The sequence below is a fragment of the Scardinius erythrophthalmus genome, assembly GCF_964197995.2.
Source record: "Scardinius erythrophthalmus genome assembly, chromosome: 17".
Taxonomy (NCBI): domain Eukaryota; kingdom Metazoa; phylum Chordata; class Actinopteri; order Cypriniformes; family Leuciscidae; genus Scardinius; species Scardinius erythrophthalmus.
The window spans coordinates 29,956,403-30,028,491 of record NC_138237.1 but is presented as its reverse complement, the minus strand read 5'-3'; positions in this window follow the sequence as shown (position 1 = coordinate 30,028,491).

The window sequence follows — 72,089 nt, the reverse complement described above, 5'->3', positions numbered from 1 at the left end:
CTGTAACCTGCCAGACATAAGCCCACTTCGGCTCAAATTTAGTGCAAGTAATTTGTGGTGTCTCCTCGATGCTAATTCCATACTGATCAGCACAGAGAGACAAATTTAATTTACACATTAGATCACGAGCCATCAGAGGTGCGGGACAGCCAGGTGACCAAACAAACTCGTGCTTGAAAAAGCGTCCACCCTCCGTTTCGCACTCTAACGGCTCGGTTAACCGGTCAGAAATCAAATGCCCAGACGCTGAAGTGCTCTCAAACACTTTCCCGGTTAAACTCGGAACGCATGGTAAATCACATGGTCGTAATGTTGACAGGCTCGCTCCAGAATCGACTAAGAATTCAATAACTACCCCTTTGACCCGTAATGGATAAATAGGCATTTCAGAAAACCCTGCGCTTTTGTACAATCTCATACACTCATCATTCACAGCTTTGTTCACAGTTTCATCAGACACACAAAGTGGTTTGCAAGCAGTTTCTTCATTGCAAGAAGCAGAAAGAGAATCAGTGTATGTGTTTGTGTTTGCGTCGTGTGTGCATGTGTTAGTAAGAATATTTTCACTTCCCTTTGCTGTAGCCAGAGATCGGCCCCAAAAAGCAGGACCCTTTCCGTCCCGCTCTCCAGTCCCCTCGTTTCAATCAGACTTCATGGCCGGACACGCGCTGCTCCAGTGTCCTTCCTTCTTGCAAAATCTACATTTTGTACAGTCTCGGAACGAGTGGTCATCCGTTGCACAAATGTAACAGCTCCATCTTACCCCAGCAGCTCTTCCCTTCTGTCCTCTTCTATTAGCAGGGTTTGATCTGGAATATTCAGGCTTGTTGGGTTGTTGTGATTGTTGTTGTTGCATAACTACCATTGTGACAGGCTTTTTCTTCCCGCTCCTTTCTTCGATGTCTCTTTCGGCGTGAATAGCATGTTGCAGCATTCTATGCAGACGACCCTCTTCCCAGCCGACGTAGCTGGTTTTCGCTCCCCTCCTGATCTCGGGTTTTAGCCCTTGCAGGAAATAGCCCATCAGATGTTTCTCCCACGTGCTCGCCTTTGTTCCCCTGTCTTCTGGCTCAGTTATGCCACTGTATTTTGCAAAAGTCTCAAAAAGTCTGAAATAATAGCTTCTCACCGTCTCGTCCTTTTCCTGGACGCAGCACGTGATTTTTTCTGTGTCCACACGCGCAGGGAAAGCTTCTACAATGTGCTTTGAGAAGTTTTCCACTTCGTTCCTGTATGGTTCGTTGTTGACATGGTCCCAGTCGGCGTGCACTCTTCTAACGTCTGTTTTTGTCAGCTTGCCAGCCACTTTGCCCCAGTTCGCAGCGCCCATTCTTATCGTTAGCAATCGTTTCAGTTCTTGTGTGGTGGGGCTGAATTCTTTACACACTGCGAGCAGTTCGCTGGCAAAGTTCTCGCCCGCGTCTCGCGGATCTGGCAAATGTGCCATTGCATCCTTCATGTCTGACATAGTCCATGCTCTGAAAACTAGCATTGGGCCGTCCGTGCCCGCAACTTCAACCATCGGAGCAGTCACATTCGACACTTTAACCTTTTCCGCTGTGAAACTGACCTTTTCTTGCTTCACTTGTGATCTTGTGAGCATTGGCAGGGCGCTTGTCCCCGGTCTTTCGTCGTTCGGGGTGTCCGGAACTGCTTCCCCGGAAACTTCCCCCTCTCCGTCTTCTTCACCGCTTGTCGCGGCCTGTGCCGAGGAGTCTGCCTCCCCCTGCTGTACTGGCGCTGGTAGTTGTACCTGAAGCCTTGCTGTCAACATTTGTGTAAGTCGCTCTGCGGCTTCCGCCTCCGCTCGTGCTGTTCTTGCATCTGCCTCTGCTCGCGCTGTTCTTGCATCTGCCTCTGCTCGCGCTGCCCTTCGATTGGCTTCCTCCAGTTCGATTTGTGCTCTGTTCTGTGCCGGTTCTTGTGTGGGTCGGGGGACTGGTGGAGAGCGGTCCAAATCGGAATCCAACTTAAGGGCCGAGATCTCCGCCACTGGGTAGTGTGTTAAATTGTACGCGGGCGGCGGAGCCGTCGCCTCCCCGGTCACATGTGGAGAAACACATTCATTCGTCTTATTAGTAGCATTCTGTTCCAGTGGAACCGTTTTAACACATACAACATTCTCGGCATTAAATGCTAATTCTTTTTGTATTTGTTTTCGTTCTCGTCTATCAGCTTCCTCTACCCAACACTGTATAGTCGGTTCGCAATTCACACATACATGCTTAACACACACACAGCAGCCACTCTGTTTCCCTGCATTCTTTTCCACTGACTCTTTCACGACATTAAGTCTTATTTTACTCAATGTTCCCGCTTCAGGGAAATCATGATATTTGATCAGTTTCTGTATGTCAGTCATACATTTACCACCATAATTATTTCTCATCTGACAGAAAATTGGTGTATAAAAATGATCTGGTTTACTGTTAGATGACCCCATTTTTGGCTGAGTTCCTCTTTTCTGGATTTCACAATTCGACACGTGTCTTACAGAATCTGTCAAACGTCTTCGACAGACCCGATCTTTTCCTTACCCCAAGATCGGTCGGGTGGTTTGTAATTACGTTTCACTCAAAAACTTCCTATAAGCACTTTCCAGCGCTCGATTAATTCTGATTTGACGTGGCTCTTCCGTCCACCTAAATCGATTAATTTTTTTTTTTTTTTTTTTTTTTTTTTTTGGGGGGTTACTAGCGCTTTTGAGTAAAACTAATTAATCAATAACTGTGATTCCCCTGAATCTGTGATTCCCCTGAATCACCTGTGGCCCTTCCGTCCACCAACGAGCTAAGTGAGGTAGAAACTGATCCGAATTCCTCAGATCAATTCTTTCCCTTAGGCTACCCCAAAAAAAATTGTGATTCCCCTGAATCACCTCTCGCTCGTACCAAAAAGCAAAACTCAGCCAATATGGTTCACGTTCACTCACAATTATCAAATTACACTCAACTTCAATAAAACAATTTGCCGTGTCTTACCCAGATGCTTTTTTTTCTGTTTCTCCCGCAATCCGCGGATTCTTGTCCTGGTGGGAGCTTCCTTCACTGGCCCTGAATGCGGAATTGCTCTCTCTCCTGTAATCTGTTGAGTTTCTATCCCAAACTGTCGAGGTATGAGACGGCCGCCTGTTGCTGCCGAGGTTGTGCACTTTCCCGTCAAATCCGTTCTCAGGACCAGGAGAAGAAGCGTCCGCACAGGATCCTAACTACTGACACCAGCTGTAATAGCAATTTTTATCTCACTTGGAAAAACAGCATCACAGGGTTAAGGAACACTCAAAAGGCAAAATTGTAATAAAGAAGAAAAGGCTTTATTCTCTGAGGATTCTTTTCATAGACCGCAGCCACCCAGCCATGAAAAACAGACAATCCTCCTGACATAATAAAACTGAGACATTTTATACAGGTTTCTGACATTCTTGACTCCTCCTTTCCCAGTTTCTGTAAATTTCCTTAAAGACATCTTATATCTCAAGCTAGTATGGACTGGTTCTACCCCCCCCTGGGCAGGTCATGCTGTTCTTTGTCCCTGAGAAGCCAAAAGGCCTTCATTTACAATCTAAATGACCTCCTGCTTCCCCTAAGGGGAGGGCATGGGACCCCTTGTTTATTGTTAAACGACCCCTGTATTCTCCTGGCTGGATCCTTTCTCGTGCTCAGGTGTAAGTTTTATCACCCTGTCTTCCTGTCCCTTCTTCAGCTGTTAGAAAATCCTCACAGACGTATATGGTCAGATGCTTTTACACACACTCAAATGAAATCAACAAGTTTTAAATGAATGAACACAAGAACAATGAATTTTTCATTAACAGGCGGCAGTGTAGGGAGAAGGATAAAGCCATGCAAGCCAATCAGAATCCTCAAAATCGACAACAACGAATAGCACGAGCGACTTCCTGTTCCTTTCAAAACAACAGACATGGCGCGAGGTTCGTTCGTGTGGACAGACAGCGAAGCAAATGCAAACAGGCCAAAAGCGTTTGCACAAAAGTAAAAATGAGTATCACTTTAACAGCAAAACAAACTCTAAACATAGGGCGCTCACATGACGTAAGCATTTTCTGGCGCATAATGTGACGTTTGAGAACCTAAAACCCTGTTTCTCCCAGTTGACACGGCAACACATAACCGGCGTTTTCAGAAATCTCCACTTTGGCCGGAGTTTTTAGAAATAATAGTTTTCTGGGATAAAAACGGCGTTTTCGTGTAAATGACAGGCCAAAACGCAGGGAAATATCTGCGTTTTCCCATCGTGTAAACGGGGCCTCAGACTCATTGCCAGTCACTGCCTGAAGTCAAAGTATTATACAAGGAAGAGACAGAACTTCTAGTGTCATGTAGGCTACTGATCAAATGTCAATGGAAGAAATAGGAAAAGCAAAACATAGTTGTAGCAGAGAATGTCTAATAAGGGGAGAAGTTCCACTCTCAGTAAACTTCTGGCTTCTGAACTGGTCGCAGTTCCATATGAGGGCGCTCACAGGACGAGTGCAGAATGAATGGAGGTCTATGGTGCTATACCCCTCAAAATCCACTTTTCTCAGGATATAATTTTTTGTCTAGTAATATGAATGTTGTATTCGAAAGGAGATGCAAAGACATTACACATTGCTGGGTGTTAGATTTTTTTAGAGTCACTTATTTGCTTTAAAAAGTATTTTAAAATGTCAATGACGTCATACACATTGTACGACCAGAGATACTGCTTTACGGCAATCCTTCAGCCACTTTGGTGCTTTCGCGCTCTGCACTTTGTGCTGCTGACACAGGTAAATACACGAGCTAGAAGAGTTTTTGTTTTGTTTGTTTCTGGTCCCGCTTTGGATGCCACGATGCCATCAAGCAGTATCTCTGGTCGTAATCAGTCCTTCACTGACCAATCAGCATTCATTAGCAGAATGCTAGCGTGTTATGGGCAACAACAACTCAACCTGTAAGAAATCGAAAGGACATAAGTACTCGTTCATTCAACTGTCGACCTATAACCCATGTTGAACTTGCAAAACCTACAATCAAATCTGAGATTTCTCAACGGCAATCGGGTGAAAGAGACTAATTTAGCCATCTAGCTCCATAGACTCCCATTCATTTTGCACTCATGGGCGACTGCCCCCAGTGGAGCTCTGGTGGAACTACAACCAAAATTCAACAATAGGACTTAATAGGGAGAGGCCAGGCTCTACGTAGACAGGCTCTGGTTGTAGGCTACTGCTGATGGATGATCGATGTGTGTACCACATTGGTTTCATCATCACCGCGAGTTTAGTTTGAGGGGGGTGCTGGATGGCAGAGGCAGGCTAAATAAATAGCCTACACATTAATTGTGCAGATATTAACATAAATACATAATATTCAATAAAAATAAACATGAATAAGATTTATTCATGTTTATTTTTATCGATTGCAAAAAAAATGACTAGATTAATCACATTTTTTTCTGTGATTACTTACGATGAATCGCCATTTGAAAAAAATAATGTTTTTAATATATTTTATAATGTAATAATTTCACATTTAATCATCAAATTAATGTAGAAACAACAAAGACAGTATATTTTAAACATTTGTCTAAAAGGTAGAAAATAATACCTTTATTTAATAATTTAATAAAGTTATCAAACAGTTTGCACTGCATAAATTTTCAATTATATATAGATTAATCCTTATTAAAGTTACAAAAGTTTTTTAGACAAGATCATTGAGTGTTTTTCACTGTTCCCTTTGTTCTTTGATTAATTTTACTGACAGAAAAATGTATTGGCTGCTGTCCCTTTAAGAGACACGGATCTCACACACGCCTCATTCTCTCACAACTCTTTATTTTCATTTAAGACTTTATTTATCTCATTTAAGAGTGCTCAGTCTGCTCCTCTTATGAGGATACTCGACAAAACAGACATTGTGGCATAATTGCGTGTGTTAGTGTTCGGTAGGGCTTGCATAGACTAGTCAAGTAGTCGATAGATCGACTACTTCAACCACTAGTCGACGCTGTCGGAAACAATCGACTACTCGAGCGTCCATTAACCATAAATGAATTAAAAATGGCGAACGTCACCAACAGACACCACACGTCAGATGTGTGGAAGTATTTCATCAAGGATGACAAAAATATTGTAATTGGCCAACTCTGCAAGAGGCCGTTCACATATTGTTTAAAACCGTGTGGAAAGCGCGGCCGTGCCGCTGTCTCCTACAAGCGCTTGCGCTGCCATGGCGTCTGTCGTTGCTATGCAACCATCCATGAACTGCGCTCTCCATGATGACGACGAAGAAGTATCAGCAAAGGATTAATTGATTTCTAGCCCTTGCATTAGCTTTACTACTAGATATATTTCTGGAGATGAGAAGGAAAAACCCGCCTTGTACAGCTACGATCAGCTGTTCGGCCGAGCTTTCAATGATGTTACGGAAAGGCCGAAGCTGATTGGTTTTTGTCACATGACCTGCGGTGCGCTTGAGGCATTCTGAAAAGTTGAGATGTTTTCATCTCGCCACGGCATCGGCGCGCCTGGAAAAACTAACGCACCACGTTGCTTCCATTATGAGCGCGCGCTCGCCGCCCGCCTAAATTTGAAATAGTGAACTTGAGCGCGAAAAAGAGGCGATATGTGAACGGCCCCTAGAAGCAGACGTCTGAAATGAAAGGCAAGAACGGCTATTTATTAGGCTTTAGACTGTTACATGAAAATTTAAAAATGAAATGTCAGTTAAAATGTTTTGAGAGTTTACTTATGTAATTGTTGCATTAGGCTATGAATTAATAAATGTTTATTGATATGATCTAGCTATTTCATGTCTTTTCATTTACAGTAGCATGAACCACGAGTAGTCGAGTAACTCGAGTATTGTTTTGATAAGAAATCGACTAGCAGAAATCAGTAGTCGTGCAACCCCTAGTGTTCGGTCAAACTTCAAGCCGAAAGAGAACCCGATTCTGGCGCTCAATTTGTCTTTGTTTGAATGGTTTAAAAGCATTTGCAAGAATAAGAGCGCATCATATGTAACGCCAGCCGAAGGATGACAGAAAAAACAGATGCTGCATTAATTGCTTTAAATATTTACCACGGAGTTTTCTCTTCTCATTTCCACCAGTGACGCTTTATTCAACTTCCCGCGTCGATCTGCGCGTCAACAGCACTACTGAGTTGTAGGTTGCCAGGTTGAGCTCACAAATGGGTTGAAATTTGTATGATGTGTTGATTGCGCGAGTAGGATGGGTTTCATACAAGATCTGGCAACTGGGCAACCTTGGAATAATATATTGATGTGATTATTCATATAACAACGTTTGGGCATACATATTACAGGAGTTTCACGGGAGAAATGACAAAACGGAAGGGGGGCGGGAGATGGGTGTGAAATATGGGAAACTCCCGGGGAAAACGGCAGTGTTGACAGGTAGGCCTATGCCTGGTAATAACACCAAATTTGGCACAGACCAAATGAAAACCAAATATCTAGGAAAAATATCTTTAGGCTACAACTTTTTTCCCCCTCCATGATACCACAATTGTTTGATTAACATTAATAAAACAGACAGCCTATATATTAAGACCTACTGTACCGCATGGATGTAATATCCCAGATATAATGTCGGACCAGATCCGGCCCACATCTGGGCTGTGTGCAATCCACCAGTATCAGATGTGGGCCAGATCTGGGCTGACACTATGTTGCTGTCTGGGATAATATTACACATCATATTACACAATATTACACACCCCAACAGTAAACCAAACGTTCATTTAAGATATAACAGATCATGTTTGCATGAATACTCACCACAACAGATATTCTGAAATAAGCCTACTGTAATTCTGAGTACATGTGTATATCGGGATCACGCATTCTCTGAGGCGTCTTTGTGCGCACGCTTCGGCTCTGTCAGTCAGCATGAGTAAGATCGTTTTGTTTACATCAGCATGAGAAAACACATTTCATTGGTTCAGACTCATGCCATCAAGAATTTGCTGTGAATATTCACAAAGTTGGAATGCTTCACTTTAAAACAATACTAAACGTGTGCTGAGGGGAAGCGCCAGTCATCGAGAAGTGAGAAGAGAAAAACAGCATTTTTCATGGACAAAGGAAAGGTACTCCTCTCAGAAAACACAAAATAAAGATTCTTTTAGATGTTTAATTGCTAATTGGAGCATTGGGATCACTAGATGAGGGCTTTATGAACACATTTTTGTGAAAACCTCAAATTCGACCAAAATTGAAATTTTTCCCTTGTTTTGCCTGTAGCTCATAATTAGTCTGTGCACATTCTGACCATTCAGGCAATGTCGGGCATTTACAGTATTTACAAAACATAGGCTATATGTTACTATAAATAGGCTAGTAATATACTACATATATACACTCACCCAAAGGATTATTAGGAACATGTTCAATTTCTCATTGATGCAATTATCTAATCAACCAATCATATGGCAGTTGCTTCAATGCATTTAGGGGTATGGTCCTGGTCAAGACAAGCTCCTGAGCTCCAAACTGAATGTCAGAATGGGAAAGAAAGGTGATTTAAGCAATTTTGAGCGTGGCATGGTTGTTGGTGCCAGACGGGCCGGTCTGAGTATTTCACAATCTGCTCAGTTACTGGGATTTTCACGCACAACCATTTCTAGGGTTTACAAAGAATGGTGTGAAAAGGGAAAAACATCCATTATGCGGCAGTCCTGTGGGCGAAAATGCCTTGTTGATGCTAGAGGTCAGAGGAGAATGGGCCGACTGATTCAAGCTGATAGAAGAGCAACTTTGACTGAAATAACCACTCGTTACAACCGAGGTATGCGAGGCAAGCATTTGTGAAGCCACAACACGCACAACCTTGAGGCGGATGGGCTACAACAGCAGAAGACCCCACCGGGTACCACTCATCTCCACTACAAATAGGAAAAAGAGGCTACAATTTGCACAAGCTCACCAAAATTGGACAGTTGAAGACTGGAAAAATGTTGCCTGGTCTGATGAGTCTCGATTTCTGTTGAGACATTCAGATGGTAGAGTCAGAATTTGGCGTAAACAGAGTGAGAACATGGATCCATCATGCCTTGTTACCACTGTGCAGGCTGGTGGTGGTGGTGTAATGGTGTGGGGGATGTTTTCTTGGCACACTTTAGGCCCCTTAGTGCCAGTTGGGCATCGTTTAAATGCCACAGCCTACTTGAGCATTGTTTCTGACCATGTCCATCCCTTTATGACCACCATGTACCCATCCTCTGATGGCTACTTCCAGCAGGATAATGCACCATGTCACAAAGCTCGTTCAAATTGGTTTCTTGAACATGACAATGAGTTCACTGTACTAAAATGGCCCCCACAGTCACCAGATCTCAACCCAATAGAGCATCTTTGGGATGTGGTGGAACGGGAGCTTCGGGAGCCCTGGATGTGCATCCCACAAATCTCCATCAACTGCAAGATGCTATCCTATCAATATGGGCCAACATTTCTAAAGAATGCTTTCAGCACCTTGTTGAATCAATGCCATGTAGAATTAAGGCAGTTCTGAAGGCGAAAGGGGGTCAAACACAGTATTAGTATGGTGTTCCTAATAATCCTTTAGGTGGTATATATATATGTGTGTGTGTGTGTGTGTGTGTGTGTTATTTTCCAGTTGATCTCATTATCTCTTTACCCAAATTAACGTTGTGTATTTCTGTTTACAGTAACATATAGCCTATGTTTTGTAAATACTGTAAATGTCCGACAGTCATGCCATAAACTTTGATTCACTCGGAAGGTTCACTTTATGTGAATTTAACATATTAGGCTATATATTTCAGTTGATTTAGGTTTAATAGGCATAATAATAATAATAATAATAATAATAATTATAATAGCCTAATAATAATAATCAACATCATCATCATCATAATCATAATAATAAAGACACGATCAGTGAATGATTTAAAAGAGATGGGATGGATAAAAATGTTTTCATGAAGGGCTATGTTATTTTACGTTCTTTATTATTTATTGATAATAACAAACTTCATTTGAATGCTCTCTATAGGCAACATCGCACACAATATAATAGGCTATAATATAGGTTAATATATTCATTAATATAATCATTTCTTAATTCCGCCCTTATTTTGTCATTCTTAATTAATAATAATATTATTATAGGCCTATCCATTTCTGATAATTCCGGGTTGCTATGGTCGTGCAGGTTGTTTACGCATTTAACTCGTGGCCATGATAAATAGATGTGTTCCCTCAACATAAAGAAGTCGTGGCCAAGAGAATATATCATTCACCAATCACCTTCAGAGATTTCAGAGCGGGAAGAAGTTTCTTTGTCCTGTAGGCAACGCCCACTCGAATGAGTCATGAGGAGATGGGCTTTGAGCTGTTCGGCTCTCGAAATATGAAAAAGTGTAAAATAATGCATATTACTTCATTCTGCTATCGGAATTCGACTCCGTTAGATTGAGAGAATTTCAACGACATCACACACGTCATATGAAGATTTTAAGAATATCAAGTTACATAAGATATGCATATTTACAAAAATTTTAAAGTTCGTTACATGGCTAGAAATAAGATTTACCCAAAATGTGTTGTACCCTAGGCTACAAATGGAGATGAAGCTTAAGGAACTAAACACGGTACACACCTGATTTGTCTAACCTTATTACCAAAGTTTACCAGGATACACAAACTACACCACGTAAAAGAAAAATTATGAGATGGGAAATTACATCCATGTTTACATTTCTTTAGTGGTTATACATATAGAAAATGTAGGATTTAAGTAGGAGTAAAGATTAACACTTTAATTCTGCTCCACTCCTAAAATCTCAGTTGCTTCACATTCCATTAGGCAATAAAACAAAGTGTGGGGGGGGGGGCAATTGCCAGAGAATGTTGGTGAACATTCTCTAACTAAAACACTATTGATTAAATAATACATTTCAAAACCACACCTCTATTATAAAGCAAAACTAATCACACATACATATCGGAAGGTATACATTCAAGAGCCATATTTCTATATGAAGTTGCACCCAAAGGATGTTTTGTGTGTGTGTGTGTGTATGTGTGTGTATGTCACATAGAAAGTTTCGTTATCTCTCTGTGGGTCCTTTTGAAGCTCCCCACAGGGAAGAAGAATGTTGGTTTCAGGTTTCTGGAGTATCTCTGAGATGCCATAAGTGTCAGAGACACAGACCTGACGGCACCCAGGCCATAAGTTACATTTTCAGGTTAAACGTTAAAAGTTTTGTCAAAATTTATAATGACAAGGCTTCTGGAGTTTTGTGTGCAGGGAAAACAGAATCATGACTCTTGCACATTCGTTACAGTCCCCCTTTCCGTAGGATGAAGTCCCTGCATGGACCTCATCGGATGGCAATCATCACGATGGGCAGATGACAGGTGAATCGTGATTGGTGTAGCAGGTGGATCTTGATGTTAGGATGGCAGGTGGTCCTCAGAAGCTGAGGATTCAGCTCACGGAGGTTTGGCATGGTCTCTGACTTGGCACCCCCTTTTGCGGGGATTCAATCGTAGAGATGAACAGCACAATGTTGTCGGCAGTCCAGGCTCGGACCGCAGATGAAGTGTTCAGAACAGGCCGTCGAGACAGTGCTCGGAGGGCTTTGTTGACAGGAGCAGTGTCAGTGAGTTGGGACCCCCTTTTCTCACTCCAGAGTTCCAGTTCTGGATCTAAGGTGGGGTTGTAGTTCTTGAAGGATGGGAGTTCCAGTGCTGTTTGGTACTCTTTGTTAGGAAGATGGTACAATGCCAGGCCATCAAGGTGTAGGGTGACACCTTTCGGTACTCGAAGTCCCGTATTCTGGTTGAGCATGTTGACACGGCTGGTTGTGTCATGCTGGTCGTGAGTGACAGTGGCTGTGCGCACAGGTGTGTTAGCAAGCCACCTTTCACCTACAATCTCTGCTTGCGTCTCTGTGACTTGTGTGTGAGGCTTAGCTTCGGCAGGGCAGAGATAATGAATGTCTTCAGTCAAAGTACACATGTGCGGGTTTGAAGCTGAGTACAGTTGTGTGTCGCTGTCGTGGTAGGCCACCACGTCTGGAGTGCGTATCTTGATGTGGGTGTTGTTTTTCCAAAACCTGACCTTGACAATGTCTGTAAGTCTGTAGACTTGGCTTGACCCGATGATAGGCAGATTTAGGAGAAAGCCCACTTCTCTCTGCTCGGGATCGACGCAGAGTGAGATGGCGCTACCCAGAGAGTAGGCCAGGTGTTTTTGTAGACGGTCAGCTGGCGTGTTGATGGCGGAAACCAGCACAGTTAGCATCAGGCTTAATATCAGGTACGGTGGGATTACACCTGTGGCTAGGCTGTCATTGGGGGAGCTAACCTCCCACAGCATGTCTGTCGTTAGCGCTGTAACCAGCTGAGTCTGGACAAAGTCACTCTGTAAGATAGTAAACAGCGGTTTCATGGAGTTTGCGGTCTGGTTCGCTGCATTTACACCGGACATACCAATGTTAAACAGAGTTCTGGCGGCAGCTACGGCTCCGAGCAACGCTCCCAGAAGCCGGCTGGAGTGGTGCTCGGTGCTTAGGAGTCCCGACTGTGCACCAGTCACTTTCTCAAGTTGGTTGAACATGTGTTCGACCTTGGCCTCGGCGTGAGAGAGGGAGTCCTCTGTCCGTCGGGCACTTGTCCAGATGTATTGGGCTACGGAGCTGGGGTAGTGTGCTCTGTAGACCGGGCAGGGCTGGATGAGTTGAACATGCACTTGCTGGGTGTAGGTCCTGTAGTCGGTTATCAGGCGTCTCGGTTGTTCTCTCGGTGGCAGCTGTCCTCTGGTTGGCTGCCGGCGCGGCATGGTGAACCACAGCAGCAACCTGGTACAGACAACAGGGAGAGAGAGAGAGAAAGGGGAGGAAGAAGCCAGCGAGGGTTGTCTTTGGTTGGACAGGGCAGTCTTTTTACTTTGTGGGCGGCGACTAGGTTTAGTTCACCTTGGCCCATGTTTTGCCACATCTTGCTGCCGGCTTGTCGCTTGCTTCAGTGTCTCGTCAGTGGCTCTGGTGCTGCAGTGAGCAGCGCATGATGCGTCATGGAAATACATTGGCAGTATATCCCCCTTTGTGCGCCGTGGCATTACAAGCTTTGGCATTGTGATGTCAGTCGGTGCACAACTCAGAATGTTGTTCTGTGCACGCAGCATGTGCGTGGTGTCATGCAGTGGTCTGAGGCACTGGTTGTCAGTGAGTTCAGACGGCATGCAAGGGTGGTTGGAGGGGTTTGAGAGGTGGGCATTTAAAGTCTTTATGTGGATGGGTGGGTGGGTTGAAAGTGACCACAGCTTGTTGTTTAATGCGTCAGGCTTGGCAATGGCTTGAGTGAAGTCATGTCGCTGCAGGTCAGTCGTGACCTTGAGGCAGCAGGTGTCAAAGTCTTTGGTGGGCTGTAAGGTGCAGGGTAGCGGATTCGAACCTTCAGTTGGTGCTGAATCTGTGTCTTCATGGCTGGCTGTGGGAGTTCCCATGAACTCTGTGGCCTGAAAGTCTGGCTCTGCGGAAGTTCTCGTGACCTCTGTTACCTGACAGTCTGGTTCAGACGACCTGTGTGGCTGGAGAGGAAGAGGTTCTCGCACTTGAGCCTAGACTTTGAGCTGTTTCAAGTCCAGTAACGGTTCAAAGCGGTCTAGAAGGTCTCTGCCGATGAGGAACGGAAAAAAGTCAATTTTTGAGACGAACACGGTATGGACTAGACTCAGAGGACCAATTGTCAGGTGAATGTGAGCTACCTGTTCGAGCCGGATGTCATGTTGACAGAATGACTGTACGTTCAGTTCACAAGTTTGAGGTGTAAGAGTTCGGTCTTGTCTCTTAGCTTCAAATTAGAGTCTTTGGAACAGTTGAACTGAAATTATCGTAATGTCTGATCCTGTGCCAATCAAGGCTTCCATGCTCACTTCCTTTTCCAACGTGATGTTCAGGTAGAGTTTTCGGCCTGTGCCCTTTTCAATGAGGTTGCCCAGGAACATTGGCATCGGGACAGGTGTAACGGTCGTTGGGTGGTTAGGACCGGTCTCGTGTAGCTTGCTGCGGAGGCAGTTAGCCAAAACAGCATTTCCTGGTACCTTGGGATTGTGGTACCTGGTTTGAGGAAGTGTGCTGTTTCGTTCAGGCTGTGCAGCTGTCAGCTGTGGAGCTTGGGTGATGCTGTCACCTTGTGATGTGACAGTTAGCTCTGTGGTCTGTGGATGATGAGCAGTGTTCGGGGTGCTTGGCTCAGTCAGATTCAGATTCTTGGCTCATTCAGACGGTTTGGTTTCAGTTCTTATGCTTAGACATAAGATGTCTGGCTCGTCCTTCTTGTCTTTCTTGCGACGTTTCTGGTGAAGAAGCTCTTTCAGCACCCTTAGGATCTCTGCTGTCTCAGACGTGGCTGCACTGTGTTTTTCTGATGTGGTGGGCTCAGGATTGAGCTTACCAGTGTTCTGGAGAGAGTGGTTCCAGGTTCGACGGTCTGGGCTTGGAGTTCTGGACGGCGGGTGATGCTGGTCCCAGAATCTTTCAGAGCGCTCGCTCCGATGCTTTGGATGAGCACCGTCACAGTTGTACTGCCATCTGCTGGCCTGGAACGGTTTTGATTCTCTGTGGTAAAGTCTGTGACTGAGGGGTTGTTGGGCACCCTCTGTGTCTAGCTCTGAGCAGTGCCCAGAGACAGAGTAGACTGTGTGGTTTTGCACAGTCTTTTCAGAAATAGTCTTTTGCTTGGTGTAAGCTTTATGGGCTAAGTCCCGTAACTGTTGTGTAGACATGCTACGCGGACACGCTGAGAGTCCGATATGAAGACTCAAACTGTGATGAAGGTTTCTGAGAAACAGAATTTTAAAGTTGACATCCTGTTCCATACCTGGTTCGTTGCGTGATCCGAAAAAGGATTTTCGTAGACGACTGTAGTAGGCTTGTGGGTGTTCAAGTCGGCCCTGTTTGAGGTCCATAGCGTTGATAAACCCTTCGTCTGATTCTGGATCAGCAAATTCATGAATCAAAGCTTGTCTTAGCTGTTGGTAGTCTGCTTTGACAGTCTCTGGTTGACGGTCTATAAAACTACATACATCACGATTGGACATGATTCTTAACAGATACAAATTGTCCCAAGCTGTCCAGTTGGCGACAGTTTGCAAGTGAAAGTCAATGTCCTTTAGATAAGAGTGAATGTCATAATCTCCTGCAGAATCTGGATCAAACATAGGAATGTTTCGGGCTAGCTTGTCAAGTTCTCGGGGGGCCGTGCCGTGGTAAGTGGCATGGGTTTTCTGGAAGGGTCCTCCCCCCTTTGCTGCTGACAGGTGTTCTTGAAAGCTGGCTGGTAATGTCTTGAGCCGTGGGCTTACATCTCCCTTTTCAGCTCTGGGTTCTTGGCTGAAAGGGTTGAGGTGGCTGGCCGGGAGAAACTCTGTGATGTGTGTTTCTCCGTTCCAGCCACTCTGCAGTCTGTAAGAATTACTCAGTTCGGCATGAACAGTGTCAAGTTCATCTTGGAGCTCGTCTCTCTGCAGAGTAAGCTCGCCGATTTTAGCTCGGGCCGCTTGCAAATGTTTTTCGCAGGCCCTGGCTTTTGCGTCTGTTTCTTTTAGTTCAGTCTCGGCTCTCTCTAGGAGAGCGTCACTTTGTTGGAGTTTTTCGTCGAGTTCTTTTCTGGTTTCTCTATCCAACTGTTCTCTTTGGTCTGTGTCGAGGCGCAGATCTTGCAGGGCATTTCGAAGTCTTTCTACTTCTTTCTGTAGCTCTGGATCTGTGGCGTCCTCTTTCTCGCGCTGGTTCTGGGTCTCGAGGAGGAGCTGATCTAGACGGCTCTGGGTTCTGGCCTGGTCCTTCAGGGCCTCCTCCACTTGAAGCTGTAAGGCTGCTGCTTGCTGCTCCAGGTCGATGTTGCGCCGTTCGCTGAGCCTCGCCTGGGCGACGACGTTGTGGGCGACGCTGCTGACGGTCCTGGCCCAGTCTTGGTAGTTGTCGCTTTGGGTAGGATTGTGTGTTATCAGCTCGTCTAGCTCGGTGTCTAGTTGCGTTTGGCTCAGATGCTGCAGGTCACTGGCGTCCTTGGGCAGGACGGTGTTCGTCATTGCTTCCAGCCATGTCGTTAGGTGCTCCCGACGGACCGCGGGACTGGATGCACGGGACATATTGGCTTCGCTGTAGGGGAGAGAAACACAGCACACACACAAAGAGACCAATGTAAGTTCGTTCTAAGGTTAATGAGCTATACTCATACGGGCTATGCCCAGGGATGGAAATTAACTTTTTTGTCCACCGGCCACTGTGGCTGGTGGATTTCAAAATCTACCAGCCACTCAATGTTTTTACCAGCCACTTTCTTGTTTTTAACTGACAATGTGTAACTGCATGTGAAAATTAATACTACAATATCTACAATACTTAAGCAGTTTATTTAATCTCAAGTCTCAATGAAATACTGACATTTTCTCTTTCTCTCTTATACACACACAAACCATGAACTGATATACATTTCATTAAATGAGTAGGGCAGATTAAACAAAAAACTAACATTCCTCCACCCGTCCTCCCCACTCCCAGTCCAATTTACTCCTGCTCATCAGAATCAGATTCTGAAGTTTCAGAGGTGCTTTCCTGAGCGTTCTTCTTCCCCTCCATGAACTCTGGCCTTCTAGGCCGGATGCTAGCCTGATGCCAGAGCTGGATAGCAGGGGTGGGGTCATAATTCTCAATAGAGGGACTGGATAGCTGGACAGTCAGAAGGTCACAGAGGCTTCTTGATGTAAGACGGGACCTCCAGTCACTTTTCACTAACTTCATTTGATTGAAGCCTCTTTCACAGTCTGCAGTAGAGGCTGGTACGGTGAGAATGAGGTCAACCAGGCTGAGGATGTCGGGGCACTGCTGTCGCAAAAACCTGTTGATTTCTGGCCAGGTCTTCATGTGGAGACTCTCTCCTGTCTCATACAGTCTGGTCTTCAGAATGGTCCACTGATCTGGGATGAGCTCAACAGTAACCCCCGAGGATGTCAGGATGCTCTGGAAGTGTGTAGTTAATTCCTCCACTTCTGATTCACCAAATTCTGAATAGAGACGGACATAATGAAACAACATTGAGTTATATGCTTTCATGACTTTGTAGATGAAATGTTATGTATGAACCTAAACCACATACCTTTAGAGCGATCTGTGTCAGGCCAGCTGTTCAGATTCACTAACTTTGTAGCTTGGAGAATCCCTATGGTCATGTCGGCGAAGCGACTTTGCAGACTCTGGCAGAGTTTGTCGAGCAGCTCAGACTTGGCCTTAATGACACGGTTTAGGGCGCTGTCATCATTCTCGTGCTGTTTCATACAGGCTTTTAGCTTTGGCCCAGGTCTGTGTTACATTTACATTAGTAAGTTATGATATTCAGCTAAGCAGCAAACACATTAACACAACTTTTCAGTTCTCTGACACTCACCTGGTTTTGTATTTTGTGAGCACTGTTTGGGTGGCTGTCAGGCAGCTGTGTACTTCAGCCACTGTGATAGTTGAGGTTTGAAGAGTCAGAGAAAGGCTGCTGAGGTGAGTCAAGCAATCATGCATGAAGTTGCAAAACATGAAAAATGCTGGATCCCGGCAGGTTTGGAAGTAGTGGCGTGCTTTGCTCTTCTGCACTGCATTCACCCCTTCAGCATCCGGTGACTGAATCTTTATACAAAATCCATCAAATCAATAAAGAAAAGTCATTAGTCAATTTATAATTTTTATAGAAGTGTTTTATAAGTGTAAGTTAGTTTGATTTATTAAATTACACTGAACAAATTCCTGACAGTAAACTGACCTAACCTTTTAACTTAACATTCAAGTTCTCTACACTATTATTTAGCCTACCTGGTCTAGGTGCTGGGTAAGTCCCTGGTAACCCCTCAAAAAATGGTCAATGGCCCTGAAGAGGTGAGAAACCCACCTCATGCCTCCAACCCTAGTTGGTACAAGGGGATTCTGGCCCAGACTCTTGAAGCTGTGCTTTAGGTTTGCCCTGTTGAGAGCACTTTTACAATAGAACGTATGCAGCCCTGACAGCACATCTTCAGTCTGTTTTGCCATAGAGCAGCTCTTGATGGCATCCTTGAAAGCTAGTTCCAGGCGGTGTGCCATACAGTGAATACCCAGGACGTGCATGTTACTTCCTCTCAGCCTGCTTACTACTCCTTTACGTGTCCCTGTCATCACCGACGCACCATCAGTTGCACATGCCACCAACTTGGCCTGCCACTCTTCTCCACAGACCTCCCTCATCATGTTATCTATTGCCTGAGCGATGTTCTCACCGTCTGCTTTCTCCACATCCTGTATCCCTACAAAGTGGACCTCCACCTTGCCTTGGTTACAAAAGCGTGTATACAGCATTTCCTGTTCCATCACGGCAGTGTCAGTAGACCCGTCAGACATAATGGAGAGGAATTTCGCTGCCGCTATCTTTGACTGAAGGGTCTTCCTCTCAGCTTCAGCTATGTGCTTAATAAACACCCTGGCTTGCTTCCGATTCACGTATGTGCTACCTGTGCTAATTCCCTTTTTCTCATCTAATCTATAAAATGAAAATGGAAAAATAAACAATGAAAAGTAAAGTTAGAAGCATATATCGTACCATAGCACTAACGTTATAGGCTACTTTATGCATATAAACTAGCCTAGCTACTGACATTAGTTACATGGGCGCTATTCTTCTGACCTTATTCAGCATTTAACCTAAAATCTACTTTTCAACATTTCATAGAAAAAAAAAAAAAAGAGACTTACTTGCATTGCCATTCGTAATCTTGAAATGGCCTTCCTTTTTTCGCGATTGCATGGGCATTCCTAAACAGTATTGTCATCTTATCCAACTGGGCCGTCTTCAGGCTGGTAAGTGCCTTCATGGCAACCGTATTCTCCGAGGCTGCTTTTCCCTGTGCTCTCTTTTTTACCTGGATGTGGCATTTGGATGATTCGTGATCTTTTATGGCTTCCAGTTTTAGGTTTTTAGTCCCAACAATGAAACTATTAGTTTTGGCATCTTCTGAAGCGTGTTGACGACATACCGAGCAGAACATTGTCAGACTTGTCTCATCGTAAACTAACCAATCGCGGGACTCCCCATTGTCTGCTTTTCTCCATCGTTCTTTAAAAAAACGTTTTTTGACCTTCGCCTCTGGCTCCTCCTGGGATGTTTTCTCTGCAGAGGCAGACCTCTTAACGCCTGCGATATAACGCCACATTTTTTTTGAAGGTGTGCTTCCTCTAAAAGTGTCCGCCGTGCGTGTGAAACAGTATGCTATTTTTATTTACCCGCCACGGTGGCCGGTAGGTGAAGCGCGTTTACCCGCCACAACACAAAATCACCCGCATTTGGCTGGTGGCGGGTGCTAATTTCCATCCCTGGCTATGCCGCTTATGAGAATTTTGGGGCTTAACTGATGCAAACCGTTAGACAGTTCGCGGAGCCAATTAACTTGGGTCAACGAAGGACCCGAACTAGATATTTGACAGGCAGTAGCCTCGCGGGTCACGTGATGACACCGGCTGCTTGGTTTGTCGCCCTATTATTTAGCTTCCTTGGTGGCTTTCACAGGTCACTGTCTCTAGGTGAAATGAAAGAACCAAATCACAACAGAACAAAGGATAGAAAAGATCAAAGTGAAACAAAACACTTGAAATGAGATAAAACAATAGTAACACGGTATGTGTTAGGGAGAAAAAGGAGGCCTAAGCCTACTACTAGGGTTTAAGCTAGGGCCTACAGGTGAGTGGGGGCTATCGGGGTATAAAGCCTAGGAAGATGGTATGGCTTAGAGAAGAGATAAAGGTGGGCCAAACATCTAGAATGTACCCGGGGGAATATCTAATATTCTGTGGCTTATAGTAAGTGGAATGGGTTTTACTAAATTTAGATTAACCTGTGGTGAATTGAAGCCGCTCTGGTGAGACCCGTGGCTCAGTCAACCCCTCCGACGGTTCCCAAAACTTGACCGCAGTGTCCTCGGGCAGCTTCGTTTTCTCCCTGTACCTCGCTGCGCCCTCACAAACAACTTGCGACTTTAAAACACAACCTGGCAACACCAAGGTGCCCCCGGCCAGACAATACGGCAAAATTGGGTTTTAGCCCGGAACTCTCCGAAGAGTGGCCCACTTTTAGGCCCCAGTTCGGGTTTATTGTCCCAAAATTGCTTTGTGTGTGTCGGCTGGCGGTTGACCTTTGGAGTGCCAAATTGCTAATGTCGCAGTTGCGTGCCGCAACGATGGTACGGGATTTGGAAGTGTCCGAAACTCACGTAACGGCAAGTGTCAGTAACGCCGGTTGGGCTACCTCGCTTGCGGAAACCAACCCGAGATGACTGCAACTCCCCACAGTGCTCTAGTGAATGCCACCTATGAATACACAAAGGATAAACAAGTGAAACTTAAAGTGAATTAAGGCTAGTTTGTTTAAACCAAATGGATTAATTATTTATGTGGCAATAAGAGTCAAAGGTTTTACTAAATAATAATAAACAAAAGGAGATTATGATAATGTTACTTATCAAAATGACCTAACCCAAAAGAGAGATAAGATAAGAGAGAAAAAAAGTAGAAATAAAATTAGAGATGCACCGATTACAATTTTCTGGGCCGATTCCGATTTCCGATTTTTCATTAAGTTTGACCTGCCGATACCGATTTTGGCCGATTCCGATTTCATTTTTTCTAACCACTTTACAGCACACACAAATATTTATTTTATATAATTTCTGTAATAGAACATTTTACAATTTGCATAGTTCACACACATCTAAAGTGCAGTGTTGTGGAAAAACCATTTCCTTTTCACATTCAATATCCAATAATTTTATATAGCCTATATATGTATTTAGCAAACGAAACGTCTGTATGAAAACAGGGAATGGCAATAAAATAATATATAAATACAAAATAAAATAAATATAGCCTTGCAGTATAAAGATATTTCTCAAAGCACACACACACACAGGCCTATTGCAATCACTTGTACAAACTGAATAATAAAACAATTTTAAATGGGTACATTTTCTATAAATATTAGTCTTTGTTTTCTTTTCTGACATAGCCTACTCCAGTTCTTGTTAAAACACGCAAATTCTGTGCATTTTGGGCACTTTTTTTGTAAAACCCTATTTAGGCTATTTTCCATCAAAAGTGTGCTTTCCCTTTAATTGAGCGTGAGCAGTGCAGCAGATAGACTCGGCGCCGAAACACGCGCTTCACAGCTCGCGACGCTCCTGCTTGACGCTCACGCGCTGCTCCTGCTTCCGTTGTGAATGCACTCATTGATTAACATGCACGCCGAAAAAAAAATACCCGCTTGCGGTCTGAACGGACGTAATTCACGAGGTTTTATACATGTGCTCTGCTCCGTGTGCACGTGTGATGCTGATGTTGCGCGATGTTAATTATGCGGCGCCCGAGTGCATTTGACCGGCATAAAATCGGCATTTGTCAGACTGACCGGCCGGTCGCCGGTTATGGCCGATCACGTGAAAATCGGCCAATTCCGGTCACCAGCCGATCAATCGGTGCATCTCTAAATAAAATAATAGAATAAAAATCAAAATTGAAAATCAAAATCAAAATGAAATGACAGGATGAATCCAGGAGAAGAAGGAGGCCGCAGTAGTGGGTTTTCACCACAAGGGGGTGTGCTCCCTCTCTGTGCTTAACCTGGCAAACAGAAAACTTAATTCAAATCAAAAATTCAAAACTTGTTTAAATTAAAATTTAAAACAAGCATGTAAGAATTAAAAGGAAAATCAGAATATCCTATAACAACCAATGATAACCGTAAGGTATCATTAATAATTATGAGGTAATCAAAAGGGAAAGGTAGGAAATAAATGCACACTTCAAAAGAGTGGAAGGAGGAAAAAAAAATGATGCCGACTTAGTATTCACAAGGCCACCCGGTGGCGCTGTTTCCTCCAAGTGAATATCAGTGGCTGACAGACAAACACAATTTAAATTCAAGTTCAAAACGGGTTTAAAATCAAATTTAAATAAGCACGTAAAGGGGATTGAAAAATCAGGATGATATCCTCTAATAATTAACGATAACAGTGAAGTTTCATTAAAAATTATAAAATAATCGAAAAGGGTAAAAGTAGAAATACATAATTCAAAACAGAATTGAAAAGAGAGACAAGAGAGAGACTGAAAGCTTTAGGCCGACTTAGCAGGGGACAGCCACTAGATGGCTCACTCCCTTCTAAGTGGGTCACTCAGTGGTTGACTTGAGACACTTAATTTACACTATTAGACAATTAAATTCTAATTCAAATCATGTTTTAATCAAAGTCAAACTAAGTGTGACCAGTCAAAGGCAGGAAAAATTGTCTAACACGAAACAATATTCGCACAAGCCAAGCTGTAAATGCGAATAATTATTTAGAGCCTAGACATTTAATTCAATAATAACAGGGAAATAGACGTTCGCAATAAAAGAGCATTATCTGAAAACGGCCACTGGACTGCGTTGTTGCGCTCATGCAGGCAGAAATCAGAGGGGCAAGGGGTAATTTGAGGCTGCTAAACACTTAAAGAACGCCCTCTGGCGTTTAGTCAATGGAATTACACCACTTCAATGTGATTCAAACGCTAAGAGCTTTCAGCTCGCGTCACGTGCTGATTTTCTGCAACAAATCACAAATAGACAAAAAGGCAAAAGTTTTTTTTCGGACCTTTGGGTGCTAATATTGTACAAGAGCGTGAGGCAGGAGTTCTTCGCTGCAAAAACACGCATATGTGAAACAACAGGAATTTTACGTCTGTTGCACTCCCATAAACATTAATCAAAATAGCACTTTATGCTTTCAATGCATTAGGTTTACAAAATTGGGTAACTAGGCCAATTTTTCGACCAGGAGTTTTATCGTTTATTTTTGAATATCACTGTGGTTAACCACAAATTCAATAACGACATTTGCATGCAAGGCCGATATATGTTTAGAAGGAATCTCGCTTAAAAACATATTTATTAATACCGGTAGTATGCACGTGAGAATTCTTCGTTCACAGCGATTTAAAACAAATATTAGAAATGCATCAACTGCAGAGATATTTCTTCATCTCTAAACAGGACATTTGTAATATTAAATACTGCAGTGTACGTAGCATTTAACAGTGCTAAAATTGTCTAGGCAAATTTTAGCAACTTGTTAAAATGTAACGTTACTGACTTAGGCTTTTTGCCTCGGTCAGTTAGGAGTGAGTTCGCGTTTGCGACTTATCTCACAATTTCATAATTTCATAAAATGTGTGCACAAAAATTATTAATATTCATATAAACAGATTGAAACTGAATTGCTCATAAACCAAGTTTGAAATGCGTCGCATTCTCCACCAATCATGAATACATAACTACGATTCACACATGAGTAAATATGTATGTATATACAGAACACGTAAACAAATACAAGACTAAACGAATAACAGATGAGAGAGGGAGAGGATGAAAGGGAGAAAGTGAAACTAAAGGTCAGGATGAGAGAGATCACCGAGATGATCTCAGTATGGCAAAATCACAGGCAATGTAACCTTGAGAGACAACAAGGAATCAAATCACATTAAAAGTTCAATAAACTTATCTTGCAAAATGGTTCTCTTTGTTGCTGAAGAACGCAGAGTCGTGCGTGCGTCGTTAAGAGCAGCGTGCCTGTGTTTCTGCAGGGCTTGCGCTCTCGTCTCTTCCGGTGAGCGCGGTAGCGGGATTTTCAAGAGTCTTTTTCTTTGAGTTGAAGTTGCTTGCTGCGTTTGCTTCGCTGAGTCCGAAGACGAAAATAAAGAAAAGACTTAAAGGAAATAAAAGAGGAAACGGAGAATGCTCCCTAACAGGGAGCCATGGATCTTGAAAACCTCTCACGGAAAAAGTGCACCCGGAGATTTCCTGAGTCGGTCTTTTATGGAAAAGATGGGTTGGCGCCTCTGTTCGCGTGAACACCCAATCACCTTCAGAGATTTCAGAGCGGGAAGAAGTTTCTTTGTCCTGTAGGCAACGCCCACTCGAATGAGTCATGAGGAGATGGGCTTTGAGCTGTTCGGCTCCCGAAATATTCTTTCTTTATTGTTTAATAGGGGCCAATTGCCAAGACTTGAGAGAATCATTTTATAAAGTCAAAAATGTTCACCATTAATGTTTTGTGTGCAAATAAAATTTAAATAATGTGAGACTCAATTTCCACTGTAATATAGAAACAACATAAAGACAGTATATTTTAAACAATTGTTTAATGCCATTTTTTTAATTAATAAAGGCCAGTATCACTGACTGTAGCTACTGATGTCTCCATGAAAATGATTTTTTACTTTTGAAAATTATAACAACTTTCAATATAAGTGAACTTAAAACTTTCCTCACATAAACTCAAAAATAAATGTAATATTTACATGTGCCCTTCCAGTGTCCTTCCTGTCTAACAGGTATGAAATATACAGAAATTGAATTAGGTTATCAAACAGGGTCCGTGTACTTGGCGGCCAACGGATTTTCGTTTTGAAAGGAAAAAAACAAAAACGAAAAACGGCCGGTTTCCCAATTACCATTAGTAAATAGGAAAACGAAAAACGGAAAACAACCCATTATTCGTTTTTTGTTTTGATATTAAAAAACGGAAAACGAAAAACAATCTCGTTATCCGATTGTCTTTGATGTGTTTATAGATGGAAATCGGAAATCAAAATAATAGCGGTCCGTGTACGTTTTGATAGTTTGTTTTCCAATTTGAAATGAAATAAGCAGAAACGAGAAAACGGCCCCTTTATTCGTTTTTTCGTTTTTTCAAAAAAAAAAAAGAAAAAACAAGATTTCGGCTTGATTTTTCGTTTTTCAGTTCACAGGCAAAAAACTAATAAATGACTTCAAAATTCGTTTTCCACATGTGGGCGGCCTGACACGCCCCCTTCCGCCGATTGGTCAAGCAAATCTGAGCATGTGACGTCATCAGTTGTCGCTCAAGTCAGGGTCTGTTCAACAAAATAATAGTCCTTTACTATGGCTACAGATTCTTAAACTGTAGGCTACAGGGCAGGTCCGGGCTTTCTTCTGTGCAACTTTACGCGTTTCACAAAAATCTTTACATCAGAAATATTAATTATTAGTCTGCCACCAGCCTGTTTTATCTAGCTGTGTGTGGTGAAGTTGCGCTTGACAGCGCCGAGCGGGAGAGGCTCACTGACCAATGTTCAGATCAGCAGTCAGAACTTTTCTTTTAGACGCTCCGTTTTGCCACGGGATGGTGATTGCAAATACTGTAATGCCAATCGGCTGAGGGTGGCTACCGATGATGATGGTGAAATACATTTTTTCTGAAACTGTAATCATATCCGCGACCCGTGAGAATGAGACAGATGATTGACAGGACGATAGCGGAGGAAATTAAAGGTGCAAGATAACTTCTGTTAACAAAAACATAAATAAAAAAGTGTTTAATATAAGTGACTTTGTCTTTGTTTTATTGTTTTTGTTGTTTTTAATCAAATAATTGTGAACCACAAACTGAGCCTTCGTTTTAAAGGGCAATTTCCAAATATATTTATTTGTTATAATATTTTATAATACAGCATAAATAAAAACAAGCACACGTAATATGTATGCCTATAGGCTAAACACCACAGTTTTTTGGTTTTGTTTGTGTGAACTTTTATCCCCAACCATATTTCTTCATGGGCTCCACGCCAGGGGTCACGCTCAGCACCCCTACTTCCCATGGTACGAACTGTAATTAACAGTATGCTGACCCAGTTTATATGCAAAATCTTTGGTAATCTATATGTAATATCTAAAAACACTTTACAGTGTGATGGAAATAAACTTTTCTTAAAGCGTCTTGTATATCACCACAGATTTATTGACACCCTTTATCTGTGTTGTATACTGTATACTGTAATAGACAATTGTCCTGCAGAATGAGCTGAAAACGTGCTGTCAATTTCCACCAAGAAGAGTTCCAAAATGCTTTGAAAATCTTAATTGATCCTGTTTGAGTTCATGCTTAATAGTTTGCCTTACTGTTCTCTGAATTAACACAAAGTAGTTATTAGTAAAAATGGGGGAAACTGGATCAAGTTCCTGTGGAATCAATGAATGTTCTTGATGGCATGCATTGTTTCTCGTTTTTATTGTTTGATTATACAGCCAGGACTGAACTTTCATTTGGGTTCCACCAGTAAATCTATATCCACCAGTATATATATATATATATATATATATATATATATATATATATATATATATATATATATATATAAAAATGTCATGGTATAATTAATCTGCTTATTGTGAGCCTAAATGAGTAAATTGTCAAGTCAAGTCAAGTCAAGTGTATTTGTATAGCGCTTTTCACAATACAGATTGTATCAAAGCAGCTTCACAGTTAACAAGGTTTGTTTCTAATGGAATTCATTGATTGATAAAATTAAAATTAAATATCCCCAAAATATCCCCAACTGAGCAAGCCAAAGGCAACAGTGGCAAGGAACCGAAAAACTGGTGACAGGTGACCTGATGGAGAAAAAAAAACCTTGGGAGAACCCAGGCTCAGTCGGGGGCCAGTTCTCCTCTGGCGTTTATGAACTAGAGGTCGGATTTAACTGTAAGATTAAAAGTATTATATGAATGCCTGGCTGAAGAGATGCAACTTTAATCTAGTTTTAAACTGGGAGAGCGAGTCTGAGCAACGAACAGTATCAGGAGGCTATTCCAGAGTTTTGGAGCTAAATGTGAAAATGCTCTCCCTCCTTTGGTGGCTCTGGATATCCTAGGTATGACCAAAAGCCTTCAATTTAGTGATCTTAAAGAGCGCGATGGATTGTAGGGCGATAGAAGATCCGTTAAATAGACTGGAGCTAAGCCGTTTAGGGCTTTATAAGTCAGTAGCAATACAATACGGGACTTTATAGGTATATGTAGTGATATTAAAATCTGTGTTATATGATCATATTTTCTTGATCTAGCAAGAACTCTAGCGGCTGTATTTTGGACTAACTGTAGCTTGTTTATTGAGGATGCAGGACAACCAGCTAATAAACCATTACAGTAATCTAGTCTCGAGGTCATGAACGCATGAACTAACTTTTCTGCATCAGAAACTGAGTGATCTGATGGGGATAAAATTGGTATTTAATCATTATCAGGCTGACTTGCCACCAACTACTGGTGCTTTTTTATATTTTGAAAGTAGTGTTTCATGTTGTCACTTCACATTTAATTGCCTCTTAGAATGAAATCGCTATGCAAATTCACAGTGCCTCCTTTGAGTTGCATTAGACAGTGTGTAATGTAAATCTAAATGCAGGTTCTGTGTAATGTGTGTAATGTAGTGAATGTAATGTATCTAAAGATGCTGCTTCTGTGCCACCTATACTGCAAAGCTGGGTGTTTGTTCATACAGAGTTAATCAGACAGCCTAAAGCCTCTTACGTTGTTAATTTAAATTTCAAAAAACAATTCGACATTTGCTTGCAATGTTTTTCTTACAAAAAACCTCATCATTCTGCAGGACAATTGTCTATTACAGTATACAACACAGATAGAAGGGTGTCAATAAATCTGTGGTGATATACTGTACAAGACACTTTTAAGAAAAGTTTATTTCCATCACACTGTAAAGTGTTTTTAGATATTACACATAGATTACATATAGCCTACCAAAGATTTTACATATAAACTGGGTCAGCATACTGTTAATTATAGGCTACAGATAGTACCATGGGGTGCTGAGCGTGACCCCTGGCGTGGAGCCCATGAAGAAATATGGTTGGGGATAAAAGTTCACAAACAAAACCAAAAAACTGTGGTGTTTAGCCTATAGGCATATACATATTACATGTGCTTGTTTTTATTTATGCTGTATTATAAAATACCCATATTATAACAAATAAATAAAATATATTTGGAAATTGCCCTTTAAAACGAAGGCTCAGTTTGTGGTTCACAATTATTTGACTAAAAACAACAAGAACAACAAAACAAAGACAAAGTCACTTATATTAAAACAGTTTTTTATTTATGTTTTTTTTTTAACAGAAGTTATCTTGCGCCTTTAATTTCCTCCGCTATCGTCCTGTCAATCATCTGTCTCATTCTCACGGGTCGCGGATATGATTACAGTTTCAGTAAAAATGTATTTCACCATCATCATCGGTAGCCACCCTCAGCCGATTGGCATTACAGTATTTGCAATCACCATCCCGTGGCAAAACGGAGCGTCTAAAAGAAAAGTTCTGACTGCTGATCTGAACATTGGTCAGTGAGCCTCTCCCGCTCGGCGCTGTCAAGCGCAACTTCACCACACACAGCTAAATAAAACAGGCTGGTGGCAGACTAATAATTAATATTTCTGATGTAAAGATTTCTGTGAAACGCGTAAAGTTGCACAGAAGAAAGCCCGGACCTGCCCTGTAGCCTACAGTTTAAGAATCTGTAGCCATAGTAAAGGACTATTATTTTGTTGAACAGACCCTGACCTGAGCGACAACTGATGACGTCACATGCTCATATTTGCTTGACCAATCGGCGGAAGGGGGCGTGTCAGGCCGCCCACATGTGGAAAACGAATTTTGAAGTCATTTATTCGTTTTTTGCATGGGAACTAAAAAACGAAAAATCAAGCCGAAATCTCGTTTTTTCGTTTTTTTTGAAAAAACGAAAAACGAATAAAGGGGCCGTTTTCTCGTTTCTGCTTATTTCATTTCAAATTGGAAAACAAACTATCAAAACGTACACGGACCAATAGCCTACGTACTTTTTGGTCATTTCATTTCCTGTTTGGAATGGAATAACGAGAAATGAAAACCAGCTCGTTTATTCGTTTTTTAGTTTAGTTCAAAAAACGAAAAATGAGATTTTGGCTCGATTTTTCATTTTTCGTTTGTGGTTTACAAATCGGTTTATGGGTTCAATATTTCATTTGCACACGTGGGCGGCGCTGAAACGCCCCTTTCATCTGATTGGTCATACTATATCAAACCGCTCCTCCTTCAGTAAGCTACGAGCTTTTCTTTCTGTCAGGCAGAATAAGAGTCAGTACCAACGCACTTTAATAAAATAATGTCTGAAACGGTCCGTGTACGTTTTGATAGTTTGTTTTCCAATTTGAAATGAAATAAGCCGAAACGAGAAAACGGCCCCTTTATTCGTTTTTTCGTTTTTTCAAAAAAAACGAGATTTCGGCTTGATTTTTCGTTTTTTAGTTCCCATGCAAAAAACGAATAAATAGGCTTGTTTGAGATGAGCAAAATCTGCGCAGAATCGATCACCGGTGATCAGCGCGAGATGCATGCCGGTTAGAAATGTGTCCGAGTGCGGTCCGCCTTGCTCTAATGTCATGCTGACGTATGTCAAAAATCTCTCGCGAGCGCAAGGCACACCTGTCGGATTCTGCAGTCGAGCGCAGTTGCTCTCCACCGACTGCGCTGATCAAAAGCATGATGGGAAACGACTTGCTGACGACACTGCTTAATGCTCATTGGTTTAAACAACCGTGATGTATTGCTCTCTTTTAAAATGTTTGATTTTAAAACTCTGATTTCATGTTTTATGTATGTGTGAATATTCCCAAACTATCTAACAGTGCGATCTCTATGGATTATGCAATGTATTTTTTATAAAAAAGAAAAGAACCCCCCCCCCCACACATATGTCTGTATTAAAGAAAAAAAGACTGATAAACATGTATTTGGAATTAAATAAGTAGGCTACTTTGGGTGTCTTGTTCATTATATTTGAGTCATTCCACGAAACCGGTACGATTTGGACAAACACATTTTTGGATTTTTTACTTTTATGTATTACTTTTCTGAACAACCCACAACATTAATTACATGTTTAACTTACAGAAAATCATATTTTCCCACCTCAGGCATCAAATCCCTATTATTATTGGTAATTATTTTAAGATATGGGCACTATTAGTCTTCAACCCCGTTATGGACACTATGGGAGCTCTCTGAATATGATTATAAAATATATTTGTAATGAAATCAACATTTTCCTATTAATCATATGTCCCTCACACTAATTCAGTAATTGTAAATGTAAAATTTACATATAATTTTACACTTATGCTATACTAAAGCCTGAAATGGGCACTTTTTGTGACAGCAACCTCATCATTTTTGATCAAAGATGTGGCTTAACTTCAGAATTTTAACTAAAATCAGTATTCTTATGATTGCTCTGAACATTTCTGACTAAGTTCAACAAACATTAAATTACTTATTCATAAACTTAAAAAAAAAAGAATAAAAATGTAGGTGTGACGGGGTTGAGACTAAGATTAACAGGGTTGAAGATGGTAACGGGGTTGAAGAGACAAATACAGCTAAACATATACATCGTTGTTTTTTTCTCAAATTCACTGAAAGATTTTCTATGACCACTGTATTTCATTATGTAACCAAGAAAAACAACATATATAAATTGCAATTGCAACTCAGTTTTATTAACCCGACTGCAGGAAAAACAACAATAACTTTAAATACATTAGAACATTATAAACTGACTAAATAGGTCATCAAAATAAAACATATTACTTGTGTGCTTTTTTGATGTGTTTGTGTGTCTGTGCGAACATGTTTTTGTGTGTTTTTTTGCATGTGCGCGCGCTTCGTGGCAAAAAAGTAACGGGGTTGAGTGTGACGGGGTTGTGATTTTTTGCTTGAAAATGGCCACTGCTCTACATGTAGTGAACAACAAGAGAGTACATGGCATTCATTGTATTAAGAAATCATGTATATTTTTGAAATAACAAAGATAATTTTCACAAGTAATAGAATTCTATCTTTATTTGATGTAACGGGGTTGAGTCGTTGAGCTTGACGACCACAATATCAGATTCTAAATAAGTTATAGTTATAAAAGAAGGTGGTAACTTGCCTGTGTCTACACACAGTGTTGTTCAGAAGACTTCTATGATGTTAATTCATGTTATTGATGTCACATATAAGGATCTGTTCATTAGTTTTATGGGGGAGAATGGTTTGTGTAACGGGGTTGAGGGATTACTGAGGGACGGAACTAAATAATGTGATTTTAATAAATAATCATGAATTTACTTAGAAAAAAAACATTACCAGCAAAAAAGCACAGATAGATATTCATGGGAATGGCAAAATGTATGGACTTTTTTCTAATTATATTATTCATATTCCAAGTAAACTTTCAAAGAAGGCCATGAGGGACATGACAAAATAGGTGGTGTCAACTGAAAAACAAGATAATTTCTAATATAAAGATAATATGTATGTCATTATTTTTAAACTTTATTAAAGGAGACATTTCAATTGATACAAAAAGCTTTTAAGAATAGATTTTGGTGACCCAATAGGTAAAATACACTTAAAAACTTCAGAGGGACTCAAATCGTACCGGTTTCGTGGAATGACTCATTTATTTTCATATAAAAGCAACAGAACTTAAATTCCATCCAGTTTATTAGCAACACTGTGCACGAGCGTGAATCCCGCGATATCCATCTTTGATCTCGCAGGTGTCAGATCCACTACGAGAATAGAGAACTGTCCGGCTTGCCTGCGCTTTTTTCACTCCTCCTCTCACTGCAGCCGCCTACTCTCGACTACATTTCAGGCGAGGCAAGGCGCATCTCAAACAAACCTAAATGACTTCAAAATTCGTTTTCCACATGTGGGCGGCCTGACACGCCCCCTTCCGCCGATTGGTCAAGCAAATATGAGCATGTGACGTCATCAGTTGTCGCTCAGGTCAGGGTCTGTTCAACAAAATAATAGTCCTTTACTATGGTTACAGATTCTTAAACTGTAGGCTACAGGGCAGGTCCGGGCTTTCTTCTGTGCAACTTTACGCGTTTCACAGAAATCTTTACATCAGAAATATTAATTATTAGTCTGCCACCAGCCTGTTTTATTTAGCTGTGTGTGGTGAAGTTGCGCTTGACAGCGCCGAGCGGGAGAGGCTCACTGACCAATGTTCAGATCAGCAGTCAGAACTTTTCTTTTAGACGCTCCGTTTTGCCACGGGATGGTGATTGCAAATACTGTAATGCCAATCGGCTGAGGGTGGCTACCGATGATGATGGTGAAATACATTTTTACTGAAACTGTAATCATATCCGCGACCCGTGAGAATGAGACAGATGATTGACAGGACGATAGCGGAGGAAATTAAAGGCGCAAGATAACTTCTGTTAACAAAAACATAAATAAAAAACTGTTTTAATATAAGTGACTTTGTCTTTGTTTTGTTGTTCTTGTTGTTTTTAGTCAAATAATTGTGAACCACAAACTGAGCCTTCGTTTTAAAGGGCAATTTCCAAATATATTTTATTTATTTGTTATAATATGGGTATTTTATAATACAGCATGAATAAAAACAAGCACATGTAATATGTATATGCCTATAGGCTAAACACCACAGTTTTTTGGTTTTGTTTGTGAACTTTTATCCCCAAACCATATTTCTTCATGGGCTCCACGCCAGGGGTCACGCTCAGCACCCCATGGTACTATCTGTAGCCTATAATTAACAGTATGCTGACCCAGTTTATATGTAAAATCTTTGGTAGGCTATAATATCTAAAAACACTTTACAGTGTGATGGAAATAAACTTTTCTTAAAAGTGTCTTGTACAGTATATCACCACAGATTTATTGACACCCTTCTATCTGTGTTGTATACTGTAATAGACAATTGTCCTGCAGAATGATGAGGTTTTTTGTAAGAAAAACATTGCAAGCAAATGTCGAATTGTTTTTTGAAATTTAAATTAACAACGTAAGAGGCTTTAGGCTGTCTGATTAACTCTGTATGAACAAACACCCAGCTTTGCAGTATAGGTGGCACAGAAGCAGCATCTTTAGATTTACATTACATTACACTACATTACACACATTACACAGAACCTGCATTTAGATTTACATTACACACTGTCTAATGCAACTCAAAGGAGGCACTGTGAATTTGCATAGCGATTTCATTGTAAGAGGCTATTAAATGTGAAGTGACAACATGAAACACTACTTTCAAAATATAAAAAAGCACCAGTAGTTGGTGGCAAGTCAGCCTGATAATGATTAAATACCAATTTTATCCCCATCAGATCACTCAGTTTCTGATGCAGAAAAGTTAGTTCATGCGTTCATGACCTCGAGACTAGATTACTGTAATGGTTTATTAGCTGGTTGTCCTGCATCCTCAATAAACAAGCTACAGTTAGTCCAAAATGCAGCCGCTAGAGTTCTTGCTAGATCAAGAAAATATGATCATATAACACAGATTTTAATATCACTACATATACCTATAAAGTCCCGTATTGTATTGCTACTGACTTATAAAGCCCTAAACGGCTTAGCTCCAGTCTATTTAACGGATCTTCTATCGCCCTACAATCCATCGCGCTCTTTAAGATCACTAAATTGAAGGCTTTTGGTCATACCTAGGATATCCAGAGCCACCAAAGGAGGGAGAGCATTTTCACATTTAGCTCCAAAACTCTGGAATAGCCTCCTGATACTGTTCGTTGCTCAGACTCGCTCTCCCAGTTTAAAACTAGATTAAAGTTGCATCTCTTCAGCCAGGCATTCATATAATACTTTTAATCTTACAGTTAAATCCGACCTCTAGTTCATAAACGCCAGAGGAGCCCCCGACTGAGCCTGGGTTCTCCCAAGGTTTTTTTTTCTCCATCAGGTCACCTGTCACCAGTTTTTCGGTTCCTTGCCACTGTTGCCTTTGGCTTGCTCAGTTGGGGATATTTTGGGGATATTTAATTTTAATTTTATCAATCAATGAATTCCATTAGAAACAAACCTTGTTAACTGTGAAGCTGCTTTGATACAATCTGTATTGTGAAAAGCGCTATACAAATACACTTGACTTGACTTGACTTGACTTGACAATTTACTCATTTAGGCTCACAATAAGCAGATTAATTATACCATGACATTTATATATATATATATATATATATATATATATATATATATATATATATATATATATATATATATATATATATATATATATATATATATATACTGGTGGATATAGATTTACTGGTGGAACCCAAATGAAAGTTCAGTCCTGGCTGTATAATCAAACAATAAAAACGAGAAACAATGCATGCCATCAAGAACATTCATTGATTCCACAGGAACTTGATCCAGTTTCCCCCATTTTTACTAATAACTACTTTGTGTTAATTCAGAGAACAGTAAGGCAAACTATTAAGCATGAACTCAAACAGGATCAATTAAGATTTTCAAAGCATTTTGGAACTCTTCTTGGTGGAAATTGACAGCACGTTTTCAGCTCATTCTGCAGGACAATTGTCTATTACAGTATACAATATACAACACAGATAAAGGGTGTCAATAAATCTGTGGTGATATACAAGACGCTTTAAGAAAAGTTTATTTCCATCACACTGTAAAGTGTTTTTAGATATTACATATAGATTACCAAAGATTTTACATATAAACTGGGTCAGCATACTGTTAATTACAGTTCGTACCATGGGAAGTAGGGGTGCTGAGCGTGACCCCTGGCGTGGAGAAGAAATATGGTTGGGGATAAAAGTTCACACAAACAAAACCAAAAAACTGTGGTGTTTAGCCTATAGGCATACATATTACGTGTGCTTGTTTTTATTTATGCTGTATTATAAAATATTATAACAAATAAATATATTTGGAAATTGCCCTTTAAAACGAAGGCTCAGTTTGTGGTTCACAATTATTTGATTAAAAACAACAAAAACAATAAAACAAAGACAAAGTCACTTATATTAAACACTTTTTTATTTATGTTTTTGTTAACAGAAGTTATCTTGCACCTTTAATTTCCTCCGCTATCGTCCTGTCAATCATCTGTCTCATTCTCACGGGTCGCGGATATGATTACAGTTTCAGTAAAAATGTATTTCACCATCATCATCGGTAGCCACCCTCAGCCGATTGCCATTACAGTATTTGCAATCACCATCCCGTGGCAAAACGGAGCGTCTAAAAGAAAAGTTCTGACTGCTGATCTGAACATTGGTCAGTGAGCCTCTCCCGCTCGGCGCTGTCAAGCGCAACTTCACCACACACAGCTAAATAAAACAGGCTGGTGGCAGACTAATAATTAATATTTCTGATGTAAAGATTTTTGTGAAACGCGTAAAGTTGCACAGAAGAAAGCCCGGACCTGCCCTGTAGCCTACAGTTTAAGAATCTGTAGCCATAGTAAAGGACTATTATTTTGTTGAACAGACCCTGACTTGAGCGACAACTGATGACGTCACATGCTCAGATTTGTTGACCAATCGGCGGAAGGGGCGTGTCAGGCCGCCCACATGTGGAAAACGAATTTTGAAGTCATTTATTAGTTTTTTGCCTGTGAACTGAAAAACGAAAAATCAAGCCGAAATCTTGTTTTTTCTTTTTTTTTTGAAAAAACGAAAAAACGACTAAAGGGGCCGTTTTCTCGTTTCTGCTTATTTCATTTCAAATTGGAAAACAAACTATCAAAACGTACACAATCCGTGTATCATTCGTTCAATCGTTTTTTGATTTAATTTTGAAAGTAGAAAAATGAGAAAACAGTTCCTTTTTCGATTTTTCGTTTTTTTCCAAAAAAACGAAAGACAAGAATTCAGCTTGATTTTTCGTTTTTCGTTTTTCGTTCTGAGGTAGCAAAATGAATAAACAGATGGAAAATTCGATTTCTACACGTGGGCGTGAATGAAACGCCACTTTCCTCTGATTTGTCAGCCGAAGATCAAACTGTCCCGTCATCAGCTCTTCCTCAGTTCTGCACTGCAGAATAAGAGTCCTCCGTTGTGTGGATTCTTAACGCGTTTATTGCAACTTTTTCATGTTTTCCATCAACGAGACTAATGAATGGCTCGACACAACCCGTACTGGGGAATAGACTAGACGGGGCTTTCTTCTTTGTAGACCAGAGTTCTCAAGTGCCAGGGGTTTGCTATTTTCATATTTTCCGAACTGTAAAGTTTTTTTTTTTTTTTTTTTATCATGAACCACGCTGAGTTTTATTCCTGAGTGACTATATAATGCATTTTACTTCAAATAATCTAAATGTTGACTTTGAAAAGTAGGCGCGTCCGAAGGCTATTCACTCTATTTTGGTTCATTTTTGGTGTGCGCCAGAAAGATGTTCAAGGAGACTGAGACGCACTAAAGTAGAAATCATGTTGTTTTCTTTATTTTTCAAAGGCATGACATTTTGTAGTCATTTTGAATGTAAACAAATAAAAACATAAATTTTTACTGTTTCGAATGACAGAGTAACGAATAACGAAGTTATTTCCCCTGCTGAGCAACAACTCCAAGTGATGGCGCTGACGCATCGCTCGCTCTCACAACATAGGCAACATAGGCTATTATCAGTTCACTTCTGGCATTGCTAACTTGACATCGCAGCCTGTTCATTATTAAAATAAAACACAGTCAACCAAATATATAAAAAGTTATTCTGCTTAATTTAATTCGTCTGTTGTACAATATAAAGGCTGTGCCGCACAGTTAATCCAAACTCATTTCCCATGCTGTGAAGATGATGATTTAGCCTATACGTGTAGGCCTATATTGGGACTCGACTGAAGTTTAAAGCCTTCTTTACATTATAGTTAGCATCGAAATTTTGCATTGCAAATATGGAAACTATATGGAACCAACGCCGGTACAGTTTCAGTTTCGATTCAAATAGCCTAAATTTGTTTAGGCTTGGCGTTTAAAATAGGCTAAATGTTGTTTATAATAAAGGACACAATAGGCTATTATTATAAGCTATTAGGTTATATTTTTATTATACGTGGCTACTTATTTTTTATTCTTGTTGTTTTCTGAATACCATTCATTTAAGGATTTGACATAGGCAAATGTCAAAGGGGAAGTAATGGTAAGGGGAAGTAAAATACGCATAGAAATAGCCTATATGTTATTAATAGTGTTTATAATGTTAATGTTGAATTTTATTTACCGTTTTTTTTCTGAATAGGCTAATAATAAAAATGCGTTTGTTTCCCTCTCAACATGACCCAGTGCACTGCGCACAAGCGCACATCTTTGAGATATAAATTAATAAATTTTAATAAAACACAATAAGGCCTACATTATAAAACTCAGAAGAGTATGTATTTTAATATCTATGTTGTTCTCTGTTCTCCGGTTGTTAGATAGTCAGTCTGAATGACATTTCATGCGTTTATGTTAATATAGCCTAGGCTTAGGCTATATATAGTCAATGCATTATTCTTTTCTTTTTCTATAAGTGTTAAAATATTTAATTTATAACTAATTATATTGATTATCTATATCTACATTTATTATTTTAAAAAAATTACTGGGCGATCGAGGGCGACCATGTTAGGCTAACAGTTGTCATTTACCCTGCATACCGAGCTGATGCAAAGCATAAAGTTAGGTGAATTTATATCTACACAGAAGAAAGCCCTGTCTAGTTTATTTCCCAGTACGGGTTGTGTCGAACCACTCGTTAGTCTGGTTGTTTGATGAAAAAAAGATTAAATGTAGTTGCAATAAACGCGTTAAGAATCCACACAACGGAGGACTCTTATTCTGCAGTGCAGAACTGAGGAAGAGCTGATGACGGGACAGTTTGATCTTCGGCTGACAAATCAGAGGAAAGGGGCGTTTCATTCCCGCCCACGTGTAGAAATCGAATTTTCCAGCTGTTTATTAATTTTGCTACCTCAGAACGAAAAACGAAAAATCAAGCTGAATTCTTGTTTTTCGTTTTTTGGAAAAAATGAAAAATCGAAAAAGGAACTGTTTTCTCATTTTTCTACTTTCAATATTAAATCAAAAAACGATTGAACGAATGATACACGGATTGTTCTTCCTCAGTTTTGCACTGCAGAATAAGAGTCCCCGGTCCGTGTACTTTTTGGTCATTTCATTTCCTGTTTAGAATGAAATAATGAGAAATAAAAACCAGCTCGTTTATTCGTTTTTTAGTTAAAGTCCCCGTGAACCGGAAGTTGCAAACGACTTTTCTCCAGTGTTATGACGTATTTCCCAGTGAAACGGAATATTGAACAGAGGGCAGGGTTTTACTCTAGCGCTCCTCCTCTCCATCTCTGCTCATAACAGACTAACGGTTTGAGGGGAGTGGTTAAGCGTTGGTCCGTGTAACGCTTTGCAGTTCTTTGTTCAATTTGAAATTTAATAATCAGAAATGAGAAAACGGCCCCTTTATTCGTTTTTTCGTTTTTTCAAAAAAACGAAAATACGAGATTTCGGCTTGATTTTTCGTTTTTTGGTTCACAGGCAAAAAAACGAATAAATGACTTCAAAATTCGTTTTCCACATCTGGGCGGCCTGACACGCCCCCTTCCGCCGATTGGTCAAGCAAATCTGAGCATGTGACGTCATCAGTTGTCGCTCAGGTCTGTTCAACAAAATAATAGTCCTCTACCATGGCTACAGATTCTTAAACTGTACAGGGCAGGTCAGGTCCTATTGGGCTTTCTTCTGTGCAACTTTACACGTTTCACAGAAATCATTACATCAGAGATATTAATTATTAGTCTGCCACCAGCCTGTTTTATTTAGCTGTGTGTGGTGAAGCTGCGCTTGCAGCGCCGAGCGGGAGAGGCTCACTGACCAATGTCCAGTCAGCAGTCAGAACTTTTCTTTTAGACGCTCCGTTTTGCCACGGGATGGTGATTGCAAATACTGTAATGCCAATCGGCTGAGGGTGGGTACCGATGATGGTGAAATAGGCTACATTTTTACTGAAACTGTAATCATAGCCGCGACCCGCGAGAATGAGACAGATGATTGACAGGACGATTGCGGAGGCAATTAAAGGCGCAAGAGAACTTCTGTTAACAAAAACATAAATAAAAAACTGTTTAATATAAGTGACTTTGTCTTTGTTTTATTGTTTTTGTTGTTTTTAATCAAATAATCGTGAACCACAAACTGAGCCTTCGTTTTAAAGGGCAATTTCCAAATATATTTTATTTATTTGTTATAATATGGGTATTTTATAATACAGCATAAATAAAAACAAGCACACGTAATATGTATGCCTATAGGCAAAACACCAGTTTTTTGGTTTTGTTTGTGAAAACTTTCATCATCCCCAACCATATTTCTTCATGCTCCACGCTCAGCACCCCTACTTCGCATGGTAGGCCTATAATTAACATGTAAAATCTTTGGTATATGTAATCTATATGTAATATTTAAAAACACTTTACAGTGTGATGGAAAAAAACTTTTCTTAAAGCGTGTTGTATACTGTAATAGACAATTGTCCTGCAGAATGATGAGGTTTTTTGAAAGAAAAACATTGCAAATGTCGAATTGTTGTTTAAAATATAAATCAACAAGAGGCTGTCTGATGAACAAACACACAGGTTTGCAGTATAGGTGGCACAGAAGCAGCATCTGACCCTGCATTTTTAGATGTACATTACACACTGTCTAATGCAGCTCAAAGGAGGCACTGTGAATTTGCATAGCAATTTCATTCTAAGCGGCCATTAAATGTGAAGTGACAACATGAAACACTACTTTCAATATATAAAAAAGCAAGTCATGCAGCCTGATAATGATTGAATACCAATTTACTCATTTAGGCTCACAATAAGCAGATTACATAATTATACCATGAAAAAAAAAATATATAGGCTATATATGTGTATGTGTGTGTGTGTGTGTGTGTGTGTGTGTGTGTGTGTGTGTGTGTGTGTGTGTGTGTATGTGTGTAAAGGTATGCCACTTACTGGTGGAACCCAAACAGAAGTCCAGTTCTGGCTGCATGTATAATCAAACAATAAAAACGAGAAACAATGCATGCCATCAAGAACATTTATTGATTCCACAGGAACTTGATCCAGTTTTCCCCATTTTTACTAATAACTACTTTGTGTAAATTCAGAGGACAGTAAGGCAAACTATTAAGCATGAACTCGAACAGGATCAATTAACATTTTCAAAGCATTTTGGAACTCTTCTTGGTGAAATTGATAGCACGTTCAAAAAGAGATGAAATGTCAGGATACTGCATAGAAAACGTATGGAGTTCAATTGCCTTTGCAATATTTTGCATTTATATATTTTTGTATATATTTTATAGTTTTCAGATGATTTGATATAATTTAATTGATTAGTTTGTTAAATACACATACTTTATCTGTTTGATTATTGTATTATATTTAATACAATATCTCTTCAGTTTAAACCTTCAAGTGGACATCTGAAAATCTCTTTGAAAAATCTGTAAAATGAAAAATAAAAAATAAAATCTTGTTTTCCATGCCCTAAGAGCAATAAAAACACATAGGAAAAAAATCCTGACTGAGGTTATCACAATTCATGCATGAAATGGTTAAACACTTTTTTTATTTATGTTTTTGTTAACAGAAGTTCTCTTGCGCCTTTAATTGCCTCCGCAATCGTCCTGTCAATCATCTGCCTCATTCTCGCGGGTCGCGGCTATGATTACAGTTTCAGTAAAAATGTATTTCACCATCATCGGTACCCACCCTCAGCCGATTGGCATTACAGTATTTGCAATCACCATCCCGTGGCAAAACGGAGCGTCTAAAAGAAAAGTTCTGACTGCTGACTGGACATTGGTCAGTGAGCCTCTCCCGCTCGGCGCTGCAAGCGCAGCTTCACCACACACAGCTAGATAAAACAGGCTGGTGGCAGACTAATAATTAATATTTCTGATGTAAAGATTTCTGTGAAACGTGTAAAGTTGCACAGAAGAAAGCCCAATAGGACCTGACCTGCCCTGTACAGTTTAAGAATTTGTAGCCATAGTAGAGGACTATTATTTTGTTGAACAGACCTGAGCGACAACTGATGACGTCACATGCTCAGATTTGCTTGACCAATCGGCGGAAAGGGGCGTGTCAGGCCGCCCAGATGTGGAAAACGAATTTTGAAGTCATTTATTCGTATTTTTGCCAGTGAACCAAAAAACGAAAAATCAAGCCGAAATCTCGTTTTTTCGTTTTTTTGAAAAACGAAAAAACGAATAAAGGGGCCGTTTTCTCATTTCTGATTATTAAATTTCAAATTGAACAAAGAACTGCAAAGCGTTACACGGACCTGTCCCAATGTGAAGACTGCATCCTTCGAAGGCTGCGGACTTCAAACGATGCAGCCTATGCGTCCTCCGAACGACACGCGTGCCTTCGTAGGATTTCCTAATTGCGCAGCCAGGTGTTCCCGATTACCGCTCCAGAGTCCAGGCGCCAAGCAACGGTGCAAGAGTATGCTGCCATTCTGACAATTCATTTGATATAATTGAGTAAACAGCTATGGAGCCAGAATTGGCTATTGTCATTTTTATGTTTTATATTTTACTGGAGGACATGGTAAGGATGTTTCAGGTCATGTACTTTGATTCAAATGTTCATTTATATCTTACCTTGATGCGATTTTGTAGGCTAGTGTTTTCTTTTTATTATGCACATAAATGGACCTTGGTAAATATATTTACACAGGTTTTCAACCCTATTGAATATAAAACTCAGTTGAATATAAAAAGTCCAGTGCGAATGTTACTCCCGCTCTTCATCGGCAGCTGTCAGTCACTGTTGTTAGGCGACAAGAACAATCGTCCGTAGGCTAGACCGGTCCGAGCGCTTCAGATGCGCCCTTTCATATGGGACGGAGCTGTAGTTAGCAACAATTTGTTAATATTGTGACAATAGGCCTACATTTTGTTACTTTAATTTTCTAAATAACCAGTGGTGGTATGTAAGGAACTACATCGTTAATACTCGAAGTGATTTCCCCACAGGACAGTCAGCAACACTACAAAATTATGTTATTTTACAATATGATGCATTGTTTTACATTAAACTACACAAAAGTATATAGTTTAAAAATGTATCAACCTTGAAAATATTCAGAAGTAAAATGCAACATATGCAGTAATATAAAAGCAGAACCATCATAAAAACCCTGACAAGGTAATAATTTTGCTTAACTAAGGTTTGAAATATATGACTAGTAGTTTTTCCCCAATGCGGTAGTGGTTATTAAAAGTACTTTAGTGTAATAAAGTATCTCAATATTTATTCCATGAGTCAGCCCTGCAAACCTGTTGGTAGACAACTTAGTGAATAGTGGAAATATGCACTCAAACACTCTGGAGACCATCCCAGATGATGTCCCACCAGCAGGAGGCCTTACCAGGGTCTCTATTGTGGAGCCCATCCCGGTCCAGCAGCACACCAGGGTCTCCCACTCAGCTGAATAAGAGTCTACATCCTTTTTTCTTATTTTATGTACTGTAAATTTAAATGTTTATGTTGATTTTGATATGTTTAACGTATGTTGTAAATAGTTGGGGGAAAAACTTTATAGAAGAATTTGTTTCATGTAGAAATTATGACTGTCATTACAGAAATAATCAATGTCCAGAGCAATGAATTCTCTTTTATTTACACATTTAAAGTTGCATTATATTTTTTTTCCTTTTAAAAAATATAAGTGAAAAAAAGTTAAACAAGAATATATATATATATATATATATATATATATATATATATATATATATATATATATATATATATATATATATATAATATATATATATATATATACATTCTTTCAAGAAGAGAAAACAGCCTGTCCATTCTCTCTTGTGCTCTCCTCGCCTCTGCAGTCCCATGCCTTCTCTAATCAAGTCCAAAAACTCGTCCTCTCTGTCTCGCCTTCATTATGGTGCTGGTGCTGGTGCTGGTGCTGGTGCTGATGCTGCTGGTGCTGATGCTGGTGCTGCTGCTGCCCCTGGCTCCTCCTCTTCCTGGTCACACACTGCTGAACTTGGCCCTGGTGTATCCTCAGGGATTGAGGCAATGAGGGTGCAATGCCTCTGTCCCAACATCTCATCCATGAGGACAAATCAGGGCCTAGTTTCAGCAGTGGGTTTCCCACTCACACCCTCACATGTCCCAGGACACTTGCAATCCTAAGGCAGAGCAAATGAACCATGGCTTGTTAATAACAACAGCACAATACATTTCAGCAAATATGTGATCTCAACTTTCTTACTTTGTATTTTTAAAATCATATTCATATTCAGAAATCATATTCATGAATACTCAAATTTGGTTAAAACCTTTGTAGACATAGCTTGCATGACAGCACTACAAAAACACAAACAAAAACACTACAAAAATAAAAGTGAAACCCCATTGCCTTATCTACTGCTTTTCTTATTGTTGTGGGCTTTATAGGGTGAGTGATATTTCTTATTTACACAAGTTAGACAGACTACTGCAAATATTACAATAAAATTTAATTTATTTAGTTTATTTATTTTTTTAATTGCAGTTTAAAAAATTTAGCTGTCTGCTCCTTGCTCCCTGAAACAATTATTAAACTAATATTAGCACAAGTTTTGCCTCAGACCACCTGACAAATGAAGCCACGCAATGGTGACGAAGGAGTTAAGATGAAGTTTATAAGAAAGAAAAACTTGTGGCTTTTAACTCTGGTTTCGCTAGCTATTTGAGTAAATGAAAACATAATACTTACATTTAAATGTGAATTTGCCGGCCACCAGCGAACTCTCGGCCGTCATTTTTTTATAAAAATGCTGTCGTCACCGCCACGCGATGACTTATGGGGTAGGATAGTCCGCTAAGTCTAATAGGAAGAGAATAGGCCTTATGCCCAGCTCCACTACTTCCTGAACTTCAGCCAGCTCCTTTGTTTCCTGTCTGACATTATTGGACAAACTGATTAATCCAGGTGTGTCTGAGTATTGTTACTGAGGTCAGGCACACCTGGATTAATCAGTTTGTCCAATAATTGCAGACAGGAAACAAAGGAGCTGGCTGAAGTTCAGGAAGTAGTGGAGCTGGGCATAAAGCCTATTGGCACTCTCTGCTTACTTCCGGTTTCTGGACTGGCTGCAGTAACACGTCTCTGTCCATGCGGGGGCGCTCGCAGGCGAGTGCAGAATGAATGGAGGTCTATGGCGAAAAACCCTCAAAATCCACTTTTCTCAGGATATAATTTTTTGTCTAGTAATTTGAATGTTGTATTCGAAAGGAGATGCAAAGAAATTACACATTGCTGGGTGTTAGATTTTTTAGAGTCACTTATTTGCTTTAAAAAGTCTTTTAAAATGTCAATGACGTCAGAATGCTGACGTGGAGAAGTAATAGTAGTCTGTCTTCTGTAGTCTGCTGTGCACTCTCTCCTTACAGTCTTTCACCCGCTGTCTCCAAGGAAGGTTTTGATATATCAAGCGCCCAACTTACCATTTTGAGACAGCCCGGCCCTGTTAATGCTGAATGTTTTATATGCTGTTGAACTGTTAAACCCTGCTACATTGTTACAGTGTACAGCTGAAGTGGAGTGTCTCGCTTAAAGCATCCTCCCCGCCTGGTGGTCTCCACACGCTCCTATCGAAAGTCGCTGCCCTGTTCAGAATGAGAGAAGGTATTGCAGCTGAATGTTTCATCTACGGTTGAACTGTTAAACCCTGCTACATTGTTACAGTGTACAGCTGAAGTGGAGTGACTCGCTTAAAGCATCCTTCCTGTCTGGTGGTCTCCACACGCTCCTATCGAAAGTCGCTGCCCTGTTCAGAAAGAAAGCAGGTATTTCAGCGGAATGTTTCGTATGCTGTTGAACAGTTAAACCTTGCTGTATTGTTGCAGTGCACAGTCTAAGTGGAGCGTTTCGCTCGAAGTGTCCTCCCCGCCTGGTGGTTTACACATGCCCCATTGAAGGCCTCCGCCCTGTTCAGAAAGAGAAGGTATCACCGTCAAGCGCTTGTATACCGCTGAACCGTTAAACCCTGTTGTATTGTTGCAGTACACAGCCGAAGGGGAGAGTCTCGCTCAAAGTGTTCTTCTGCCTGGTGGCCCTCCATGCCTACGTTGCAAGCCGCTGCCCCTGTTGAGAAGGAAAGGGGAATAGCTGAGGCACGTGCTTCGATCGAAGTGTCTTCCTGTTGTCCAAGGTTCCCTCACGTTCCGGCTAAAGGCCCCCGTTCTAACCGGTCTGGCATAAAGGACACCTACCGGGATATACTTACCCAATGACCTACCTAGACGGTGTGAGTTCCCTCCTGATCCCTCTCCAACGAGCTGTAGGGCCGCCACGATCGTTCTCCCCTCTACGGTCCAGGGGGCCATCGAATTCCCTCTGGTGGCAAGAAAGAAGATTTTAATTAGGATTCTTCAAATTACTGCTTTTAACTTAATAAAGAAAACCTGTTATTCCTTTATTCCCTTGTCTGTCTGGTCCTTGACACGTTCCTCGAGGTGGTACCCGGTCTCCAGGGGTGGGTGCAGTCTGGCTCGGCCCACCCCGACCTGTGACACTAGCCTACAGGTTGAAATAATGACTAAAATGCAGAGGATTTGCATTCACTTAACCACACTGGGAACTGTGTGATTATAATTTATTTAAACAAGATAAAGTAAATATATTTACTTTGTATACAATTCGTGTATTTCATAAAGATAATTCCTGTTTTTTTTTTTTCTGTCTTGCTTGACTAGACGTGTAAAAGACATCAGTGGACGTCTATTCACAGCCTTGACGTGTAAAGGACGTCAGTGGACGTCTTCACAACCTCTTAAAAACTACTTGGGCAATTAAATTAATTTTTGCAGTATTAACCATGCACGGATTAAGCACAGCTTTTGCATATTTCACAAGGATTCCATGATGGAGGGTCATGATGGACTATAAATGCACGTGTAAAAGACGTCGCCAGGTGACGTCCTCTCACCCGATACACTATATTGAACTAACACGTAGCTAAAAGTCAAAATAACAATTATACATGCAACCCCAGATAACTGTAGACGTACAAATGTATCTGAATGCATTTTTAGGAAATGTTCTGTGTTACATATTTTTACCGATTTATGCCGTCATACCGCGACTATTTTTGGCCAGGGACACGACGTTGCCGTCGGACCAATGTTTGCTGGGTACGATCGATTATGTCAAACTTGACGTTCTTCTAAAATATGAATAAAATGCCCCAGAAAAAATAATATAAAATTGAATAAAACATGTGTCTGTAGTAACCATTGGCTATAAGGAGTTTACAAAATAGATATTTTAATATTTTATATTAAGAAAACTAAATAGGCCAATAAAAATAATATGGTTATTACGTGTGTGTGTGTGTGTGTGTGTGTGTGTGTGTGTGTAAGGAGTTTACAAAATAGATATTTTAATATTTTATATTAAGAAAACTAAATAGGCCAATAAAAATATGGTTATTACGTGTGTGTGTGTGTGTGTGTAGCTGATGTTTCCTGATTGAGCAGTTATGACCCAGCTAAAGCTTGTTAATGTAAAGTATATCAATATGTGTACATTATGTTCTTTTGTGCTTGCAATTGCAATTGAGATAATAAATGTTCTCCCTTTTATGTAAACAAGTACATATTTCTATATTTTTTTTATCTTTTTTAAAGTATAGAGGACATGTTTATTGGGTTAAATTTTATCTGTAAAAAATGTAGGGGGCCCAGAAATTTTGGTTTCCATAGGGCCCAGAATTTCTGGCGGCACCCCTGATAAACACATCCAAAATAAAATCTTTAACATATATAACAACTGCAAAGCGTCTAATTTGTAAACAAAATGATTTACGCACTAAATCCAGCATAAACTCCGGCACAATTTGCATATTTTTAAACTCTCAAAACAGACGTCACATCCCGAACCTCACAGCAATTGGCTGCCGACCGCGTTTTTCGCTTGATATTTGCATAAAGTCGAAAACTGCCCAACTTTTTGACGCTCTCGGTCGCTCTCAGCGCTTTCTCCGGTCCACTGTCAATCCCAAAATGCAATGCGCGAGCGTGAAGCTCGACTTCCATAGGAATGAATTGAAAACGCTCGCTCCGCTCCGCTCGCTCCGCGCCAGTGGACACGCACCGTTAGGCTAGCAATTTTAGTTGTGGAAATGTGTGTGGTGTTTTTCGCGGTCAATTTGCACTGCTGTATTTAGATTTACAGTAACTAATAATTTCCCAGAATGCATTGAAAATCTACAGTAACATACTGTCAACTGTGTGCACAGTATAACTGTTGAAAATACACAACAATACTGTGAAAGCAACAAAATCTACAGTAACATACTGTACATAGGTTATACAGCAAGAAACTGTTGAGAAAAACAGTATAATGCTGTGAAAACAACAGAAATCATTTACAGTGTAGCCTACAAAATCGCATCAAGGTAAGATATAAATGAACATTTGAATCAAAGTACATGACCTGAAACATCCTTACCATGTCCTCCAGTAAAATATAAAACATAAAAATGACAATAGCCAATTCTGGCTCCATAGCTGTTTACTCAATTATATCAAATGAATTCTCAGAATGGCAGCATACTCTTGCACCGTTGCTTGGCGCCTGGACTCTGGAGCGGTAATCGGGAACACCTGGCTGCGCAATTAGGAAATCCTACGAAGGCTACACGCGTGTCGTTCGGAGGACGCATAGGCTGCATCGTTTGAAGTCCGCAGCCTTCGAAGGATGCAGTCTTCACATTGGGACACAGCTCATGAGAGGAGGAATTGAGGCCCATATTATTAGAAATCTACTGAGTACGTACATTTTGTATTATTAGATTCACGTGCTAGAGTTTTACTTGTTTGACATGAATGAACCGAAAGAAATGATGCCCACATTGTCAACTGAAATTGGCTAACTGAGTTTGGCTAAAATTAGCTAGTAGGCTAAAAGTCACTTTGAACTTATACAACGGTATACCATAGTATAAAGTATGTTTAATGATACAGTCAAAGTTATTACTGTAACTTATTTATGTAGCCTTTTGAGAGTTTCTTTCTGAAAGTAAATTATCTGAAGTAGAATGAAATGTTTAGCTGGATTTGAACATGTATGTTTTCAGTAACTGCTTTAAAAATATTTTGTAATTTTAGAATTGCTAAACATGTCTATTCAGGGGACATCACAGCCCACCTGTCTTTATCAGAAATGTCCTGTTTACTTTCTCACTGTTACACACCTAGTTAAGGGTCTTTCTCAAGGGCACCACAGTGGTATTGAAGAGGCAGGGGACAAATGCTGTTCCCCCCGCCCCCCCAACTGATCTAACACCATACAACAAATGAGCCAAACAATGTGTTTAAGGGATAGTTCACCCAAAAATGAAAATTGTCATCATTTACTCAACCTCATGTTTCAAACCTGTATACCTTTCTATGTTATGTTTGGAAGAATGTTTGTAACCAAGCAGACGTCGCTTCCCATTAACTACCATAATAATTTTTTCTCCAATAATGGTAGTCAATGGATGCTCTATTTGCTTGGTTACAAACATTCTTCAAAATATCTTCTTTTGTGTTCAGCAGAAGAAAGAAACTCATACAGGTTTGGAATTTGGTGAGTAAATTACATAATTTTAATTTTTGGGTGAACTATCTTTATATAATAATTCAGTATTTTGCAATTGGTATTTTAGTTTGGTTAACAAATCGAGAGCTTAGAATTATAAGGTTCTATCTCCGTTTATTGTAGTTTATTGAGGATCAAAGTTTTTAACTCGGTTTATGTTTTGTGAGATGGAACTTTTTTATTTTATTAATAACTACTAAAAAAATATTTTTTTTACAAAAATAACACCACACAGGCATTAATAAACACCTAATGGATCAGATTGTCAAAAACTCAATTTCGACCAAAAGTGGAGATTATAATTCTAAGCTCACGAAATGTTAAACATTGAAAAAATAAAGAGAAATTTTGGCTGTTCAAGATCAATAAAATGTTGTGCTTAATCAGAACATGCTTCTTTTTTGCTTATGTCCACAAATAATGTGTTATTGTTTTTGATGTACACGTGATTAAAACCTTTTATTGACGTTCAGGTCTGACTGGACCAATTTTGGACCTTTTTAGAACCTTTGTCAAGATGTGTAAACCTCAAGACTTGATTGCCTTTCACGATGTTACACAATAGGTGTGTGATTATTTTATATGCAGGCTTATATATACACTTAAATTATGCAGCAACACATTTAAACACATATGACGACGCATTTAGACGTCCAGGGACGCACAGAAGAGACGTGGAATTCACGGCCAGAAAAGACGTCGGTTCAACTTCCATTTTGGAACTATTTTTCAACCATGACGGGACGTCTCTGTCGGACGTCTTTTCAACGGTCATTAAACGTCCAAATGTTTGCTGGGTATCTCATGGTTCGAATTACGTGGGAGCCAGTGGGAGCTGAGCTCCCATAGAGAGAGGATGAGCTCCCATGAAAGCAGTAAAATCATACACCTGTGGGGTAGGGTGACCAGACGTCCCGAAAAATTCGGGACAGTCCCGAAATCTAAGCTGTTGTCCCGAATCCCGAATCCGGCCCTAATTGTCCCGAAAATTATACTAAAGCAAATTCTTGAGTAGTTATTGTCTGATAAAACATTAAAAACTGTCCGTGGAGGTTGAGTCGTCCTGCAGCCAGCCCCCGCCGGCTGCTCATTGGCTGCAGCATCTTTTTTTTTTTTGTCTTTTTTTGAAGTTCTACAAAGATACCGTAGGCGCGAATTATAATGCATTGATAAGCGAGCGCGAGATGTCGCAGCCGCGAGGACAGTGAATGTGCAGGCAGCCAGTAAAGGAGGTCGCGGCACTGTGTGCCAAAAAAAACTTCGGCCTAATGTCTGATGTTGGGTTACACAAAGCAAATCATATACACAATTATTTAGTTTTCTTATTTAATGACCAACAATTTCGTCATAATAATAATTTTGGCATAAGGCTTATTAGACTATAGCCTGAAATGTCTGATTTACGCACTGTTAAAACAGTCTCTCTTTTTTTTGGTCATAATGACATTTGAGTTCATGATTTTAATGTTGTTTTTTTGTGGCAGACTAAATATTAATGACAGACTGTTGATCTTTGAATAAAAATATGTTTGGTTCAGGTGTGAAAATTCATTTTATTATAGGCTATGATGTAGTCTAATATCATAGTAGGACTACCCCAAAACCTCCCCAAACTACACTCTCGCTGCGATCAGTGGCGCGGATACTGTGTTTGTTTGTACGCGCGCTTCAATCCGTTGTGGAGACTCTCTATTCGTTCCAGTGAAATTACAAAACAAAATGCACACAAACGTGTCTCTGCCTGATATACAACCACTGATAAACACAATCGGATTTGATAAAAAAAAAAAAAAAAAAAAAAAAACCTATACGAGTACGGATTCGAACTCAGAACCTCTGACAGGAGGACGTGGGTGTGCAACAGCCGCTGAATCTGTGTCTACGATACATGATAACCCGGAGACAGCAGAGATGTTATTATTGTTGGATGTAAATCATAATTCAGTAATTATTTTACTAAGCTAGCTAGATAAAAGCGGGTCATGATGTAGCAACAAAAATAAGTAACTCTGAAAGTTTTGGAATACAGGAAGGGCAAGCTACCTTTCTTTTTGAAAAACTGTGTGACATAGGCTACTGTTGACTTCGGCGTTCTCTGTCTTTTCTTTCCTTCTTTTCTTTCCGTTTTTGATGCCCTGACTTTTGATGTGACATGCCTGCGTGTGTCACTGTCTGCGCTGCATCATAGCAAGGGCAATAAGCAAGAGACGCTACACTAGCGATCGTAGCTCGGACAGCGCATGTGGAATGAACCATTGTGAGGGGGAGGGGTGTTACTGAAACAGTAAATACATTTTTTTTTTTTTTTTTTTTTATATCTATGGTCAAAACGGACAAAATACACATTTAGTGCATGAGGGGCCCTAGCACATTAAAAAGAGAAAATAAATAAGAAAAGAAAAAGTGGGTCTGCTCTTCTGGACCCTAAATCAGCCTGGGCCCTTAGAATCGTCCTAACCTTCCACCCCTTTACGGCGCCCTTGGTTTTAAGCAACGTACGAAGAATGTGCCCGTGCCCCAGTAGAGCTTCACGACTAGCAACGCCCCTGGGTGGGGGCTTACTATGATATTAGACTACATAGCCTATAAAAGATGATGAATTTCAAACCTGAACCAAGCATATTTTTATTTAAAGTTCAACAGTCTGTCTTTAGTCTGCCACACAAAACAACAACTTTAACCTACCTTACCACATAACAAACTTTTTAAATTGTCATGTGTTAAAATGTGTTAGCACTGAAAATATTGCTAAGGCAAAAACAAAAACAATTATAAACAACAGGTTTTTGGAAGCCACTGAGGGATGATGTCCTGGGAACACAGGCTAAAGCAAGTCACTGATGTCTCTAAAGTAATGTCAACGCTGACAATGTCTTCTGGTCAAATCAATCAGGCCTTGGAGTCCAGACTTAAAATCTTCTGGTTGATTGTTGACAGCATTGTCCAACATTACAGTCACATCTGGCCATTGCAGAGCAAATTCCCTCTCTGTAGTTTCCTGGTCCTGTGCACTCTGAAAGGGGTTGGTGCCAAAGTGTGATACTAGGCAAAAAACAAATAAATGACTTCAAAATTCGTTTTCCACATGTGGGCGGCCTGACACGCCCCCTTCCGCCGAGTGGTCAAGCAAATCTGAGCATGTGACGTCATAAGTTGTCGCTCAGGTCTGTTCAACAAAATAATAGTCCTCTACTATGGCTACAGATTCTTAAACTGTACAGGGCAGGTCCTATTGGGCTTTCTTCTGTGCAACTTTACACGTTTCACAGAAATCTTTACATCAGAAATATTAATTATTAGTCTGCCACCAGCCTGTTTTATTTAGCTGTGCAGAGTTAAATCTGTGTGGTGAAGCTGCGCTTGACAGCGCCGAGCGGGAGAGGCTCACTGACCAATGTTCAGGCAGCAGTTAGAACTTTTCTTTTAGACGCTCCGTTTTGACACGGAATGGTGATTGCAAATACTGTAATGCCAATCGACTGAGGGTGGGTACCGATGATGGTGAAATACATTTTTATACATTGAAACTGTAATCATATCCGCGACTTGTGAGAATGAGACAGATGATTGACAGGACGATAGCGCAGGCAATTAAAGGCGCAAGATAACTTCTGTTAACAAAAAAAAAAAAAAAAAAAAACATAAAAAAGTGTTTAATATAAGTGACTTTGTCTTTGTTTTATTGTTCTTGTTGTTTTTAATTAAATAAGTTTGAACCACAAACTGAGCCTTCGTTTTTTAAAGGGCAATTCCAAATATATATATTTTTTTTTTGTTATAATATGGGCATTTTATAATACAGCATAAATAAAAACAAACACACGTAATATGTGCAAAACACCACAGTTTTTTGGTTTTGTTTGTGTGAACTTTTATCCCCAACCATATTTCTTCATGGGCTCCACGCCAGGGGTCATGCTCAGCACCCCTATTTCCCATGGTACTAACTGTAATTAACAGTATGCTGACCCAGTTTATATGTAAAATCTTTGGTATATGTAATTTGTATGTAATATCTTAAAACACTTTACAGTGTGATGGAAATAAACTTTATTTATTAAAATAAAATGCTTCACCAAACTCAGCTCAGACCTTCAGACTGGTCTGACTCGCTTATATCTTTTCTAACTGGTCAGACTTACTTTCCCAAAAAAGCCATTGATTTGCGTTCTCTGAGCAATGAAGGCCGTAATACTTAATGCTGTCCACTAGAGGGGGCGACAGGATAATTAGTGTTTTCTACTCTCTTTCCCTGTTTGCATCAGTTTAAATGCATGAATGAATAAATGCATGAATTTCATTCATAAATAGGCCATATCTGTGTATGAGAACAAGATTTACACTTCAAGCTTTACAACTAATGACTTTAACTCTATTTCAAAGTTTGCCACTCTGTCGTTTCTTTTAAGATATTGTTATTCCACTGGTTTTTGCATTTAATGTTTGTCTATCTGGAACTTTTATTTGGCATGAGCTCTATATTTAAGATGTACTAGAAAAAAATATGATTCAACAACACAAACTCCGTTTTTACTCGGCAAATTTGTTTTCCTTTCAAGTAGGCTATAGACTACAAGTTATCTTGCTTTCTGCAGGCTTGCCACACTGCCCAGAATAAATTTTCTCGACACGAGATGTTTAAAAACCCTGCATGTAGTTTTTGTGAAGACGAGTCGAATCTTACAAAGCTTCCAGTTTTGTTTAGGCTATTGTAGTTTGTAATGCTTGTTATGTTCCTTAATTTAGATCTATCTGTCTGTCTGTCTGTCTGTCTGTCTGACTATAACACACCACCTTTTTTAAACTTGTTATTTAAAAATCTGCTATATTTCACAAAGGAAGCCCATTTGTGAGGTCGTTGGCGTTATACGAGAATGGCATTCTGAATATGAGCCTACTGTTAGCTGGCTTAAAAATGCGGATTGATCATTGCAGAGTTATTCCTTATTGCAGTGCAATACACGAAGTGCTTAGCCTATGTTATTCTTCAGTGCACAACGATAGATCGTTTGTGCAATGCAATGCAACAACTCATATGTCATCTCTTTAAGTCATGGGAATGACTTAGTTCTGGTTTGCAATGCAATGCAATGTGAAATGTGAGTGTTGATTATTCTTCACTGCACAACGTTAGATCGTTCGTGCAATGCAATGCAATGCAATGCAACAACACATATGTCATCTCTTTAATGAACTTTGGATTTAGTTAGTTTTGGTGTGCAATGCAATGCAATGCAAGAAGTGCATACCCTTTGTTATTCTTCAATGATGCACAACGTTAGATCGTTTGTGCACTGCAATGCAACAACACATATGTTATCTCTTTATTGAACATAGGAATGAGTTAGTTCTGGTGTGCAATGCAATGCAATGCGTGCATAGCCTATATGTTATTCTTCAATGCACAATGTTAGATTGTTTGTGCAATGCAATGCAACAACACACATTATCTCTTTAAAGAACATGGGAATGAGTTAGTTTGGGTGTGCAATGCAATGCAATGCAAGTGCATAGCCTATATGTTATTCTCCACTGCACAACGTTAGATCGTTTGTGCAATGCAATGCTTTGTGCAGAATTAGTTTTGGTGTGATAGCATTTTGCATTGCATTGCACAAACGATCTAACGTTGTGGGTCCGTGTACTTTTTGGTCATTTCATTTCCTGTTTGGAATGGAATAACGAGAAATGAAAACCAGCTCGTTTATTCGTTTTTTAGTTTAGTTTAAAAAAAGAAAAATGAGATTTTGGCTCGATTTTTCATTTTTTGTTTGTGGTTTACAAATCGGTTTATGGGTTCGATATTTCATTTGCACACGTGGGCGGCGCTGAAACGGCCCTTTCATCTGATTGGTCAAACCGCTCCGCCTTCAGTAAGCTACGAGCTTTTCTTTCTGTCAGGCAGAATAAGAGTCAGTACGAGTGCGGCACTGACAAATCATAGGCTACACTATAATAAAATGATGTCTGAAACCACCACTCACTGTTAACTATGCACAATATTTGAAGCAGACTATGTTGCTGCTCACGTAATTCGTGCTGCAAGCGACCCCATTAATGTGAGCCACAGTAGGCTATATGACAGATTATTTTAGCATGATATATTTCCCATTGATAAATACAGTGCAAATAGTTCCGTCTCTTTGGATAAAAGGGAAGTGGAAATAAAAATCAATAATAGGCTGAACTGTACCTTGATAATATGTCCGTAACATTTACCACTCTCGTCTTTTATTTACATCAGAAGGCCGGTAGGCGTGTGTGACGTATACATAATTTTGAAAATTGAATAGAAATAAAGATTATATTTATGAATGTATGCATGTGTAGCCTCAGTTCACTTGAAAAGAAAGAGACAGAAAAGAGATAAACTGTAAGTGAACGTACATTAGTACTGACAAAATTACCAGGTTTGGGATTAATTAAATCATGTCGGTTGAAGAGCACGGCATACCTTTAAAATGTTATTAGTTTTATTATAAAACTAATACAATTTATTACATACTGAATTGGTCGATGTTTCTCTGAGTTTTCTTTATTATGTTGGCTTGAAAAAGCTAGCATATCAGAAAAAAAGGTACAAAAGCTGTCACTGTGGCGGTACCTTTTCAAAAGGTACACCTTTGTACCTAAAGAGTGCATATAAGTCCCTCAAAGTTATATATTGGTACCAAACGTGTACATATTAGTACCTAAATGGTACATATTAGAACCCTTTTGAAGGGTACTGTCCCAGTGACAGCTTTTGTACCTTTTTTTCTGAGAGTGTATGTTTAAACATTATTATTATGTATTATTATTATGAGAAATTGACTCCACCTAGAACTTAAATGCATCACCAAACTCAGCTCAGACCTTCACACTGGTCTGACTCGCTAATATCTTTTCTAACTAGTGGTCTGGTCAGACTGACTTCCCCAAAAAATCCATTGACTTGCCTGCGTTATCCAGTAGCACCTCAATGCAGTGCACGCGTTATCTGAGCAATGAAGGCAGTAATACTTAATGCTGTCCACTAGAGGGGGCGACAGGATAATACGTCTTTTCTACTCTTTCCCTGTTTGCATCAGTTTAAATGACAAATAAACGCATTAATTTCATTCATAAATAGGCATTATCTGTGTATGAGAACCAGCTTTACACTTCAAGATCTATCTATCTATCTATCTATCTATCTATCTATCTATCTATCTATCTATCTATCTATCTATCTATCTATCTATCTATCTATCTATCTATCTATCTATCTATCTATCTATCTATCTATCTATCTATCTATCTATCTATCTGTCTGTCTGTCTGTCGGACTATAACAAACCATCTTTTTTAAACTGTTATTTAAAACGGTGTTCTGCTATATTTCACAAAGGAAGCCCATTTGTGCGGTCATTGGCATTATACGAGAAGGTCGACATTCTGAATATGAGCCTACTGTAAAATTAGATGTCTTAAAAATGCGGATTGATCATTGCAGAGTTATTCCAGACGCCTCCCGGTGCTATTCGCATTGGAATTGTGTAATCACAGATTATGAACAGATGTTTTACACAACAAGGATATATTCCCATTGGGTTGTTGGGTTTTCAACTTTAGACATAATTTTTTAACTTTTATAGCTACTGTACAAACTGTGTTAAACTTAGCTAACTCTAATGTAACAGTTATGGGTAGGTCATCTACGCACATGTTACGGACATATCATGGTACAGTTCAGCCTATTATTGATTTTTATTTCCACTTCCCTTTTATCCAAAGAGATATTTGAACTATTTGCACTGTATTTATCAATGGGAAATACATCATGCTCAAATAATCTGTCATTTACTGTGGCTCACATTAATGGAGTCACACTTGCAAGTCGCAGCAGCACGAATTACGTGACCAGCAACATAGTCTGCTTCAAATATTGTGCGTAGTTAACAGTGAGTGGTGGTTTCAGACATTATTTTATTAAAGTGCGTTGGTACTGACTCTTATTCTGCCTGACAGAAAGAAAAGCTCGTAGCTTACTGAAGGAGGAGCGGTTTTATAGTATGAAAGGGGCGTTTCAGCGCCGCCCACGTGTGCAAATGAAATATTGAACCCATAAACCGATTTGTAAACCACAAACGAAAAATGAAAAATCGAGCCAAAATCTCATTTTTCGTTTTTTAAACTAAACTAAAAAAACGAATAAACGAGCTGGTTTTCATTTCTCGTTATTCCATTCCAAACAGGAAATGAAATGACCAAAAAGTACACGGACCGTTGTGCATTGAAGAGTAACATAGGCAATGCCCTTTTTGCATTGCGTTGCATTGCACACCAGATCTAACTACTTCCAATGTTCATTAAAGAGATAACATATGTTATGCAACATTGCATTGCTTTGCACAAACGATCTAACGCTGTGCATTGAAGAATAATATAGGCTATGTAATTGCAACACCAGAACTAAGTCCTTCCCATGTTCAATTAAAGGGATAAGAAGTTGCATTGCATTGCACAAACGATCTAACGTTGTGCACTGAAGAATAATATTTATGCACTTTTTGCATTGCATTGCATTGCACACCAGATCTAGCTCCTTCAAATGTTTATTAAAGAGATAACATGTTGCATTGCATTGCATTGCAGAAAAGATTTAACGTTATGCACTGAAGAGTATATAGGCCATGCACATTTTGCATTGCATTGCACACCAGAACTAACTCCTTCAAATGTTCATTAAAGAGATAACATTTTGCATTGCATTGCACAAACGATCTAACGTTGTGCATTGAAGAATAACATATAGGCTATGCACTTTTTGCATTGCATTGCATTGCACACCAGAACTAACTCCTTCCCATGTCATTAAAGAGATAACATGTTATGCAATATTGCATTGCTTTGCACAAACGATCTAACGTTGTGCACTGAAGAATAACATTTATGCACTTTATGCATTGCATTGCACACCAGATCTAGCTCCTTCAAATGTTTATAAAGAGAGAACATTTTGCATTGCATTGCACAAACGATCTAACGTTGTGCATTGAAGAAAAACATATAGGCTATGACCTTTTTGCATTGCATTGCACACCAGAACTAACTCCTTCAAATGTTCATTAAAGAGATAACATTTTGCATTGCATTGCACAAACGATCTAACGTTGTGCATTGAAGAGTAACATAGGCTATGCACGTTTTGCATTGCATTGCACACCAGAACTAACTCCTTCAAATGTTCATTAAAGAGATAACATTTTGCATTGCATTGCACAAACGATCTAACGTTGTGCATTGAAGAGTAACATAGGCTATGGACGTTTTGCATTGCATTGCACACCAGAACTAACTCCTTCCCATGTTCATTAAAGAGATAACATGTTGCATTGCATTGCATTGCAGAAACGATTTAACGTTATGCACTGAAGAGTAACATAGGCCATGCACATTTTGCATTGCATTGCACACCAGAACTAACTCCTTCAAATGTTCATTAAAGAGATAACATTTTGCATTGCATTGCACAAACGATCTAACGTTGTTCATTGAAGAATAACATATAGGCTATGCACATTTTGCATTGCATTGCACACCCGAACTAACTCCTTCCCATGTTCATTAAAGAGATAACATGTTGCATTGCATTGCATTGCAGAAACGATTTAACGTTATGCACTGAAGAGTAACAAAGGCCATGCACATTTTGCATTGCACACCAGAACTAACTCCTTCAAATGTTCATTAAAGAGATAACATTTTGCATTGCATTGCACAAACGATCTAACGTTGTGCATTGAAGAATAACATATAGGCTATGCACTTTTTGCATTGAATTGCATTGCACACCAGAACTAACTCCTTCCCATGTCATTAAAGAGATAACATGTTATGCATTATTGCATTGCTTTGCACAAACGATCTAACGTTGTGCACTGAAGAATAACATTTATGCACTTTATGCATTGCATTGCACACCAGATCTAGCTCCTTCAAATGTTTATAAAGAGAGATCATTTTGCATTGCATTGCACAAACGATCTAACATTGTGCATTGAAGAAAAACATATAGGCTATGACCTTTTTGCATTGCATTGCACACCAGAACTAACTCCTTCAAATGTTCATTGAAGAGATAACATTTTGCATTGCATTGCACAAACGATCTAACGTTGTGCATTGAAGAGTAACATAGGCTATGCACGTTTTGCATATTGCATTGCATTGCACACTGAAACTAACTCCTTCCCATGTTCAGTAAAGAGATAACATGTTGCATTGCATTGAATTGCATTGCATTGTAGAAAACGATCTAACGTTGTGCATTGAAGAATAACATATAGGCTATGCACTTTTTGCATTGCATTGCACAACAGAACTAATTCCTTCCCATGTTCATTAAAGAGATAACATGTTGCATTGCATTGCACAAACGATCTAACGTTGTGCATTGAAGAGTAACATAGGCAATGCCCTTTTTGCATTGCATTGCATTGCACACCAGATCTAACTACTTTCCAATGTTCATTAAAGAGATAACATATGTTATGCAACATTGCATTGCTTTGCACAAACGATCTAACGCTGTGCATTGAAGAATAATATAGGCTATGCAATTGCAACACCAGAACTAACTCCTTCCCATGTTCATTAAAGGGATAAGAAGTTGCATTGCATTGCACAAACGATCTAACGTTGTGCACTGAAGAATAACATTTATGCACTTTTTGCATTGCATTGCACACCAGATCTAACTCCTTCCCATGTTCAGTAAAGAGATAACATGTTGCATTGCATTGCACCAACGATCTAACGTTGTGCATTGAAGAGTAACATAGGCAATGCACATTTTGCATTGCATTGCACACCAGAACTAACTCCTTCAAATGTTCATTAAAGAGATACCATTTTGCACTGCATTGCACAAACGATCTAACGTTGTGCATTGAAGAATAACATATATAGGCTATGCACTTTTTGCATTGCATTGCATTGCACACCAGAACTAACTCCTTCCCATGTCATTAAAGAGATAACATATGTTATGCAACATTGCATTGCTTTGCACAAACGATCTAACGCTGTGCATTGAAAAATAATATAGGCTATGCAATTGCAACACCAGAACTAACTCCTTCCCATGTTCATTAAAGGGATAAGAAGTTGCATTGCATTGCATTGCACAAACGATCTAACGTTGTGCACTGAAGAATAATATTTATGCACTTTTTGCATTGCATTGCATTGCATTGCACACCAGAACTAACTCCTTCAAATGTTCATTAAAGAGATAACATTTTGCATTGCATTGCACAAACGACCTAACGTTGTTCATTGAAGAATAACATATAGGCTATGCACATTTTGCATTGCATTGCACACCCGAACTAACTCCTTCCCATGTTCATTAAAGAGATAACATGTTGCATTGCATTGCATTGCAGAAACGATTTAACGTTATGCACTGAAGAGTAACAAAGGCCATGCACATTTTGCATTGCATTGCACACCAGAATTAACTCCTTCAAATGTTCATTAAAGAGATAACATTTTGCATTGCACTGCACAAACGATCTAACGTTGTGCATTGAAGAATAACATATAGGCTATGCACTTTTTGCATTGAATTGCATTGCACACCAGAACTAACTCCTTCCCATGTCATTAAAGAGATAACATGTTATGCATTATTGCATTGCTTTGCACAAACGATCTAACGTTGTGCACTGAAGAATAACATTTATGCACTTTATGCATTGCATTGCACACCAGATCTAGCTCCTTCAAATGTTTATAAAGAGAGAACATTTTGCATTGCATTGCACAAACGATCTAACGTTGTGCATTGAAGAAAAACATATAGGCTATGACCTTTTTGCATTGCATTGCACACCAGAACTAACTCCTTCAAATGTTCATTGAAGAGATAACATTTTGCATTGCATTGCACAAACGATCTAACGTTGTGCATTGAAGAGTAACATAGGCTATGCACGTTTTGCATATTGCATTGCATTGCACACTGAAACTAACTCCTTCCCATGTTCAGTAAAGAGATAACATGTTGCATTGCATTGAATTGCATTGCATTGTAGAAAACGATCTAACGTTGTGCATTGAAGAATAACATATAGGCTATGCACTTTTTGCATTGCATTGCACAACAGAACTAATTCCTTCCCATGTTCATTAAATAGATAACATGTTGCATTGCATTGCACAAACGATCTAACGTTGTGCATTGAAGAGTAACATAGGCAATGCCCTTTTTGCATTGCATTGCATTGCACACCAGATCTAACTACTTGCAATGTTCATTAAAGAGATAACATATGTTATGCAACATTGCATTGCTTTGCACAAACGATCTAACGCTGTGCATTGAAGAATAATATAGGCTATGCAATTGCAACACCAGAACTAACTCCTTCCCATGTTCATTAAAGGGATAAGAAGTTGCATTGCATTGCACAAACGATCTAACGTTGTGCACTGAAGAATAACATTTATGCACTTTTTGCATTGCATTGCACACCAGATCTAACTCCTTCCCATGTTCAGTAAAGAGATAACATGTTGCATTGCATTGCACCAACGATCTAACGTTGTGCATTGAAGAGTAACATAGGCAATGCACATTTTGCATTGCATTGCACACCAGAACTAACTCCTTCAAATGTTCATTAAAAAGATACCATTTTGCACTGCATTGCACAAACGATCTAACGTTGTGCATTGAAGAATAACATACATAGGCTATGCACTTTTTGCATTGCATTGCATTGCACACCAGAACTAACTCCTTCCAATGTTCATTAAAGAGATAACATGTTATGCAACATTGCATTGCTTTGCACAAACGATCTAACGCTGTGCATTGAAGAATAATATAGGCTATGCAATTGCAACACCAGAACTAACTCCTTCCCATGTTCATTAAATAGATAACATGTTGCATTGCATTGCACAAACGATCTAACGTTGTGCATTGAAGAGTAACATAGGCAATGCCCTTTTTGCATTGCATTGCATTGCACACCAGATCTAACTACTTGCAATGTTCATTAAAGAGATAACATATGTTATGCAACATTGCATTGCTTTGCACAAACGATCTAACGCTGTGCATTGAAGAATAATATAGGCTATGCAATTGCAACACCAGAACTAACTCCTTCCCATGTTCATTAAAGGGATAAGAAGTTGCATTGCATTGCACAAACGATCTAACGTTGTGCACTGAAGAATAACATTTATGCACTTTTTGCATTGCATTGCACACCAGATCTAACTCCTTCCCATGTTCAGTAAAGAGATAACATGTTGCATTGCATTGCACCAACGATCTAACGTTGTGCATTGAAGAGTAACATAGGCAATGCACATTTTGCATTGCATTGCACACCAGAACTAACTCCTTCAAATGTTCATTAAAAAGATACCATTTTGCACTGCATTGCACAAACGATCTAACGTTGTGCATTGAAGAATAACATACATAGGCTATGCACTTTTTGCATTGCATTGCATTGCACACCAGAACTAACTCCTTCCAATGTTCATTAAAGAGATAACATGTTATGCAACATTGCATTGCTTTGCACAAACGATCTAACGCTGTGCATTGAAGAATAATATAGGCTATGCAATTGCAACACCAGAACTAACTCCTTCCCATGTTCATTAAAGGGATAAGAAGTTGCATTGCATTGCACAAACGATCTAACGTTGTGCACTGAAGAATAACATTTATGCACTTTTTGCATTGCATTGCACACCAGATCTAACTCCTTCCCATGTTCAGTAAAGAGATAACATGTTGCATTGCATTGCATTAACGATCTAACGTTGTGCATTGAAGAATAACATAGGCAATGCACATTTTGCATTGCATTGCACACCAGAACTAACTCCTTCAAATGTTCATTAAAGAGATACCATTTTGCACTGCATTGCACAAACGATCTAACGTTGTGCATTGAAGAATAACATATATAGGCTATGCACTTTTTGCATTGCATTGCATTGCACACCAGAACTAACTCCTTCCCATGTCATTAAAGAGATAACATATGTTATGCAACATTGCATTGCTTTGCACAAACGATCTAACGCTGTGCATTGAAGAATAATATAGGCTATGCAATTGCAACACCAGAACTAACTCCTTCCCATGTTCATTAAAGGGATAAGAAGTTGCATTGCATTGCATTGCACAAACGATCTAACGTTGTGCACTGAAGAATAATATTTATGCACTTTTTGCATTGCATTGCATTGCACACCAGAACTAACTCCTTCAAATGTTCATTAAAGAGATAACATTTTGCATTGCATTGCACAAACGATCTAACGTTGTTCATTGAAGAATAACATATAGGCTATGCACATTTTGCATTGCATTGCACACCCGAACTAACTCCTTCCCATGTTCATTAAAGAGATAACATATTGCATTGCATTGCAGAAACGATTTAACGTTATGCACTGAAGAGTAACAAAGGCCATGCACATTTTGCATTGCATTGCACACCAGAACTAACTGCTTCAAATGTTCATTAAAGAGATAACATTTTGCATTGCATTGCACAAACGATCTAACGTTGTGCATTGAAGAATAACATATAGGCTATGCACTTTTTGCATTGAATTGCATTGCACACCAGAACTAACTCCTTCCCATGTCATTAAAGAGATAACATGTTATGCATTATTGCATTGCTTTGCACAAACGATCTAACGTTGTGCACTGAAGAATAACATTTATGCACTTTATGCATTGCATTGCACACCAGATCTAGCTCCTTCAAATGTTTATAAAGAGAGAACATTTTGCATTGCATTGCACAAACGATCTAACGTTGTGCATTGAAGAAAAACATATAGGCTATGTAGGGTGACCAGATGAGATTGGCTGAAAATCCGAGATGGTCCTCAATGCAGAGCATAAAATCCAGGGGGAGGAGTTGGATAAAATCCAACTCCTCCCACCTTACATATACCTAAACCTACCCGTCTCCACCCCCTGATCCCTAAACCCACCCCTAAACCTACCCATCTCCACCCCTAAACCTACCAATCTCCACCCCTTATATAAGATCCGAGAATCGGGACGGGGCCCCCCCCCGGGGGTTGAGCGAGAGTGTAGTTTGGGGAGGTTTTGGGGTAGTCCTACTATGATATTAGACTACATAGCCTATAATAAAATGAATTTTCACACCTGAACCAAACATATTTTTATTCAAAGATCAACAGTCTGTCATTAATATTTAGTCTGCCACAAAAAAACAACATTAAAATCATGAACTCAAATGTCATTATGACCAAAAAAAAGAGAGACTGTTTTAACAGTGCGTAAATCAGACATTTCAGGCTATAGTCTAATAAGCCTTATGCCAAAATTATTATTATGACGAAATTGTTGGTCATTAAATAAGAAAACTAAATAATTGTGTATATGATTTGCTTTGTGTAACCCAACATCAGACATTAGGCCGAAGTTTTTTTTGGCACACAGTGCCGCGACCTCCTTTACTGGCTGCCTGCACATTCACTGTCCTCGCGGCTGCGACATCTCGCGCTCGCTTATCAATGCATTATAATTCGCGCCTACGGTATCTTTGTAGAACTTCAAAAAAAGACAAAAAAAAAAAAGATGCTGCAGCCAATGAGCAGCCGGCGGGGGCTGGCTGCAGGACGACTCAACCTCCACGGACAGTTTTTAATGTTTTATCAGACAATAACTACTCAAGAATTTGCTTTAGTATAATTTTCGGGACAATTAGGGCCGGATTCGGGATTCGGGACAACAGCTTAGATTTCGGGACTGTCCCGAATTTTTCGGGACGTCTGGTCACCCTAAGGCTATGACCTTTTTGCATTGCATTGCACACCAGAACTAACTCCTTCAAATGTTCATTGAAGAGATAACATTTTGCATTGCATTGCACAAACGATCTAACGTTGTGCATTGAAGAGTAACATAGGCTATGCACGTTTTGCATATTGCATTGCATTGCACACTGAAACTAACTCCTTCCCATGTTCAGTAAAGAGATAACATGTTGCATTGCATTGAATTGCATTGCATTGTAGAAAACGATCTAACGTTGTGCATTGAAGAATAACATATAGGCTATGCACTTTTTGCATTGCATTGCACAACAGAACTAATTCCTTCCCATGTTCATTAAAGAGATAACATGTTGCATTGCATTGCACAAACGATCTAACGTTGTGCATTGAAGAGTAACATAGGCAATGCCCTTTTTGCATTGCATTGCATTGCACACCAGATCTAACTACTTCCAATGTTCATTAAAGAGATAACATATGTTATGCAACATTGCATTGCTTTGCACAAACGATCTAACGCTGTGCATTGAAGAATAATATAGGTTATCTCTTTAATGAACATTGGAAGTAGTTAGATCTGGTGTGCAATGCAATGCAATGTTTGCATTGCATTGCATTGAGATAACATATGTTATGCAACATTGCATTGCTTTGCACAAACGATCTAACGCTGTGCATTGAAGAATAATATAGGCTATGCAATTGCAACACCAGAACTAACTCCTTCCCATGTTCATTAAAGGGATAAGAAGTTGCATTGCATTGCATTGCACAAACGATCTAACGTTGTGCACTGAAGAATAACATTTATGCACTTTTTGCATAGGCTGTGTATGAGAACAAGATTTACACTTCAAGCTTTACAACTAATGACTTTAACCCTACTTTAAAGTTTGCCACTCTGTCGTTTCTTTTAAGATATTGTTATTCCACTGGTTTTTGCATTTAATGTTTGTCCATCTGGAACTTTTATTTGGCATGAGCTCTATATTTAAGATGTACTAGAAAAAAATATGATTCAACAACACAAACTCTGTTTTTACTCGGCAAATTTGTTTTCCTTTCAAGTGGGCTATAGACTACAAGTTATCTTGCTTTTTGCAGGCTTGCCATACTGCCCAGAATACATTTTCTCGACACGAGATGTTTAAAAACCCTGCATATAGTTTTTGTGAAGACGAACGCATATCTTACAAAGCTTCCAGTTTTGTTTAGGCTATTGTAGTTTGTAATGCTTGTTATGTTCCTTAATTTAGATCTATCTGTCTGTCTGTCTGTCTGTCTGTCTGTCTGTCTGACTATAACACACCACCTTTTTTAAACTTGTTATTTAAAAATCTGCTATATTTCACAAAGGAAGCCCATTTGTGAGGTCGTTGGCGTTATACGAGAATGACATTCTGAATATGAGCCTACTGTTAGCTGGCTTAAAAATGCGGATTGATCATTGCAGAGTTATTCCTTATTGCAGTGCAATACAAGAAGTGCTTAACCTATGTTATTCTTCAGTGCACAACGTTAGATCGTTTGTGCAATGCAATGCAATGCAACAACTCATATGTCATCTCTTTAAGTCATGGGAATGACTTAGTTCTGGTTTGCAATGCAATGCAATGTGAAATGTGAGTGTTGATTATTCTTCACTGCACAACGTTAGATCGTTCGTTCAATGCAATGCAACAACACATATGCCATCTCTTTAATGAACTTTGGATTTAGTTAGTTTTGGTGTGCAATGCAATGCAATGCAAAAAGTGCATACCCTTTGTTATTCTTCAATGATGCACAACGTTAGATCGTTTGTGCACTGCAATGTAACAACACATATGTTATCTCTTTATTGAACATAGGAATGAGTTAGTTCTGGTGTGCAATGCAATGCGTGCATAGCCTATATGTTATTCTTCAATGCACAACGTTAGATTGTTTGTGCAATGCAATGCAACAACACACATTATCTCTTTAATGAACATGGGAATGAGTTAGTTTGGGTGTGCAATGCAATGCTTTGTGCAGAATTAGTTCTGGTGTGATAGCATTTTGCATTGCATTGCACAAACGATCTAACGTTGTGCATTGAAGAGTAACATAGGCAATGCCCTTTTTGCATTGCATTGCATTGCACACCAGATCTAACTACTTCCAATGTTCATTAAAGAGATAACATATGTTATGCAACATTGCATTGCTTTGCACAAACGATCTAACGCTGTGCATTGAAGAATAATATAGGCTATGCAATTGCAACACCAGAACTAACTCCTTCCCATGTTCATTGAAGGGATAAGAAGTTGCATTGCATTGCACAAACGATCTAACGTTGTGCATTGAAGAGTAACATAGGCTATGCACCTTTTGCATTGCATTGCACACTAGATCTAACTCCTTCCCATGTTCATTAAAGAGATAACATGTTGCATTGCATTGCACCAACGATCTAACGTTGTGCATTGAAGAGTAACATAGGCTATGCACCTTTTGCATTGCATTGCACACTAGATCTAACTCCTTCCCATGTTCATTAAAGAGATAACATGTTGCATTGCATTGCATTGCATTGCAGAAAAGATCTAACGTTGTGCATTTATAACATATATAACATCGTGCAAGAATAACAGTTAGGGTATGCACTTTTTCATTGCATTGCACACCAGATCTAACTCCTTCCCATGTTCAGTAAAGAGATAACATGTTGCATTGCATTGCACCAACGATCTAACGTTGTGCAGTGAAGAGTAACATAGGCAATGCACATTTTGCATTGCATTGCACACCCGAACTAACTCCATCCCATGTTCATTAAAGAGATAACATGTTGCATTGCATTGCATTGCAGAAACGATTTAACGTTATGCACTGAAGAGTAACAAAGGCCATGCACATTTTGCATTGCATTGCACACCAGAACTAACTCCTTCAAATGTTCATTAAAGAGATAACATGTTATGCATTATTGCATTGCTTTGCACAAACGATCTAACGTTGTGCACTGAAGAATAACATTTATGCACTTTATGCATTGCATTGCACACCAGATCTAGCTCCTTCAAATGTTTATAAAGAGAGAACATTTTGCATTGCATTGCACAAACGATCTAACGTTGTGCATTGAAGAAAAACATATAGGCTATGACCTTTTTGCATTGCATTGCACACCAGAACTAACTCCTTCAAATGTTCATTAAAGAGATAACATTTTGCATTGCATTGCAAAAACGATCTAACGTTGTGCATTGAAGAGTAACATAGGCTATGCACGTTTTGCATTGCATTGCACACCAGAACTAACTCCTTCAAATGTTCATTAAAGAGATAACATTTTGCATTGCATTGCACAAACGATCTAACATATTGCATTGCATTGCACACTGAAACGAACTCCTTCCCATGTTCAGTAAAGAGATAACATGTTGCATTGCATTGAATTGCATTGCATTGTAGAAAACGATCTAACGTTGTGCATTGAAGAATAACATATATGCTATGCACATTTTGCATTGCATTGCACAACAGAACTAATTCCTTCCCATGTTCATTTTGATAACATGTTGCATTGCATTGCACAAACGATTTAACGTTGTACATTGAAGAATAACATATAGTCTATGCATTTTTAGCATTGCACACCAGAACTAACTCCAAATGTATATTAAAGAGAAACATTTTGCATTGCACAAACGATCTAACGTTGTGCATTGAATAACATTTAGGGTATGCACTTTTTGCATTGCATTGCACACCAGAACTAACTCCAAATGTTTATTAAAGAGATAACATTTTGCATTGCACAAACGATCATAGACTCATCGACACCCTCTGATGCTTCATAAGCCATATAGATGTCCATATCTGACCTTTCGTACTTATTTGTGGTCAAAGTGTCCTCAAAATTTTTCAAACTATATAAAGTTATAGACTCCTTTTGATGATAAATCCAGTAGCACCTCAATGCAGTACACAAGATCCGAGGGGAGGAGTCGGATCTTATATAAGGGGTGGAGATTGGTAGGTTTAGGGGTGGAGATGGGTAGGTTTAGGGGTGGGTTTAGGGATCAGGGGGTGGAGACGGGTAGGTTTAGGTATATGTAAGGTGGGAGGAGTTGGATTTTATCCAACTCCTCCCCCTGGATTTTATGCTCTGCATTGAGGACCATCTCGATAAATCAGCTATTCAGAGGTCCCCTTTTGACCTCCTGAACATATTTCTGGCCAAAGAGTCCTAAAAGATTAATGCAGTATACATTCAGACTGATATATTTCGGATATGATATCATCCTGACAAAAGTCCATATTTGACATACTGAATTTTTGAGATGGTCCTCACTGCAGAGCATAAAATCCGGGGGGAGGAGTCGGATAAAATCCAACTCCTCCCACCTTACATACCTAAACCTACCAATCTCCACCCCCTGATCCCTAAACCCACCCCTAAACCTACCAATCTCCACCCCTTATATAAGATCCGACTCCTCCCCTCGGATCTTGTGTACTGCATTGAGGTGCTACTGGAATTTTTTCTGGCCAAGAAGTACTCGAAACTTGACATTTCCATATATACTCGTTGACTCGTTCTGATGTTACGTCAACCATACAGAAGTCCATTTTGACCCAAGGAATATATTTCTGGCCAAAGAGTCCTCGATCTTGGGCTTTCTATATATACTCATAGACTCCTTCTGATGTTTCATAAGCCATATAGATGTCCATATCTGACCTTTTGAACTTATTTGTGGTCAAAGTGTCCTCAAAATTTTTCAAAATATAAAAAGTTATAGACTCCTTTGAAATATGTTCAGGAGGTCAAAAGGGGACCTCTGAATAGCTGATTTATCATCAAAAGGATTCTATAAGTTAATATAGTTTGAAAAATTTTGAGGACCCTTTGACCAGAAATAAGTTCAAAAGGTCAGATATCCTTCACATGTTCATTAAAGAGATAACATATGTTATGCAACATTGCATTGCTTTGCACAAACGATCTAACGATGTGCACTGAAGAATAACATTTATGCACTTTTTGCATTGCATTGCACAGCAGAATTAAACTCTTCCCATGTCCATAAAGAGATAACATTTTGCATTGCATTGCACAAAACGATCGTTTGTCTCAACGATCAATGTTGTGCATTGAAGAATAACATATAGGCTAAAATGCATGCATTGTATTGCATTGCACACCAGAACTAACTCCTTCCCATGTTCAGTAAAGAGATAACATTGTTGCATTGCATTGAATTGCATTGCAGAAACGATCTAACGTTGTGCACTGAAGAATAACATTTAGGGTATGCACTTTTGGCTTTGCATTGCATTGCACACCAGATCTTACTCCTTCAAATGTTTATTAAAGAGACAACATAGGCCATGCACTATTTGAATTGCATTGCACATTAGAACTAACTCCTTCAAATGTTCCTTGAAGAGATAACATTTTGCATTGCATTGCGCAAACGATCTAACGTTGTGCATTGAAGAGAAACACTTTTTGCATTGCATTGAATTGCACACCAGAACTAACTCTTTCCCATGTTCACTAAAGAGATAACATGTTGCATTGCATTGCATTGCTTTGCATAAACGATCTAATGTTGTGCACTGAATAATAACATTTATGTACTTTTTGCATTGCATTGCATTGCACACCAGAACTAACTCCTTCAAATGTTAGAAAAGTTAGTTATGGTGTGCAGTGTAATGCAATGCAAAAAGTGAATAGCCAATGTTACTCTTCAATGCAAAACGTCAGATCGTTTGTGCATAACATAAGTTATCTCTTTAATGAACATGGGAAGGAGTTAGTTCGGGTGTGCAATGCAATACAATCCATGCTTTTAGATATGTCAACTATGTCATTCTTCAATGCACAACGTTAGATCGTTTGTGCAATGCAATGCAACATGTTATCTCTTTAATAAACATTTGAAGGAGTTAGTTCTGGAGTGCAATGCAATGCAATGCAAAGCAATGCAAAAAAATGCATGGCCTATGTTACTCTTCAATGCACAACGTTAGATCGTTTGTGCAATGCAACAGTAAAAAATGTTATCTCTTTAATAAACATGGGAAGTAGTTAGTTCTGGAGTGCAATGCAATGCAATGCAAAAAGTGCATAGCCTATATGTTATTCTTCAGTGCACAGCGTTAGATCGTTTGTGCAATGCAATGCATTATTTCTTTAATAAACATTTGAAGGAGTTAGTTCTGGTGTGCAATGCAATGCAATGCAATGCAAAAAGTGCATAAATGTTATTCTTTAGTGCACAGCGTTAGGTCGTTAGTTCAAAACTAAACAATGTTGCATAACATATGTTATCTCTTTACTGAACATGGGAAGGAGTTAGATCTGGTGTGCAATGCAATGCAAAAAGTGCATGGCTATGTTTACTATTCAATGCACAACGTTAGATCGTTTGTGCAATGCAATGCAAGAATTGCATAGCCTATATTATTCTTCAGTGCACAACGTTAGATCGTTTGTTGCGATGCAATGCAAAATGTTATCTCTTTAATAAACATTTGAAGGAGTTAATTCTGGTGTGCAATGCACAAAGTGCATGGCCTATATGTTATTCTTCAGTGCACAACGTTAGATCGTTTGTGCAATGCAAAATGTTATCTCTTTAGTAAACATTTGAAGGAGTTAGTTCTGGTGTGCAATGCAAAGCAATGCAAAAAAGTGCATAGCCTATATGTTATTCTTCAGTGCACAGCGTTAGATCGTTTGTGCAGTACAATGCAATGCAACGTGTTATCCCTTTAATGAACATGGGAAGGAGTTAGTTCTGGTGTGCAATGCATAAAGTGCATAGCCTGTATGTTATTCTTCAAAGCACAACGTAAGATCGTTTGTGCAATGCAATGCAACAACATTTGTTATCTCTTTAACGAACATGAAATAGATCTACTGTGCAATGCAATGAAATCCAAGAAGTGCATAGCCTATATGTTATTGTTCAGTGGACAACGTTAGATCCTTTGTGCAATGCATAAATGTTATATCTTTAATGAACATGGGAAGGAGTTAGTTCTGGTGTGCAATGCAATGCGAAAAGTGCTTTATCTATATGTTTATTCTTCAGTGCATTCTAATGTTGCCCAACGACAGAATGCACTTAAGAATAAACATAGACAAAGCACTTTTCGCATTGCATTGCACACCAGAACTAACTCCTATAATTGTGTCCATTGTAAAGCAACAGCTAGTGCAATGATTTTCCTTCACTGCACATTAACCTACTTATACATTCAGTCAACTGATGTTAACTTTCTATACCTACGCTTCGACTTCTGATGTACGTAAGTAGATATTTGACCAAAGTAACATATTTCTGGCCAAACAGTACTCGATTTCTATACATACTCCTTGACTCCTGATGCTTCAAAAGCCAATAAATATATCCATACAGATATGGCTTATGGCTTACCTTTTGAAATTATTTCTGCTCAAAGTGTCCTCAAAATTTTTCAAACTATGTAAAGTTATAGTCTCCTTCTGATGATAAATTAGCTATACAGAGGTCTCCTTTTGACCTCCTGAACATATTTCTGGCCAAAGAGTCCTCAATCTTGGGCTTTCTATACATACTCATAGATTCCTTCTGATGCTTCATAAGCCATAGATGTCCATATCTGACCTTTTGAACTTATTTGTGGTCAAAGTGTCCTCAAAAAATTTTCAAACTATATAAAGTTCCTTTTGATGATAAATCAGCTACTCAGAAGTCCCCTTTTGATCTACTGAACATATTTCTGGCCAAAGAGTCCTAAAAGATAAATACAATACATTCAGACTGATATCTTCGGATGTTATATCCTCCTGACAAAAGTCCATATTTGACATACTGAATTTTTTTCTGCCCAAGGAGTATTTGAAACTTGGGCTTTC